The sequence below is a fragment of the Haliotis rubra genome, unplaced genomic scaffold (assembly GCF_003918875.1).
Source record: "Haliotis rubra isolate DU_JTF1 unplaced genomic scaffold, ASM391887v1 Scf431, whole genome shotgun sequence".
Taxonomy (NCBI): Eukaryota; Metazoa; Mollusca; class Gastropoda; order Lepetellida; family Haliotidae; genus Haliotis; species Haliotis rubra.
In genome coordinates this window covers 420371-480781 of record NW_025767115.1, presented here as the reverse complement: position 1 = coordinate 480781, position 60411 = coordinate 420371, and the positions used below count along the sequence as shown (strand labels likewise).

The following is a 60411-nucleotide window of genomic DNA, read 5'->3' as shown; positions in this document are numbered from 1 at the left end:
ATTGAAAGCATAATGTGAAAAGGAGCCCAAAGTCCTCTGTTCAAAGTGTTCTCTTGAGTGGTTTTCTTTCAGAATCAATCTTGACAGTCGGGTGATGTCTAGTGAGGTGGACTTGCATGTTTGTCGTATTCCCACTATATCCAACCAATGTCTTGCAAATATGACACATTGTCTTTTCTCGACTCACTTTTCGTTGGCCATCCTCATAATAGACTGGGAAACAGAAATGTTTCCACACGTGAGACTTGAATTTACTCCCAGTGGGAGTCTCGAAATCTCTTGTTGAGAAATCCATGCACTCACTTCAGTTTTGTCACTCCCGCACCACAGCATTACCTTACCGGCAACATACGCGCTCGCTGATTGGTCCATCAGAATAATCTAGCCAATCACAAAAGCTGTTAGTTTCCAACCTATTTTTAAGTAAAGCTAGCTACATGTATTTATCGGAGCAGTCTCGTATAATTTTACTATCAAGACATTGAAAGAGATGGATATAGCATAAAAATTGAATCGATAAAGTTTTTGAAATAGGAATCGATACACGCAAGCATGTATCGCGTATCGTATCGTCAGTAAGAATGTATCGATACATCGATACAATCGCGTATCGCGACACTCTAGTATGTTATGTCCATTGTTCTGGCAGGTTGATTTTCTGTGTATCAACCTTCTATCTGCACCTGCAGAGGTTGATATGTGGATAACAACCGGGTATGTTATTTGGCAGCTGGACTCTCTAACCTAGGGTAGATACGTCAGACCTCGGCTTCGCCTCGGTCATTGTCTTATCTCCCCACGGAATTTTGGACATCCGTAATTTGCAAATATTGTTTCTCGGCTTCGCCTCGAAACAATATTTTAAAATTACCTCTATGAAAGTGTCGAAAGGGTGTGAATACGGCGATACCGTCCAGGTGCCAATCTAAAATAATAACAAGAACAAGAATGTTTAGATTTATTTCATTGTGAAATTTACAACGCAGTTTTCGATATTTTCCAAAAGGGTAACCGGTTTTCGTCCATTTATCCCGCCGCTTGGTTTTAGTAGGCACAGCATCCAACGCACGTTTCTCAATTTCACCATCATTAGCTTCATAAAAACGAACAGCAGTTTTACGTTCTTCTTGTACTTCTTTTTCAATAATTTGAGATGCTTCAGACAATTTAGAATCGCTATCGTTATCGATAAGGCTTGCCTCCGCTTCTTGCGAGGCCCGACAAAGCTCTTCGTCTGAATTCATTTCTCTTCCCAAAACCACATGTACACATAATCTTGGCGGTGCAGGAAACGCACGTGCAACAAGCAATGGACGAGTCCATTCGGCGTCCACGTGGTGTAAGTAGGTTAGCAGCCCCCCTCGAGCGTTGAAATCCATATCACCCTTGAGGAGGGTGCTAACGTATACGTGTCATAGGATGTAGGGGTAGCGGTATGTTCCCGCGTTGGGTTTATCACCACGAGTCGGATTGCAGAAAACCGACAGGGCACGCACAACACCGAGTACACCTTGTGATAATGCTACAACTAATTTATTTTGTCGACAGGTTTCGATTTGCCAGGAATTTAAACAAATTGGAAATTGATAGAACAAATTGCTGTTTGATTGCGTCATGTGAGATTAATGTATTTTCTAACATCTTTCAGTATTTCGTTTCGTAGGATGACGTAACAGTTTTAATGTTTCTGCTTAAAAAAATCCACGCGCAGGCTGTTTTCTTCATGGCGGTACATAAGAGATTTATTCTCCTAATCAGAAATCCACGTGCAGTCGGTATTCTTCGTGGCGGTACATAAGAGGTTTATTCCCCGGATTTCTTCGTGGAGGGGCATAAAATATCATTTTTCCTGCCGAGAGATCCACGTGCTGTCTGCTTTCGTCGTGCCGGCGTGTTTTTTTCTCATACTCAGATATATACTTCCCTTCCAGGCATAAAACAAATATTTTATCAAGATTATGTGAACCAGTCAGATTTCAGCATTATGACATGAAGGTAAGATTAGTATTGTTTTGATATGACAACTTAATGTTTACATATCAACAAATGAGATAAAACCCTTTCCGAAATGAGTCGAGTTTGACTATTCCCATGAACAAAGCAAATAGTGACAGCACCAGGTGTTCAAGAAAAGGTGCGCGTACACTGCCCTACCGATGGCATCCGTCACAAACTCATGCAAAGGTTATTTTCAGCTTGGTCACCTCGGAACACGTGCTGCAAGTCATATTTAGGAATTTCATCTGGTATCCTTTTTGTTAACCACATGTCTATCATAAGGTTCATAAAGCCCTTTGAAAGTTGTTTTTCAAATTAAATCTTAGAAGAAAGAACATACAACATTAATTCTACGTCAAAGTTTGTGAAATATTGACTTCAAATTGTTCGACAGATGGGGAAAGCTGGCTTTTCCAGAGTGATCAGAGTGATCGTTCTTGTCATACTCTCGTTTGGCTATTTTGGGCTTTCCTGAGTCTTTATTAGGGCTGCGCAATATAACCGGTTTACCGGTATTTACCGGTTCAGACATGAAAACGATACGTATTGCGATACGCTGATCGAAAACCGGTATTTTGACTTGCATTCGGAAAACTTCGTACCACTCGGAAATCTTCGAATATGTCCTTGTTTCATTTGTGCCAAATATTATTCACATTTTCATTTTATCATGATTAAAAGTTGTTATTCAAGCTTAATCAAGCCTAGTGATTTTGTTGTGTTTTTGCTCTATAAATCAAAAATTAACTCGATTATAAGTAGTTTTTTGCTTAAAAATACTTCATACAATATATTGCAATACATATCGCAATACATGCTTTCGCATCGCAATATATCGCAATATGAAAATTCTCTGCAATACCTACTCCTAGTCTTTATACACATATGTATGTCTAAATTTGTTACAGTTGATAGTGCTTCACTGGTGTGTGTTATTTCCAGTTCAGTAGATATACCAGTGGAAAGGAGTTTGTTATTTCATTATTCATGTTACACAATTGGATTATCGATATTCCTGACGCTAAAATTGAACATAGTGGCAAAATTCCCTCTATCTGCTTTTGCCAAAAGTTTTTGATGTACGGCACAGGGTGTTATAATCTATCAAGCTTGCTAGATATGCTAACGGACTGTGCATAGCATAAAATTGCATCAAATAATAGTTATTTGAAAAGTTATAGAAATAGCCATCAATAAACATGTAGTAAAGCACTTTGCATGAAATTTGATGTCACGTATCGCACGTGCACTTTGTGCGCTATGAACTTACTTTTTTTGCATATTGAAAAACGGTTGATAATTCTCTCGCCACTGAATGTTGTGAAAAACCTAACTGCGCAATCACATGTGTACCACTCAAAAAAAAAGAGCATCGGACGATGTGAAGAACGGGACTTTCTTTAACAGTTCACTTCTTTGAGTGATACATAGTCCCAAGCCGCACATGGTGTGACGTAGGACACAAATTCCAATTCGTGTAACGTTTTGCTTGTTACACAGAGCATGCAAAATTCTCTGTATTTCCTATATCAACACATGCTTTTCACGAAATTGTGTACACGGTAAGACGATGAATGGGAATATCAAAATAATTTTTATAGGTGGAAAATACAGCTCACAATTGTCAGTTTTTGCTGTAATTTTGGGAGAACGGTTTACTGTTTAACGCCGCACTCAACAATATTCCAGCTATATGGCGGCGGTCTGTAAATACTCGAGTCCCGTCAATCGCCTCTTACGACAAGCATTGATGACTGAAAACCAAGACCAATTCTAACCCGGATCCTCACGGGTCTTTGGGAGAAAGTTTGCTGATACAGAACGAGAATTTCTTTGACTACGCACTAGAACAAAGTCAAGTTTTATTGCTTGCACGATGCGTCAGTCATGGCGTACATCTAGGTGTGATTTCCCCAGAGGAAAAGATTAAAATATTAAATAGTTGTCAGCTGCCAATCTTGCTGAATATCAGGCTGTTCAGCACATTTCATATCGCGACATCTGGTAGGTCAGTCACGTCATCATCAGATTCCTCCCTGTGAAGAAGATGTCAAGTCGGCCGTATGTCACCTTGAGGAAACCTCTGATCAGATGTGAATTGCGCAACACGCTTTGCACACACTGAACTTAACACAACATCTTGCAAATGTATATGGATGTGGATGTGAAACATGACACCTTTGCTGTATGTTTTGTTTTATATTTTTTTGTTGGACATCAAAATCAAATTCTTTTGCTCTTCTCTAAGTCAACGACATGTATGTATATATTTAACTATTCCCCTTTTAGTAAAATCATGAATCACGATATGTGCCAACTGTTGGCAGCGTATTAACTTAAAAGTTGTCGAAATATGTACGCAGTGAGCACTAAATACTATCAGCAGATATCCTTCTTGTATGATTATTGCCTTTAATTTCTACATACGTATGTTTGTGTGTTTAGAATTATCTGTAGTAGGACAAATGTAATATAACTGTCTTCTCAGTGTAAGTGACAGTCCACGCACATCCATTGCAAACCTCACGCTATCACCCTTCTCACCAGCTATTCAATGAGATCGATCACTTGACGTAGAGTCGCTAATGAGACTCAGGAGAGTTATAAGTGTCACATACTTACTTTATGTGTGTCTCCAGCTCGCCATTATGAATTATTGAATCATAGGCATCACGAATTCGGTAAATTAGGAAAATGATTTTAGCTAAATTGAATTTGTGACACACAGATATTATTTTCTAATTTTATTATATCAATAATAAGATTATTGACCTCATTTTAGAATATCATATCAATAACTGAACTACTATCATAACGAAGTCGGGAATAAACATAATTACATCTCGTATGTATTTCCATGACAGGAAAGGATACAAATGAGATAGCTGTGACATTAGACGGGTGAGCATGTCCAGCTCGGAAGATTCTTTTGCCAATAAAAGTAACCTTAACCTTTGCACAAAAGGTAACACCTAAAACATATGTCTTTTGAAACACGGAGTGTATGCTTTATGAAAAAAACATAGGTTTGTCCAGGATGCTAGCTGATTCACGAGGCAGACATCGACACGCTCTGTTGGATAAATTATCAGATAAATGATATGCATGAAGTCTTCACATCCTGTGTCGGACTGCGGTCGCCGATATTGGGTCTCTCGAGTACAATAGAAAACTGATTGTGGGCTGGATTCCCATAGTTCTAGGCTTGTCAGCACCCTGCACTTGCTCGGGGGGGATTCACTAAAGTGGTAACGTTTTAAACTCGCATCAATTCAGCTTTCCCCCACAGTAGCTGATAACTCATAATATATCTGGAACACTTCAACCTTACGTGCATATACTGGCCTAGTGAGACGTTTTCAACATAATGGGAACAGGAGAGATTTGCCTCGGACTGGCCGTCCGTACGTGACGTCACGTCAGCAAGACAACCACATTCGACTGACCCATCTAAGGAATCGATTCCAGACTGCCAGTATGATTGCTCGGACCATTCCTGGCCAATCAGTTCCAGAACTGTACGGAACCGATTGAGGGAGCGCAACAACCGGCCCCGACGGCCTGCAGTTGTGCTCCAATGTCACCGACAGGATCGTTTTGCATGGTGCAGACTGCGTCTTTGGTACAGGAGACAAGAGTAGGGTGGTGTTTTGTTCACTGATGAGTTGAGATTTCATCTGTACAGCACAGATGGCGTTATGGTATGGGGAGGGGCGGTGGGGTAGCCTAGTGGTTAAAGCGTTGGCTCGTCACGCCGAAGACCCGGGTTCGATTCCCCACATGGGCACAATGTGTTAAGCCCATTTCTGGTGTCCCCCGCCGTGATATTGCTGGAATATTGCTAAAAGCGGCGTAAAACTAAACTCAGTCAGTCAGTCAGTGGTATGGGGAAGTATCACATCTCATGGTCGGACACAACTTGCCATTATCAATGGCAATCGGACGGGTCTGCAATACAGGGATGGGCCTAATCCTTTGGCCATCTGTTTTTCCGGACCTGTCCCTTATCGAGCACGCTTTGGATGAAATGGAGCGACGTTTACGTCAAACTCAGAATTAGCCATTGACTTTACCTGAATTAGGACAAACGTTGGTTCAGACATGGAATAATATTCCCCAAGCTTTCTTCAATCGCTTCGTGTCGTCTGTGCGTCGTTGTTGTCAAGCCTGCATCACCGCCAATGGAGGACACACACGATACTGAATTTGTGATTTGACTTTTGACACCACTTCTCCTAAAGGGCGTGCCACGATGCCTAGTGCCAATAGATGGTCCTCCCCACAGTGATTAAGGAAAACACCCTAGAATCATGTTATTATCTTTTGGCATTAAATTTAATTTTGGAGTAGTAAATCTTTATAAGTTTCTCTATACGTGCCTTTAATGTCATTTAATGTCAAGGACGCAAGCCATTATTACCCAAGCTATTTAGGTCTGCGTAGGTCTATACTTATTGTCGCGGTGGTCCTGCTCGGTACAAAAGATCCATTTTCAGTTCTCGTTTAAGGTCTTTCAGTGTATAGCAGACATGAAAGTCACTTCCCGGACTCAGTAATTAACTCTTATTCTGGTGATGACGGCATGAGTGATATTTGCATCCTCCTAGCAGACTACGACGGCACGACATGATGCAGGGACCAAACTGGCTTCCATCGCTGATTCAAACGTATTTACGATTGATTTTATTTCCAATTTCACCCTGCCAAACATATCCGTCGTGCTGTGTGATTTGGCAATTACAATACAATACACTTTATGTATGCTCAGTACACTCAGTACATGTGTACCTTTACAACTATTATACGTTCTTATGTTAGTACGTTTATGCATTTTCTGGCCCAAAATCCGAACAAATATTGTCGGATTTTCAATGCAGGCTCGTTGTGGGTTGATGATGGCTGGGGTTCATACCGACAAAAAGCAACAACTTATCCACCATTCCCCTCTAATCTGTGAACGTTTGAAGTTAGATGCATTTCTTTTAGAATTTGGATTCACAGACAAGAAATTCGTGTATTCATGGTATCACATAACACGAATGTTAATGAATGAGTTTGATATACAGGGCGTCAACCTGTGAGAGGAAACCCAGTCATGATGTAGGTGTCAGATGTTTACAACCTTACCCATGAGTTGACGGACCTAGAAACATAATCAAGGCAAATTCGAGGCGGGATTCGAACTCAGAAACATCAGGTTGTATCGTGTCCAGAAGACGTTAGTCTGTACATCGATTTGTGGCGTCGTGTGTCTGGTCAAACCCACTACGCGAAACAACCCGTGAAGATCCGGGTTAGAAGTGATCTTCAGTAACCCATGCCTGTCGTAAGAGGCGACTAATGGGATCGAGTGGTCAGGGTCGCTGACTTGGTTGACACATGTCATCGTACGTATCCCAGTTGCGTAGATCGATCCTCATGCTGTTGATCACTGGATTGTCTGGTCCAGACTCGATTATTTACAGATCGACGCCAAGGAGCTGGAATATTGCTGAGTGCGGCGAATAACTATATTCAATCACTTGCTCACTACACGAAAGTCAACTCAGGCAACAACAATAATATAATATCCACTAAATTAAGCCTACGTGTGAAATAGGAGCTGCTTAACATTAAAAAGTTCTGTGACAATTTACTTGCTAATCAATGATATATTTACATTTCATGATCAAGTGCTCTTAAATAGCTCTGATAATTGCATATCGGTGCCATTTGTTGGTGTATGTGTTTGTGTTCCGCCAGATACTAGTGTCATGTAATGTTTAAAATAAAGAATAAATATTTTATAATCTATTCGCTAAGATAACTAGCTAAGCCATGCGTTTCAGAAGAGACAGGGATACTTCCGCAATGTATTAGTGGGTATAGATTCTATGTTAAAATCCAGCTGCGCCCGCGATTTACTAGAAATTTGCCCATTGCTTTTTATTGATTGGATAGTTCTTCTAATGCCATTTTTGCACAAAGTTGCATGGCGACAACATTTCATGCATAGATTTACGTTTGTAATTCCGTTAACGCATATCCATGAACCCGACATGTTTACCATACATATGTTCATATTTCAAGAAATTGAACTCTCTCGCTTGCCTCGTGGCGGTCCCCGTTGCTTTGTGAATAGAATTCAGTTGGTCTGTTTAGATGACTTGTTCGCTTGTAATTCAGAACAGTTGAATATCGTTGCCCCATAACAGCATATGTACATTATTGATGTACACCGTCGTCTACAGGACGACTGCTTGCTGATGTTCCGAGAGTGGTAACTTTCTCTGAAATCAGGAATCCCAGCTGTCCATACGTCACCTCAGGCTTGTGTCTGTCCATACGTTTTTCACGTACCAAACAGTCCTGTTTGGCTGTTGCGAGGGCTCATGGATATACATGTCTCCAAATTATTAGTGCTGTGTTGTTGCAAAATTAATACATTTTGTACAAATAGATGTGATCAGTGGTTTCTTCAGAAATATACGCGTTGACTTTGTATAATCGAGATCATTTTTCATTGGCGTTGGTGTTTCTTAGTTGTGGAAATAGGGGATAGTTTTATAGCAAGTGATATTGAGTCTGTGGTATTGTTTTACAATAGATGATGATGAGTGCTGACAAAATTATAGATGATGATATATGGATTCTGAGGCGCACATACATGTATTGTGTCATAGAAGGGCTATGGAGACTGTGCTTTGTCTTATAACTCCTGGAATGAATTATTATCGTGTTATAGCTAGGTATACGGATTCTGTGGTATTGTAATGTAGTAAAGCATATGGATTACCACAACTTACCATGACTTCTGTGGTGCTGTTATGTGGTAAAGGATACTGATTATTTACTGTTGTGTATTGGCAGATGATATTTACTCTGTGGAACTGTTATAAAGTAAAGGTGTATTCCCATACTGCCTACAGTTCCAAACTGCCTACAGGTTAAAACAACATGATAGGGTCTCCATTGATCAGGAAGTGAATACACCGCTCTGACCTGTTCTACCCCTGCTAAAATGATCTTGACCAGTTACTTGGTTAATGAACTGACCTCTTCTATGGTGTCTTCCCACTCTGCCTACAGAAGTTTAAAAAATGACAAGTGTTGGTTTGTTTATTCATTCTGAGAATTCTCTGTCTTTACATGGACATGGATTTATAATCCAAAACTGTGTTCCACAGTAGATATTGCTTGTGTGAGATCATTTCCCACGCTGCCTATAATTTTGTTTTGGCAGTTTGGGAAGGAGGCAGTTTGGAACTGTAGGCAGTATGGGACCTAACCATAGTAAATAATATGTTTTAACTGATGGGTGGCCCTGTGTGTGGTCGTCTTGTTCACAGAATGCTATTTACCTGGAATAATAAACAGTCGGCGCCGTTGGTATCGATCTCACCCTTAATGGTTTGCGAGTGCACGATACTCTGTACCTGATCATGCCTTATGGGCGACGTTATAATGAACTAATACATGGTTTAGCATTAGTCCGTGAGTAATGGGAGTCATGTGATTTGTCTCTAATACCCACTGTCACGATTAGGGATGTTAAAACCTATTCGTCACATTAAACGTGGTTGTAGGGCGTAGTAATATCTTTGGGACAGCATTAGCGAGTCGTTAGATAAGACATGGCTGCGAACAGATTGTTTGATTATTTTTTTTATGATAAGCAATGGAGACGGTTTTAATCAGCGAACCAGACACACTCTGCTCACCTGCTCTTGAAGAAATTGCTAATAGACATATTTGTCAAATATGAAGAACACACGAATGTTCACATCTATTTTGCAGGATGTCACGTACTTGTTTCTTGAGAAATGAGGATTAAAGCTGTGGGGTGAAAACTTCTAACTATCGTATTAATCAGCTCGCCAAGTATGGATATTGTGCTGTGAAACCAAGGATCATACTTGTGGCAAATCATCTGTTTTTGGTACTTTCAAGGAACCTCATCTGAAGGGCCTACGTGTAAACATATTTTATCAATTAAGTAAGGACATTCGTGTTGTCTTCTGCGGCGTTTACCTCTTCCGCGGTGCGGAGTCGGTTTCGCCGATCGTCAAGGTTGTTTCCTTTTATTTTCCTCTTACGACATGACCACACATTTGTTATTCGTTGATGCTGGTGGTGCTGTATTACATCAATATCTTTGTACTGTGACTGGCGACCCGTCCGACAACCAGTCCATTCGCATCTTCAACGGGCGATTTCGAGGTAAACAACTTCAACTCGAAACCAGGACAATATGTGGCACTGTTGCTTGGCACTCAAACTCAAAACAAACTGTGCATCAAATGACATTCAAACCAGAACCAAGAGATAGTTATGATCGAATTTGTCATGTCTAAGTAACCATAGCAATGAAATTTGATTTTTGTGCATTTACTTTTTTACCGAATATCGAATGTGCGTTTTCAATTATTTTCAGTTTAATCTGTTCTGCAAATAGCTCGAAGCGCTGTGTACCTGCATCTTTAGCACAGGATAAGTTGTACCTGTATAGCTCAAAGGGACATACAAGTACAAAAACAGACTACAGAGAGACCTGGATTACGTTTCAAACAGATTTGGTAAATCAATGTTTTGTCAATGTTTTAAGGGAAGGGGATAGGGATGTATTTTAAAGTAAAGAAAGTTGACATGTGATCTAAAATAAAGATCACGGCTCCTGAAAACGTTCGAACCGGCATGTGCTTGCATGTTCACATTCCCGTTAATGTATTATATTTTAGGAACATATGCATGTCAGCTGTGAGACATATATGAAGCATTCCTGGAAAATGGTCCAACGTCATAATTATGCTGCCATGGCAACTGAGCTGCCTTGGAAGCAGAATGTAGAGCTAACATTAGCTGATGTTGAAGTAACGATTATGTAAATCAATTTCACAACAAGAGATACAACATCTTTGCCACTATGTTCAATACTCGTTTCATTTTTGGGGATGGTCACAACATCATACTTCAAAATCTAATGAGAAATCCAGAGTTTTTATTACCTTGAATCCTCGCCAAAGACCGCCTGTTTGCGCATACATTCATAGTCTTTACCATACAGCTTTAAACCACGCAAACGATTCCCCACATGAGTACAATGTGTGGAGCCCATTTCTGGCGTCCCCCGCCGTGATATTGCTGAAATATTGCTAAAAGCGGCGTAAAACTGAACTCACTCACTCACCACTAAAACCACGCAAAACCATACTGTGAGTTGTAAACATGGGACGTAATATACCTTTAAGTATTGCGAAACCCGTGCATCACACACGTGACACGGTGAGCCAATCAGGTCTGAGTATTGTTAACGGTCTCCGTGCTGCATGTGGGCATCAGTCACGTCTTCTTTTCTGTCATGTGAAGTCGTCACGAATACATGTTTTGTGCGTCGGCCGGCCCCCTTGATTGTTATCTCTTCAAACACTCAATACCTGATCACATTCGCCTTAAAACTAGCCTACTGTGACGTTGCTGAGACCTACTCCATGCCAGATACCCTACGACCCAATGCATTTTATAGTGTGCCCCTGAAGAGGTGTAGAAATACAAGTCTGTCAAACGTTTCTGTCAGCTTGTTTATATGACTCTTACCATGCAAGGGAGACGGTTGGCATTTGCCTTGAAATTATTTATCACCAGGTTCGATATTAATCTTGAAATCGAATCTCCATGGAAATCTTGTGAAATGTTTCCCTCTCATTTAATTCACTGGTTGAAAGTTCTTCTCGTGAATGCAGTAACCCATGAAACCCTGTTACGTTTTACATTGTGTATAGATGAAAATAAAATAGTTATGGCTGCTAGTGTCTTTCCAATCTTTACCTGATGTGGAGTCATTACATTTTAAACATTGGTGGAACTTTACGTTCTACACGCTATCGGTTATGGCTGCTGAATAATTTACGGACTGGAGTAAAATATTGTAGAAATGACGTAAAACCAACCTTATGTGTAGGTTTCAGCATGTTGTACTGAAGAGTAAACTAGTAAGTGATTTGGTTCAAACACCATTTCAATCGTCTGGAGGGGCGGTCGGGTAACAAAGTGGTTAAAGCGTTGGCTCGTCACGCCGAAGACCCGGGTTCGATTCCCCACATGGGCACAATATGTTAAGCCCATTTCTGGTGTCCCCCGCCGTGATATTGCTGGAATATTGCTAAAGGCGGCGTAAAACTAAACTCAGTCAGTCAGTCAATCGTCTGGAAAAAACACGTATGATGGCGCGCCATCTTAACAGAGTCAGAGGAAAGAGTTAAAACGGCTCAATGCATTCTGCAGTGTAGATGGCCATACTTGCCTTGTTATACTGTATGTAACCTTAAAGAAGGTCTTCAGTGGCGAACCCTGCCTATTGTCATCATGTGTTGCCACAACACTTACTATCATCGGTTGACCCAAGGAACCTTTCCTACTTGATACGTCTTGACATTTATATGTCATACTGACCAAAGGGGCATTTATCCAACTCACTAACAGATAGAAGAAGAAAGTGAAATGTGGGGCATCTCGATTCCTCTTGGTTTTACAAAACTATGTTATCCTAATTAGAACTTATATTTGAATGTACAATGGTTGCACACAAATAAATATATACAATGTAAGTAACAAAACAATTAATATTACGCATACCGATATTTCTGAGAGAAGCATAATTACTGTGATGTATGCCTCTAAATATTATAGACACCCGTGAAGAGCCACCTCCTCGTGGTGGGTGCTGGGTAACGCTAAGCGCTCTTCAACCCCCGTTGTGGACCCGGGGGTATATTTGGTCAACCAACCTGTTGGCCGTGGGTTGCGCCCCTGTGTCGGTGGAGGACGGGATTCTGGTGGTTGAGGGCAATAGGATCCTGGAACCGTGTTCCTTTTGCCCAACACACCACTTCGACCCTTACTTCACCTAGACGGGTGGTAGAACTGGCCCGGTTCTATCAATCGGCTGGTCACGCCATGCCCTGTGCATGGACAACATTCCTCAGCAATTATTATACATTTTTGTACATTTTTGACAATGAATGTTATTCTTTGAAATTATTATACTATGTATGTTTGCCTTGAGTCCTATGCCAGAACGCGGTGGCTCATGGGCCAATCTAGTGATGTTGACCTCCCAATGATGTATGTCTCACATTCCTAGTCATGGGCCGAACCAGCCTGGCATTGAATTGGTAGACAAATACAGCTATTCGTGTCATATTCTCTGGAGTATACCATCCCTGTGTCCCTGGTGTCAGCATCTTGGATATCCGGTGCTATTGGACACCGTCCTTGTTGACACTCCATGGTGGGTTGGGAGCAGGGATGGCGAATAAATTTCCTTTCATCATGACTCTCCAACAAGCTGGTTCAACTCGACATGAAAAAAAGCGACGTCTGGACCAACTAGATCGTCCACCTGACACTCACTCAAACGTTGATTCCTAGATTTCTAGTGATTGAGGCTACTGATTTTTTGCCCATCAAACTGAACCCATTTGCCGTGTCAAAAGCTATCTATGGGATTTGTTGGGAGGTGAAAAATGTCACCCGTCTCCGTAGTGGTTCACTTCTGGTGGAGTGCGCACGGAGACAGCAATCTCTAAATCTTATGTCTGTCAAAACATTTGCCAACATAGAGGTTGCTGTGTCCGTGCACAAAACTCTCAATTCTTGCCGTGGTATCATACGTGACAGGGCTCGCTGTATGATATGACTGAAGAGGACATTGCTACCGAGGTTGAAGATCAGGCGGTTACAGCGGTGAAACGTTTCACCATTAAAAATGATGCCATCGTAACCAAAACAAATACCTATCTCCTAATATTTGCCAGATCATCTCTACCACAGTCTATAAAGGCAGGCTATCTTAACATCGGGGTGGATGTGTATGCCCCCAATCCACTCCGGTGTTATAAATGTCAACAGTTTGGTCATGGGACTTACTCAAGCCGTAATCCTGCAGTATGTTATCGCTGTGGAGATCACCATGATGGCACAGGCTGCGAGGATGATGTCAAATGTCGAGCCGTGTCAACTGTAAGGAGCCGCATCCTGCTTCTTCTAGGTCATGCCCTATATATCAAAGGGAATCGAAGATAATGAAAATAAAATGTGAACAAAACCTTTCCTATTTTGAAGCCAAAAAACTTTTCACCAGTCAATCTTCAACTCCACCAAACATCACATATTCCGCTGCAGTTAACCGCTCTGTAGCAATGTCCTCAGCTGCATGTCAGACTGACTTGACCTGGGTCAAGTCAGACAAACCTGTGTTTTCATCTCAGAAACCTGCTTCCCCACCTAAAAAAACTACTGCCTCATTCACTATGTCAACGTCTGAGTCTCAGACAGAAATTCAGTCTGAGTCATCACAGATGACTGCTTCGCAAATAGCCACATCACAGCCAGCCACTGATCTAGTGAAAAAGAAGAAAAGAAAAAAAATAAATAGGAAAGAAACACCTGTCGTCCCTTTACCTTTAGAGGTTCCTTTACAGAACACTTTTGGGCCTCTAGACATGGAGGTGACCCTGTACTCGCAGGATAAGCGGAGGGGCTTACCCCCCTCACATTCTCGTGAAAGATCGCCAATTGAGGCACCATGACTCAATTGGCCCTATATAATTCAATGGAACTGCAGAGGGCTTAAAAATAACTTCAACGTGATACAATTACTCATACAAGATCATCACCCGTCAGCATTCTGTCTCCAAGAGACATATCTTAAAAGTACTGATAATTGTAATCTGAGACAGAATAGTGCTTATCATTCTTTTTCTCCAGCTTTTTCTTTACATCCAGCTACGGAACATATTCTTCCCTGTATCTGTCACTTGCTGACTCCATCTTGTATAATGAATTCGAATGGATGGTACATGATGATCTATGTGGGAGTGATCACTTCCCTGCCATTCTCAAGACAATCAACCCTGGTGATGATCCACCTTTATCGAGAAGGAACTTCGCCAGGGCTGATTGGTCATTATATGAGACATTATGTGCTGATCACTTAAAACATGATGTATTTGCGAACAGTGAAGATCCCATACAGTTGTTTTCCGATTTACTCAATGACATTGCTGACCAAACTATGCTTAAGTCCTCTGCAGTTCAACATATTCGTAAGCCATGGTTAGATAATGAATGTAAACAGGCCAGAAAGAGCAGGAAGAAAGCTGAAAAATATTTTCGGCAACATCCTACTGTCCATAATTTAAATAAAGTTAAAATTTTAAATGCCAAGGCTCGAGGTACATTTAAACAGAATAAGCGTCAGTCTTGGAGGAAATATGTTTCTAAAATAAATTCACGCACACCGATTTCAAAGGTGTGGAACATGATCCAAAGAATTAAGGGCAAAGGTTCCAAATCTGCTGTTCACCATCTGAAGGATGGTGACAATATATTAACTAATAAAACCGACATTGCCAACAAACTTGGCGAAACTCTCGCCAAACATTCATCTTCATCCAATTATGTTCCTGAATTTCAGAAACACCAGAAACAACAGGAGAAGAAAAGAATTAACTTTAAATCAGACAATGGTGAAGACTATAACGAATTGTTTTCACTACATGAGCTACATACCGCCCTTGAGCAAGCTCATGATACAGCAACAGGAGCTGATAATATACACTATCAGCTCTTGAAGCATTTACCTGAATCATGTCTGGAAACACTTCTAAATATTTTTGACACAATATGGACTTCAGGGAATTTCCCACCTTCGTGGCGTAATGCCATTGTTGTCCCTATTCCAAAGCCTGGCCGGGATCATACTGATCCATCAAATTACAGACCAATCTCTTTAACGATTTGTGTCTGTAAAACCATGGAACGAATGGTAAACAATAGATTAACTTGGTATCTTGAAACCAACAACCTTATAACAAATATTCAATGTGGTTTCAGGAAAAATCGTAGTACCATTGATCATGTGGTACGTTTAGAATACTTTGTCAAAAAAGCAATAGTAAATAAACAACATGCAGTATCGATATTCTTTGATCTTGAGAAAGCATACGATACCACCTGGAAGCATGGCATTTTAAAGGATTTACATGATTTTGGTTTAAGGTGTCGTTTACCTCTTTTTATATCACAGTTTTTAACAGACAGGCAATTTCAAATCCTAGTGTGTTTAACCCTGTCTGACCATTATAATCAGGATCAGGGTGTCCCACAAGGCAATATGTTGTCTGTAACATTGTTAGGATTAAGATCAACAGTTTATCCAAGGTTTTAAATTATTCAGTTGATTGATCACTTTTTGTGGATGATTTTAACATTTCTTGTGGCGGTAAGAATATGCATACTATTGAACGGCAACTGCAGTTGTGTTAACAAAATAAATAAATGGTGTCTTGAAAACGGCTTTAAATTTTCTAAATAAAAAACTAATTGCATACATTTCTGTCGTAAATATAAACCACATAAAGGCCCAGAACTGTTTTTAAATGGCACTCCCATCAAGGTTGTAAAAGAGGCCAAGTTCTTGGGTCTGATTTTCGACTCCCATTTAACCTCTCTTCCGCATATTAAATCCCTAAAAACTAAATGACTGAAGGCACTCGATTTATTGAAAGTCCAATTCAAAGTGGGAGGGACAACACTACCCTCTTACACCTATATAGATCACTGGTCCGCTCGAAGCTTGATTATGGCTCCATCGTATATGGTGGAGCCTGTAAAAGCAACCTAAAACTATTAGATTCTGTCCACTACCAAGGTCTGAGACTTTGTCTTGGGTCATTCAGAACATCTCCTGTTGACAGTCTCTACGTCGAGGCAGATGAATCATCTCTTATCCAACGCCGTATAAAATTATCATTACAATATATTACCAAACTATATTCTGACGAGTCTAATCCTGCATTTCACTGCATCTTTAATCCTCTTTATGAGGATTTGTACAATAAGAAATCTTCTCTTGTTCCGCCTTTTGGGCTCAGGATTAAGCCATTCATTACTGCTGCCGGCATTGAGCTGGAAACTATATCTCCTTCCCGTCTTCTTTCTTCTCCTCCTTGGCAATTGGTTAGGCCACAAGTCGACCTAACACTCACTAAATTTAAAATGTCAGAAACTAATAACTTACTATATAAACAAGAATATAATCAATTAAAAAGTAAATATAATACATATAGATCCTTATTTACAGATGGGTGCAAGGATGGTGGCGCGGTTGCTTGTGCCACTGTCATTGGGTCCAAAACAATATCTTCCAGATTACCAAATGACAGTTCAATTTTCACAGCAGAAGCAAACGCAATACTAACAGCTCTTAAATATATAAATAGATATCCTAAATATAAACAATGTTTAATCTATATATATAATCTTTTCTGACTCTTTCTTGCCTTAGGGCGATTAATAGAAACTCTAATAGAAATTATTGAATTATGTAATGATCTTGCAACTGGCCAATACGACATCGTCCTCTGTTGGTTACCCAGCCACGTTGGCATTTCTGGGAATACAATGGCTGATCTTGCTACCAAGGCAGCACTCAACAAATCTGTGACACCACTTCTGATCCCATACTCTGATTACAAAGCTAGCATTAGAACTTCAACCGATGCAAAAGAAGTGGGATGCCCAAGTAGGTATCAATAAATTACAGGCTCATTTTTACATTGTATTGTCCGGAAATAATTGTCTACTTTTAAATATATATGCTAGCTAGTTTTAAGACAATATGTGATAATCTAGTGGTTTTACTGTCCTTCGTTGACAGGGTTGCATATATTATATGTATGTATTATGAATTTAGAACTAGTTTTAGTCACGATATGGCTAAAATATTGCCGATGTGACTTTAAATCTTAACTCACTTACTCGCTCTAAATATAATCAAACTTTAGTTTAATATAAAACGGATTAGAAACGTTGAAAATATAACCCATGAAATCAGCTGTAAAACATGCATATGCCCTATAGGCGCACATAGTTGGACAACGAGCTTCGCCAAATAAAGTCGGAACAGATCACGAAACATTAATATCATCTATGCACAAAAACAATGCCACGAATAAGTCCTGCTTTGGAAGTAAGCATGCACTGCAGGTTGATATGCTGTAAACACTTATTCCTTGGGGTAAATTTCATTGTCCTTACGATGTACGATATAATATATATATCTACTGTATGGTCATCAGATGTCTTCAACTCGTGCAAACGTTATGTTTATCTATATACAAGGATTCCCAGTAGTGTAATTATTTCGACTTGAAGAAAGAAGAAATGACATTATGTCATTATAAAAAAAGCATTAGCGAAGTCATATTGAAATGTAGACAGAAATATACTGAAAGGTTTGTCCAGTAAATGCACAGACAGAACCTATTACAAAATCATAATATAAACGAAGTATACCACAGAAGGAATGTTCTCAACATATCTTCTGATTCATATGGCATTGGCAAATGGAAGAAAAAACATGTAATCATATTCACTGGTAGACGATCAGTTCTAACGGTATGACATGGTAGGTGTGATGAGATGTTGACGGACTCATTCGTTAAAGAGGTCGTGGTGACTGTGTCGGAATTTTTTGTTTCGTGTGAGTGTGTTTAGTTTTACGCCACTTTTAGCAATATTCAAACAATACAAGAAATGGGCTTCACGCTTTGTACCCGTGTGGAGAATCGAACCCGAGTCTTCGGCGTGACGAGCCAACGCTTTAACCAGTAGGCTAAACACACCCGAGTCTTCACCCCCACCCGTCACTGCTATCCTGCACACCTACCTCTGCTGATTAAAGGAGTACGCATTCTTGACTCATGTTGACTCATCAGAGATAGCGGCACCGGGTTAATTGAATGTGGTGGGTGGATTTGGGCGTCCATGTAAAATCTGCCAATGACGTCCTAGGCGTGTTCAGTCGAGGAAAAATCATGAACTAATTGATTGACATGACATGACATGACATGACATGACATGACATGACATGACACGTCACGTCACGTCACGTCACGTCACGTCAAGTCAAGTCAAGTCAAGTCAAGTCAAGTCAAGTTTATTGTATTCAAGGCCTCCGGCCCATATACAAGGAGTTGCATACATATACATAATTACAGTACATAATACAATGGCAATTATAATGGTTATTGCTTAGATAACCTATCATTTCTCAAGACAACAGCATGTTTTACAAATAGAGAAAGGTTGCGGATAACAGTTTCAATTCTGGAAGTGAGAATTGAGACAAAGGCTATTGTTGGATATTTTGATAGATAATTACTTGAAATATATTTTCTTCTAAGATCATCATAATATGGACATACAAATATAAAATGAATTTCATCTTCAATAGATGAAGTGCATAATGGACAAATTCTCATATTTCTGTCTATAGACAATCTTCTACCTTTATTAATACTTAAATCTAATAAACCTAGTCGGAGCTGAACAAATGTGCGTCTGATATTTCTTGATGTCAATACAGATAAATATATTTCTGGTTGGATAAGGCTCTTAAAGGACCTATATAGATCATACCTTGAACTACTTTCGAGAGTCGAATGCCATTCTTGATAGAACATATTAATTGACTGTTCTCGGAAACGTTTAAGAAACAGAGTTACATTACCCACTGTCTGATTTAACCATGCAAATCCAAAGCCATGGGAAAATAAAAGATTTCTAATATGTGAAGCCCAAGTTGTCTTGCCCATGCTATCAAGATGAACAAGCATATTATAAGCTATTTTAGGTATTCGTTGTTCATGCATTTCCAGAATCTTAAGCCAATACTTCAAACATCTGATTTGTGAATTTATATAAACTGGAAATCTCCACATTCCCCATAAACCATACAATTTGGCGTTGCTTGTCCAACATTTAGAAATCTTTTACAAGCTAAGAGATGAAGTTTCTCAAGACATTCTTGACGCTGAAACCCCCAAACTTCTGACCCATAAAGCATAATCGGTTGAATTTGTGAATCAAATAGTTTGAAAAATATGTTTGGAGTGAAGGCACCTATATTCTGAGAAACAGATATAACATTTATGAAAGCCTTCTTTGCACGTGATTGCAAATAAAGAACACTTTTTAAAATTCATCGTGTGAGAAAACATAAGACCAAGGTAGGTATAGTGATTAGCGATAGTCAGTAACTTGCCATTGAAAAACCGTTTCTCTTTTGAAGCGACAGGACCGCCTCTTCTGAAGATTACAATATTTGTTTTCTCGAAATTAACAAAGAGTTTCCAGTCGTTTGTGTAACGTTCTAAGATATTGAGTTGATTTTGTAAGCCAATAATAGTATCGGACACCAAAATCACATCATCAGCAAAAAGTAGGATGAAAATTTCAAGCATATCAGGAAACATTTGAACGCCGTGTTTACCAGAGATTGTAATATCGTAATACAGTTCACTTATAAAGAAAGAAAACAACATTGGACTTAAGATACAGCCCTGTCGTAACCCTATGGGACAATCAAAGAAGTAGGTTACATCATTACCACAACGTACACACGATTTTATGTTAGAATACATTGACTTTAGAATATTATACATTTTTCCTTGTAAACCAGATTTTTTTAAACAATACCACAATTTGGAACGATCTACAGAGTCAAAAGCTTTCTTGAAATCAACAAAAGCAACATATAATTTGTGCTTACTTCGTGAAAGACATTTTTGGATTATGGCATATAATGTGAAAATATGATCTGCAGTTGAATATTCTTTCCTAAAACCGGCTTGGCATTCGGGAATCAGGTTTCTCATATTTGACCAATTTGAAATTCTGTTATTTAATATGGTTGTAAATGCCTTGCCTAAAATACTCATTAACGATATACCTTTATAGTTATCCGGGTTGTCTAAAGCTTCTTTTTTATGTAATGGAACAATAATTGAACGAGACCAGTTATCTGGAAATACACCTTTGTCAAATATAGAATTGAAACATTTCCGTAGGAAGGGCATTAACTCGACCTGAGAACATTTTATCATTTCAATCACAACGTTGTCAGGTCCAGCTGCCTTACCACTCTTTAAATGAGTAATCGCATTTTTAATTTCATCATCAGAAATTTGTGTTTCTAAAATCAATTTATCGATACTTTCATATTCCATATCAAGATTGAGATCACGAACATCATCATCAAAAACAATCACATCACATCACATCACCACATCACATCACATCACATCACATCACATCACATCACATCAATGTTTTTCTGGGCTTCCTTTCACAAAGCACTAAGGTGATCGTAAGTCACTAAGGTAACCTTAGTGCAATGTTAAAGAATTGAAGTTAAGGTTATCGTTAGTAAAGGTTGCTTCGTGAAAGGAGCCCCTGTTGCAGCAAGTCCTAGTTGGTTTGTTGTTTAACGCCGCACGCAGCAATTATTAAATGTACAACGTGAACGGGAGGAAATAGTCAGTCTTGATTCCATCAAGCCCTGAACACTGTGTGAATGAGTCACGGAAATCAGTCATGGCACAAACGTACATTTGTAGATACGTGATGAGTTACTTATCATCGGTTACATTTCCTGTGTCTGTTGGAGACAGCACTCGAACACAATTAATTTTCTCTCCATATCATCCATGTCAGAGTCACAGGTAACTGTAATCGGTAAAACATCATTCCAACACTCACATCATTGACAACTTCACAACGTGTTGGACAACGTTTTATCTTCCAAGATGATAATACACATGGTCATCGAGCAACCATTTGCCACCCGTGAAGAACCGGGTTAGAACCGGCCTTCAGCATCCCATGCTTGTCGTAGACAAAATTATGAAGGATTCATGAACGTGGTTGCATTTTAAACCGAAACACTCGACTATCTTCAGACCGTCGCCGGATTATTGCTGAGAGTTAAACAAGAAACAAACACGCAAACAAATGTTGGCTTTCCTTTGAACATGGTATCTCCAAAGTCATTTTCATCTTAATCATGTTACATGACAAGCGAACGTTTTCCCCACTGGGCTACCCCATCGTCCGGAACTCCAAGATCTAAGGGCCGAGAACTGACGCAGCCTGAGCTACGCTCAAGTTAGCAGCCCCGTAAGTAAACTGGTCTGCGCAATTATACAACAGACCCAACCCAAACACAGGGAGTTGTAAATCGAAAGATGTATATCTCCGACGCAGTCAAGAGCTTAACCGACATTGGCTCAAACCACATGCTACGTGACCAACTTCTGTCTCACATCTTCACATCTGGACAGCGCTTCCGACCATTGATCTTCGTCGGGGTCAACAACAGTCGCACAACATGTGATGTCATACATACGTCAAGCGCCAACCTCGCAGAAGGGGGCAGCGGCAAAGGGTAGGCTACCAAAGCTGTTAGGCGTGTTTGTTTGCAAGCATTAAACAGTCATTACGAGTTAGTGTTTAAACTCCCATGTTCCGAGTTTGCGTCCGTGTTTATTCGGGTGCACACTTGACTTGCCTTTAAATGTGTTTGTGACAGGTTGGGGTTAGGATACCTCATATATTTTAGCTAACCCGTTATCATCCCTATTTGGAGGGTGATGAGGTAGCCTAGCGGTTAATGCGTTTGCACGTCACGCTGAAGGCCCAGGTTCGATTCATTACATGGGTACAATATGCGAAGCCCATTTTCTGGTGTTCCCCGCCGTGATATTGCTGGAATTTTGTAGCGTAAATCCCAACTCACTCACTCATCTCTATTTCAAATTGATTCACTATGATATACTCGGAAGCACACAATGGACTCTGCTTCAAGAAGATATATCTTTTGATTATCTAAGGCTTTTTTTTGGTTTTACTGGCAAAACACGTACATTGTATATTTCATAATCAGAATAATACATACATACAATACACAGTGGTTAGCATGCTGCATCAACTTGGAGTTCACCATATTGTATATTTAAATCTGTGTTTTTGTTTTCCCTCGTGAATGAAGACAAACCATTTCGTGTCTCCTTTATACTACATACTGAGACAGTCTGCTTACTCCGTGCTGTTTTTCATCAAAGGGTTGTAGTGATCTCATTAGGAGGAAGGAAATATGGACGGCACGGCTCTGTGAGTATCATAAACGTCGACAGTGAGGATGTGATCACGCAACACGGCCACATGACAGGGACATTGATGAAGAATCTGATGAGTTGCAAAACCTTGAAAAGGTCATCAGTAACACATAATAATTTGCCTAAAAAGAAAGAGTGTTTAATTTTCAACGTTTCATGCCGTGTTTAATTTCATGATTCAGTGGTACAAATGTCATCGCTATTTTCCCTTAAATCTGTTTCAGTGGAGAATCGAGAATGGTTCACTTGTTATTTGGCGTTCGCATTTCATGTCTGTAATGTAACTGAATGCAACTTTAGTATTTTTGTTCTTGTCAAATACATGTACAGGTATATTTCCAGACAAGACATGACAATTTTTAAATTGGAAGAATTTTTAAACTGGAAGATTAAATATGAAAGTTACATAACCCAAGGAATCGAAGCTACATGATCAGCTATGTTATTTGTTATTTGACAACCGTTATCAACGAGTTTGGAAGATTATGTTTCTTGTATATACATGTATTTATGCTGTCTGAAACTAAATTTATAAATTGAAATTCAGCAAATTTTTATGGAACTCAAAACTGTGTCTTGGTGTACCGTCCGTTCTTTCTGGAAAATTTTCTGTTCTTGTCAGGAAAACGAATTGACAGATCTCTCACTCACTCACTCACTCACTCACTCAAACACTCACTCACTCAAAAACACACACACACTTAGGGTTTGTACGTAGCGGCAGAGTTTAATCGCCACCAGTTGAAACAAATCCATTCTGAAAGGTGAACGCAGCTCATTAATTACGATTTGATTTGAATGTCAGTGCATAGAGCTTCATCCCCTATACCATTGATTTACGTAACATGCTCCTCGTGTTGTAATCTGTCTGTAGCGGAGGTAACGTAATACAAAATCCATATATTTTCACGCATTAGCAGCATATCAGCTAGACACATTACTCCTTCCTGAACACATACAGCATTAAGCCAAGCTTTAATACGGACATAAGGGTTGTGTTGTCCTCGTGTTAGACATATCAATGGACATAATGATCTTCTCCCACGCACAGGTATAGGACGTATGACTCTTGCTCTGGACAGTCAGTTCTTGCAAAAATATCCTTCCCCATTTCAGCATGAACCACGTGTCATTTCCAAGCCCCAGGGATGTTCAGTCAGCGACGTTTTATCAGACTAAGATTACAGGTACATTTTGTACTGATGTGAGTGTCCCCATGTTTGCTATAGGTTCATTTCATCAAACGTTTCAAAATGAGGATACTTACAGACAAGATAGTGGATAGAGCATGTGCCCAGAGAGCAGGCAGTTCTGTTTGTGGTTCTATTCCGCTCAGCTTCTTCACATCCTCCTGGATGGTACAAGTTGCTGTGTGGTCTCATTTACTCTAGGGACACTGAGGTAGCCTAGTGGTTAATGCATTCGCTCGTCACGCCGAAGACCCGGGACCGATTCCTCACATGGGTACAATGTGTGAAGCCCATTCCCGGATTACTGCTAAAAGCGGACCGTGTAAAACCTCTCTCACTCGCTGACTGTATTAATGAGATACAACAAAGATGAGTCAGTTCGGTGTCAGTACACTGTGTCGGGGAACCCATGTTAACCGAGGGCTAGTATCTCTCGCATCAAGATGATAAATCAAAGCGACAACCCCCCTTTCAATATCAATAAGAAAGTTCTTCTGAAAGAAAGTTGACTGTACGATTCCGACTATAACATAAGCATACGATTATAGATTACTATCAAATGGTGAGGACACCTTGGGTTCGAGAAGCACTACAATACTGAAAGTCTGGCATATACGTTGATATATTAGTGCAGTTCTCTTTGAATGCGATTTTAACTCCATTTATTTCCGTTCAAGCAATAGTTTCCGAAATCTTTTCTCTGACAATGTTAGAAAATTAATAAATATATATAATATATGGATAAATATATGTTCATAAAATGTAACATTTTGCGTCCCATCCAGATTGTGATTCGGTAACAAAATAGTTTTATCATCTTTTACGCGTTGAATCCCATGCTAAAGCTAAAAGGTTCAGTCAGTAAAAGAACTATGTGTGAAACCAACAAACAGCAAAGAAATGCGTTGTAATTAACAACTGTATTCTAAATTTGGCAACATGTAAGTTCACAAATCAACACAAAGTTATGACTATGGCAGTATAACATTGTGTGGCAGTAAATTCAGAGGTAATATAATAGGGTCAGTGATTATAACAATAAAGGCAGTGATGATAATGTTCACCTATAAGTAATAGTGATCCAACTTGTGAAAAAAGGACAAGGCGGCAGTGATTATCCAGGGTGCCATCGTACCATCATAAGATGGCCTTCTTGTGGCTTGTTATGAGAGGCATGTGTTGATTCCCCCATATACCCCTCTAAGGCAGAGGGTTCCTTCTGGCCGGTTCCAGATGATTCTGTAATATTCTGTCAAGTTCTGATAAAGTCTGAATAAAGCACACCACTGCCCACATCCCAAAACACTCTTCAACTGAATCTACATGTACATCTACAATACAGTACAGGTGTAACATTGCTGTCACAGTATAACACTTCCTCATAACACATAATACATTCATGTGGTATGTTAGCATCACCTTCTGTTCTTTCTTTCGCCACATTTCTACTAGATATCAAGACATGAGAATGTCCATCGTCATTGTTGTAGCACAATCAATCTGGATTCATGAACGCATCACTGAACCCGATGAACTCGATAGCTTGACACTAGATTTCAAAATCAGTTGGAGGCAATGGTAGACGATGAGCAAACAACAACAAAAAGCTGTGCAGCCACATCTGTTTATGGAGATCCTATCGCAACATGACATGTGCTAACAATCTAAGTGTAATACGATCCACATTTGTCATACATTTAATAATTATGTACGGGTGCTGCCTCTTTTAACAGCAAGAGCTGTATCCGGTGATAAGTAACTCACCACGTTCCTACAATTGCACACTTGTGTCATGACTGATTTCCATGATTCATTCACACAGTTTTGAAGGCCTGATGGAATTGAAAATGACTTCTCCCAGGCGTTCATGTTACGTTTTTAACATTCTCGAAGAAATCAACAACTCAGAAGAGTATGACCAAGGCATGTTATATCGAATGGCAAAGATATTAAGGAAATTAAAATTGCGCACTTTCCATCTGCTAGAACGTTTTCATCCGATCTCCTGAGACCTAATACTAATTTGTCTTGTTCTTTCCAAACTGCTAGAACTATTGAAAGGGAGAATTTTGAATTTGTGAATTTGGCTACTCTCACCAACGGTGTATGGGTTATGTCATTCCCTCAAAGCTTGAATGCAGTGTGATAAGATTGAGATGTAAGTGTCGTATTAAATTCCCAGCAGATTCCATGGGATGTTTGATCAAATATTGATTGGTCATTGTCAACCGATGAAGCATCTTGGATGAATATATTCATTGATTTTAAAGATCGTTATTCAGACGGCATCGTTTTAGTTGAGAATGTATCCAGCTGTGATTTCAGTTGAGAGGTTTCAAACCAATATTCTATGCGTACAGATTTCGTTTGCAATCTTTGAATTAAACGCAATGGATTGCATTGATCTCCACTTTGTTCAGGAGGCGGATTCTTTCTTGACAGTCGAAGTGATGAATGATACTCTTACACAGTGCCAGAGATGAATGTTTGAATTATGGGATCACGGAATACGCTTGTTCTTTTCTCAGAATGCCCTGTCAATCGCCCAACCCAGGGTGCGTCAGTGAGTGAGTGAGTGAGTTCAGTTTTACGCCGCACTAAGCAATATTCCAGCTATATGGTGGTGGTATGTAAATATTCGAATCTGGACCAGACAACATGGTGATCAGCAACTCTGACCACCCGATTCCGTTAGACACCTCTTACGACAAGCAAGGGTTACTGAAGATCAATTCTAACCCGGACTCTCCAGTAAGAGGCAGTACAATCATCTAGTTATAACTTAATTTAATTAATTAATTAATTTAATATAATTACCAGTTCTACCAAATGATAATTCTGTCTTGAAACGCAGACTAACAAAAGCAATGAAGTCATCTAGTCTTGACAGTGAAAGGGGTATTTGTTGAGACTAATCGGCAGTCCCAGCAAAACAGTAGTTCATTTTTTCTCCTTTGTTCGTCTATAAGTTCTATTGCATGACGTGGCAGTTCGTGTCAACACAATGACGATCAGACTGGTCGTGTCTACTCATAAATGATGGTTCAGTGTCGCAAACATCACAGGCAAATTCACTGCATTAATAACATGTCATTTATACCCACGTATGTTCTGCCGTATGCGCATCTTAATACATATTTAAATGAGTGAGTATGGTTGTATGTCGCTTTTAGCAATATTCACAATCACCAGCAATCACCACAAATCAGCTACTGAACCCATGTGGGGAATCGAGCCGGTGTCCTCAGTGTGACAATGAAACTAAGGCTTTAATCACAAGGCTACCCAATCCCCCCTCAGGTATGTTTAAGATCAATGTAACTCTGTTCTGGAAAATGTTAGAACTTGGAATTGACGGTCTCCCATATATGAACAGTAGTTTGGAATAAAAGTTCCTTTCGTGTCATTTCCACTTTTGAAACAACACATTTTTCATGTTCTACATGTTAGACATTAGAGCTCCAGATGAGGTGACAGAGTCCTGTGTATCGGATACGGCAGCACATTAAATGATGTCCATTAGTAGAGATGCTTAAGGCAACCGGATGTTTTCTGATTAAACAACATCATCTGAGAGCAGTGTCTGAATAGGTCACTCACGTTCTGCCAGCGGCATACAAGTTTCATCACGGAACAGCAGGGATAAGTTTAAGTTTTTTTTAAAAAGTAACCTTTTAGCTATTACATATATCCGTACGTAATGTTTGGATGTGAGGACACGGGAGGGTTAGTTTGTTGCAACCGTTAGTTTCCCTGGTTAGCTTTTGGTTTTACAACGTTTTATCTTCCAACATGATATTACACATGGTCATCGTGCTATCATTTACCACCCGTGAAGAACCGGGTTAGAACTGGCTTTCAGCATCCCATGCTTGTTGTAGACAAAATTATGAAGGATTCATGAACGTGGTAGCATTTTAAACCGAAACCCGATAGCTTGACACGAGAATTCCAACTCAGTTTGAGGCAATAGTAGATGATGAGCAAACAATAAAATGCAGTCACATCTGTTTATGGAGATCCTCCCTAATATGTATTTGTTCAAATATAAGGAACATACACGTTCTGTTAGAGCAAAAACAATCAACATACGTTTCAGAATTGTAAATAAGCCTATGTGTCATGAAATCAAATGTTAAGAACACGAAGCTGATTGGGACATATTTCTTACGATGACAGTAGAAATGGCCTTGAGCCTCAAGACTTTAATTTGCATACCGAACGAATACTATCTGGTAATGCACAAAGGGAATGAAATATCACATTTTGCCACAAATACTACATCATCAATCAGTGTCAGCGATTGTCAATATCTTAGCCGCACAATGTATTTCATAGCATCTTCTAGCCACTTGTGTTAATGATTGATGTGTTTGTGATGTATCTAGTTCTTTCTATGGCAGCAGTCCCCGGAATCCCTTCTCGTCTTGTCTCAAAGATCCGATAAATGAATTAAAATAACGGAGGTTTCTGAGAATCAACGACAAACTGATTATAGATATATAGGTTTTTAAATAAAATATTATAATAAAATATCATTTACCTAGGAACTGTACAGTTGTTTTATTTGGTTAGTTTGACCCTTGAAGGTCCGGGTTAGACTATTGATCTTCAGTAACCCCTGCTTGTAGTAAGAGGCGACTAACGGGATCGGGTGGTCAGGCTCGCTGACTTGGTTGACATATGTCATCGGTTCCCAATTGCGCAGATCGATGCTCACGCTGTTGGTCACTGGATTGTCTAGTCCAGACTCGATTATTTACAGACCGACGCCATATAGCTGGAAAACTGTTGAGTGCGTCGTAAACCAAACTCATTCACTATTTGGTCAGTCTCGATACGAAGTGGACGCTGCTTAGTTGAAACAATTCGATAAGGATTCAGTTAGGATTTATGGGGTACGTACAAGTGATGCTTCCTCCCCAAGGTAATACCGGTAAACACACAAGCACAGGTTTACCGCTGACAGACATGATCATGACTGTGATTCTTCACAGCGAATTGCAGCGCTTCAGACAAAGAAATACGCAAACCGTTATTTTCCAAGTCTCTGACTTTAATAAAAATGGTCAAGTCAAACTAGAGTTGCAGTCTATGCACGATCCAGGTCATCATCCTGTTTGTGTTTGGTAGCTTTCCTACCCGTGAAGATCCGGGTTAAACTTGGTCTACAGCAAGCCATGCTTGAAAGCGGCGACTAACGGGATCGGGTGGTCGGGATCGCTGACTTGGTTGACACATGTCATCGTATCCCAAATGCTCATTCTTGTGATGTTGATCACTGGATTGTCTGGTCTGGACTCGACTATCTTCAGACCGTCGCCGGAATATAGCTGGAATATTGCTGAGAGTTGAACAAGAAACAAACAAGCAAACAAATGTTGGCTTTTCTATGAACACGGTATCTCTAAAGTCATTTTCATCTTAATCATGTTACATAACAAGCCAACGCTTTCCCCACTGGGCTACCCCAGCGTCCGGAACTACAAAATCTAAGGGTCGAGAACTGACGCAGCCTGAGCTACGCTCAGGTTAGCAGCCCTGTAAGTAAACTGGTCTGCGCAATTATACAACTGACCCGACCCAAACCCAGGGAGGTGAAAATCCAAAGATATATCTCCACGACGCAGTCAAGAATTTAACCGACATCAGTACAAACCACATGAGACCGCCTCCGTGGTGTAGTGGTTAGGGCATCCGCCCGGAGAACGGAAGATCGCGGGGTCGATCCCCGATCGCGTCATCCCAAAAGACGTTAAAATATGGTACTTGTTGGTCTCTGCCTGGCGCTCGGCATTAATGGGTACAACAAGGACTGGTCGGCTCGGAGTCGGTATAATGTGTCTGAGTGGGGTATTCATGCTTCACTGCAGCATGGTATCTCCGTGGGCTAGCACTATAAAACTAGCTTAAGTCCTGGCTAGTACAAGCAGCCGCACATACACATACACACGCACGTCGTCATATGAGCGAAATATTCTCAAGCACGACGTTAAACCCAATTTCACCTCACCTCACCTCACAAACCACATGCTACGTGACCAACTTCTGTCTCCACATCTTCACATCTGGACAGCGCTTTCGACCATTGATCTTTCGTCGGGGTCAACAACAGTCGCACAACATGTGATGTCATACATACGTCAAGCGCCGACCTCACAGAAGGGGGCAGAGGCAAAGGGTAGGCTACCAAAGCTGTTAGGCGTGTTTGTTTGCAAGCATTAAACGGTCATTACGAGTTAGTGTTTAAACTCCCATGTTCCGAGTTTGCGTCCGTGTTTGTTCGGGTGCAGAGATGACTTGCCTTTAAATGTGTTTGTGACAGGTTGGGGTTAGGATACCTCATACATTTTAGCTAACCCGTTATCATCCCTATTTGGAGGGTGATGAGGTAGCCTAGCGGTTAATGCGTTTGCACGTCACGCTGAAGGCCCAGGTTCGATTTATTACATGGGTACAATATGCGAAGCCCATTTTCTGGTGTTCCCCGCCGTGATATTGCTGGAATATTGTAGCGTAAATCCCAACTCACTCACTTATCTCTATTTCAAATTGATTCACTATGATATATCTCGGAAGCACACAATGGACTCTGCTTCAAGAAGATATAGCTTTTGATTATCTAAAGTGTTTTTTGGTCTTTACTTGCAAAACACGTACATTGTATATTGTATACATCAACTTGGAGTTCACCATATTGTATATTTAAATCTGTGTTTTTGTTTTCCCTCGTGAATGAAGACAAACCATTTCGTGTCTCCTTTTTACTACATACTGAGACAGTCTGCTTACTCCGTGCTGTTTTTCATCAAAGGGTTGTAGTGATCTCATTAGGAGGAAGGAAATATGGACGACGCGGCTCTGTGAGTATCATAAACGTCGACAGTGAGGATGTGATCACGCAACACGGCCACATGACAGGGACATTGATGAAGAATCTGATGAGGTGCAAAACCTTGAAAAGGTCATCAGTAACACATGATAATGTGCCTAAAAAAGAGTGTTTAATTTTCAACGTTTGATGCAGTGTATAATTTCATGATTCAGTGGTACAAATGTCACCCTTATCAACGAGTCTGGAAGATTATGTTTCTTGTATATACATGTATTTACACATATTCACATATTTACAGGAATGGCATTCCTCGCTGTCTAATGGCTCAAAAACTTACCTATATTCTCAATTTAAATTTATTTTTGGTGTTGAGCCATATCTCCATTGCATAACTATCAAGACATTTTGTATTGCCTTAGTGAGGTTCAGGTGTAGTTCTCACCAACTGCATATAGAAACTGGTAGATATATAAAGAAACCAAAAAGCTGAAGATTGTGTGAAATGTGTTCCTGTAACTATGTAGAAAATGAGTACCACTTCTTATTTATTTGTACTCTTTATGATGATCTACGTAAACGTTTTATCCCTGTCGATGTTTTCAGCCATCCAACCTTGTGTAAATTCAATCGACTGATGAGTAATGCTACTTCTCTTGTTTTAAGAAATCTTGCCATGTTTATCTTCTATGCTAACAATCGTCGTCGCTTCAGCTTGAAGGCTGCCAATGTATAACGTTGTACCATGGGCCGATGGCCTACATTCACATGAATAAAGACTAGAATGAGTATTTATGCTGTCTGAAACTATAAATTGAAAGTGAGCAAATTTTTATGGAACTCAAAACTATGTATTGATGCACCATCCGTTCTTTCTGGACATATTTTCTGTTCTTGTCAGGAAAACGAATTGACAGATCTCAATCACTCACTCACTCACTCTCACTCACACAAACACACACACACACAAACACACACACACACACACACACTTAGGGCTTGTACGTAGCGGCAGAGTTTACTCGCCACCAGTTGAAACAAATCCATTCTGAAACGTGAACGCAGCTCATTATTTCGGATTTGATTTGACTTTCAGTGTATGAAGCTTCATCCCCTATACCATTGATTTACGTAACATGCTCCTCGTGTTGTAATCTGTCTGTAGCGGAGGTAACGTAATACAAAATCCATATATTTTCACGCATTAGCAGCATATCAGCTAGACACATTAATCCTTCCTGAACACATACAGCATTAAGCCAAGCTTTAATACGGAAATAAGTGTTGTGTTGTCCTCGTGTTAGACATATCAATGGACATAATGATCTTCTCCCACGCACAGGTATAGGACGTATGACTGTTGCTCTGGACAGTCAGTTCTTGCAAAAATATCCTTCCCCATTTCAGCATGAACCATGTGTCATTTCCAAGCCCCAGGGATGTTCAATCAGCGATGTTTCATCAGACTCTAAGATTACAGGTACATTTTGTACTAATTTGAGTGTCCCCATGTTTGCTTTAGGTTCATTTTATTGAACTGTTCAAAATGAGGATACTTACAGACAGGATAGTGGATAGATCATGTGCCCAGAGAGCAGGCAGGTCTGTTTGTGGTTCTATTCCCGTCAGCTTCTTGACACCTTCCTGGATGGTACAAGTTGTTGCATTATCTCATGCTCTGTAGGGGCGGTGGGGTAACCTAGTGGTTAAAGCGTTCGTGCCTCACGCCGAAGACCCGGGTTCGATTCCCCACATGGGTGCAATGTGTGAAGTCTACGCCGTCATATTGCTTGTATATTGCTGAAACAGGTCTGAAACCTCACTCACTCACTCATGCTCTGTATTAAGGAGATACAACAAAGATGGGTCATTTCAGTGTCCGTATACTCTGTCAAGGGAGCCCATGATACTGAAGGCTTGTATGATAAATCAAAGCGACAACCCCCTTTCAATATCAATAAGAAATTTCTTCTGACAGCAAAGTTAACTGTACGATTCCGACTATAACATAAGTATGCATTTATGGATTACGATCATATGTGATGACACCAGGTGTTCGAGAAGCACTACAATATTGTAAATCTGGGCCCCGTTTCACAAAGCTCTCGTAAGCCTAAGATCTCGTAAGTTTTCTAGCATCATTCCTACCTCCTATATTGTAACATTGACTTACGATAGTCATAGCGCTACGAGAGCTTTGTGAAACGGGACCCTGGCATATAAGTTATATATTAGTGCAATTGTCCTTGAATGCGATTTAAACTCCATTTAATTCCGTTCACTAATATTATTTAATTCACCCGTTACGCCATTACACTACATTTACACCTTAACGACATCATTGCTGTGGCCTATGTTGCTGGACTCGTCCAAGCTGACAACAATGAATCTAGTACGAAACTCACGAAGGGTACAACATTTATGTTCCAATCGTAAGCTGTTCTCTTACAGTGTTAGAAAATACATAATGTTCATAAAATTTCACATAATGCGTCCCATCAAGATGGTGCTGAGGGTTCAGTAACAAAATAGTTTTATCATGTATTACGCGTTTATTCCCATATCAAAACTTAAAAGATTGCAGGTAAATCAGTCCGTAAAGAAGTGTGAAACCAACAAACAGCAAAGAAATTCGTTGTAATTAACAATTGTATTCTAAAATTGGCTACATTTAATTTCACAAATCAATACAAAGGTATCACTATGGCAGTACAACACTATGTGGCTGTAAATTCAGAGCTAATATAATAAGAGCAGTGGCTATAACAATTTTCGAAAAAATAACAGTAATCCAACTTTTGTAAAAAAGGAATAGGCAGTGATAATCCAGGGTGTCATCATACCATAGTACTATGATGGTCTTCTTGTGGCTTGTTATGTGGGATGAGAGGCAAGTGTTCATTCCCTCATATACCCTTCTAAGGCAGAGGGTTCCTTCTGGCCGGTTCAAGGTGATTCTGTAATATTCTGTCTAGTTCTGATAAAGTCTGAATAAAGCACACCACTGCCCACATCCCCCAAACTCTTCAACTGAATCTACATGTACATCTACAATACAGTACAGGTTTAACATTGCTGTCACAGTATAACACTTCCTCATAACACATAATTATATGGTATGTTAGCCTCACCTTCTATTTTTTCTTTCGCCACATTTCTACTAGATATCAAGACACAAAATGTCCACGTGACTGAACCCGATGAACTCGATAGCTTGACACTAGATTTCAAAATCAGTTAGAGGCAATGGTAGACCATGAGCAAACAACAACAAAAAGCTGTGCAGCCACATCTATTTATGGAGATCCTATTGCAACATGACATGTACTATAACAATCTAAGTGTAATACGAACCATATTTGTGATATATTTCATAATTCTGTACGGGTGCTGCCTCTTTTAAGGTCAAGAAATGTAACTGATGATAAGTAACGCTCCTATAAATGCATACTTGTGTCATGACTGATTTCTATGATTCATTCACACAGTTTTGAAGACCTGATGGAATTGAAAAAGACTTCTCCCAGGCGTTCACGTTACGTTTTCAGCAAGTTCGAAGAAATCGACACTCACAAGGGTATGACCAAGGCATGTTACATCGAATGGCAAAGATATTAAGGAAATTAAAATGGCTCACTTTCCATCTGCCAGAACGTTTTCATCCGATCTCCTGAGACCTAATACTAATTTGTCTTGTTCTTTCCAAACTGCTAAAGCTATATTGAAAGGGAGAATTTTGAATTTGTGAATTTGGCTATTCTCACCAACGGTGTATGGGTTATATCATTCCCCCAAAGCTTGAATGCAGTGTGATAATATGGAGATGTAAGTGTCGTATTACTCCCCAGCAGATTCCATGGGATGCTTGATCAAATATTGATTGATCATTGTCAACCGATGAAGCATGTTGGATGAAGATACGCGTTGATTTTAAAGATCGTTACTCAGACGGCATCGTTTTAGTTTAGAATGTATCCAGCTGTGATTTCAGTTGAGAGGTTTCAAACCAATATTCTATGCGTGCAGATTTCGTTTGCAATCCGTAAATTAAACGCAGGGGATTGCATTGATCTTCATGTACACAAGGCGGATTCTTTCTTGACAGTCGAAGTGATGAATGATACTCTTACGCAGTGCCAGAGATTAATGTTCGAATTATGGGATCACGGAATCCGCTTGTTCTTTTCTCAGAATGCAATCAGACTGTCAATCGTCCAACCCAGGGTGAGTCAGTGAGTGAGCGAGTTCAGTTTTACGCCGCACTCAGCAATATTCCAGCTATATGGTGCTGATATGTAAATATTGGAGAATGGACCAGACAATCTAATGATCAACATCATGACAATCGATCTACGCAAATGGGATACGATTACATGTGTCAACCAAGTCAGCAGCCCTGACCACCTGATCCCGTTAGTCACCTCTTACAAGCATGGGTTACTGAAGACCAATTCTAACCCGGACTATCCAGTAAGAGGCGGTACAATCATTTAGTTATAACACAGATACATGGAGAATAGGGTACTCTGTTTGGGCTTATCGCCAGTCCAAATACAACTGGTTTACATAGTTCCTGCTTTGTTCTTTCCAAGTTCAATTTAATTACCAATTCTACAAAATGATCAGTCTGTCTTGAAACGCAGCCTTTCGTGACACTGTCATGTCCACTTTTGAAACAACACATTTTTCATGTCCTACATGTTAGACATTAGAGCTCCAGATGAGGTAGCGTGGTCCTGTGTATCGGATACGGCAGCACATTAAATGATGTCCATTAGTGGAGATGCAAAAGGCAACCGGACGTTTTCTGATTAACAGCATCATCTGAGAGCAGTGTCTGAATAGGACACTCACGTTCTGCCAGCGGCATACAAGTTTCATCACGGAAGCGTCACATGAAGTGCACATGGTAGGAGAAAATGAGCAGGGAAAAGTTTGGTTTTTTTTTCCAAAAGTAACTTTTAAGCTATTACATACCTCCGTAGTAATGTTTGGATGTGAGGACACGGGAGGATTAGTTTGTTGCAACCGTTAGTTTCGCTGGTTAAACGCTGGTGGTTGTTAGCTTCTGGTATTACAGGTTTGAGATAGCTGAGATCCATTCAAATTGGTGGTTAGGATAAACTTTGTGTTGGGAAGATTAAGATTGGGGCTGAAAATAATTGTGTATCGTTTGGGTATTGCTTGTTGGTGTAGAGTATAAGCACAGGGTTAAGGATTGGTCGTCACGTTTTACTTCATTGCGAAAGGTTAACTGTAGTGTACCGATTCGTGTTGCGGGTGAGTACTGGTTATAGGCTAATATTTGATGATAAGGGTTATTATTGCTGGCTGGGGTACAGATTTGTTTAAGATAGATTACGTTCAGTGCAAAACTACTTTTCTGTGTTTGGGGTGTTGGTTGGTGTAAGTGGCGAGGGTACCGTTCGGGGATAGTGACTATGTTTATTGTCGGCATTAGAGATAGATGGTCAGGGTATGGTAGTTGGGTGTAGAACATCTTGTTGAAGTATTTTGCCAGCGTTACATATTGATGGGGGGCATAAATATTTGTGAGGTTTGTTGGTATTAAGGATAAAGTGTGTTTGGGTGATTTAATTTGGATATAATATTGGTTCATGAAAAAGATTGGTATTGGGTACAAAGGTCCTGGATGTGGAAAAGTTGGTATTGCATAATTGCAAACTTTACTTTTAGTTTAAGGGAAATCTATTTTAGACGATTTTGACTGTATTGATTAAAAGCTATTTTGCGATGTATTGAAAGGTCAGTGATATAGTTTACGAACGTCAGGCAGTTGTGTCAGTGGCGTTCGACAACGTACAGTATCGAAAAGCTCACCATTCCCGCTTGATATTGCTGGAATATTGCTAAAAGCGGCGTAGAACTATACTCGTTCGACAACGTACAGTATCGAAAAGAAATCAACTTTATAGTTTGCGGATGATTGTAGTCGCGATTGGTGAGGAATATTTCGGACGACGTTGATAGATCACCTACATGCACAGATAATGTGTTGCATATACGGTGACTTATTCTCATAGGTCTTAAGGCATGATGCATATAGCTTCACATGTGCTCACGGTATGGCTGAAACATTGCCGATGTTACGTTAAATGTCAGTCACTTGCTCACTCACTCACAGTATGTGTATTGTGTAGGTCCAGTGTTCATTGTTCGCGTCATGGAATGTCATGACTCCAGCGTACCAAACAATTCATACACATGCCTACAAACTGTTTTTGAGCAGATTCAGTGTTTAATCAAAAACGATCAAAATTGGACTTAAGGTAACTTGAAATCGTCTCCGCTAAATCATGTATACGAATGCAAGTGCACATCTTTGACAGAACTCGCTACAATTACAGATTTTAAAAACAAACATGATACTGATCGCTGGATGAACTTTACAAAATACAACGCTGGTTTGGTTTCCCAGTAGCATATTTTTTCCCCTCTTATTGTTTGGGGCGGTATGGTAGCCTACTATTTAAAGCGTCCGTTCGTCACGCCGAAGACCTGGGTTCGATTCACTACATGGGTACAGTGTGTGAAGCCAATTTCTGGATTCCCGCTTGATATTGCTGGAATATTGCTAAAAGCGGCGTCGAACTATACTCACTCACTCACTCACCCCTCTTTTTATTTGCCTCTCGTTGTTAGAATAACTCGACAAAACTGAAATAATTGTTTCTTGGTTGTCCTGAGGTATTAAGTGCATTACACGTGTGTTATTGTTTTGTTGTTGTTGATTTGGTTTTTGTTTGGCGGTTTAACGGCTAAATCAGCAATACCATCTTCAAGACGACATTCTGAAAAGTCCAGTCACTTATATTATAAGCATTGTTCCATGGACTTGGCATACGATGACATCTACGTCATACGTTGCTGAAGACCTATTGTTACGTTTAGTTCCCGGAAGTTCCTTCTTTCCATATCAGTTACTGTGTGTAAAACTGTTAAGCACATAACATCAGAACGTTTAAGCCTGGGTCAGCCTTCTCACCTGTATCGCATAAAAACTAAAACTAAACGAAAACTTCCACTAATACCCTTTTCACTCTCTCACTCTCTTTTCCAAAGCAGTAGGTTGCTGGTATGTTCTGATTATACTTTTTAAAGTGTGTGGAAATCTCTCTATGGCATGATGTGACCTAGTGTGATAAACACTAGATTTGGCTTGGTGTTCTTCAGAGACGACAACTATTTAATCGGATACAGACTGGTAATATTCTGGCAAGTTTGTGACTGACGTTGGTTTTATCTCGCTTTAGCAAAGCAACAGACTTCTGTAGTTCACTGCAAAAGGAATCTTTGACGTTTTCTTGGGGGGAAGAAATAGAAAAGAAAAGGGTAGCTCAGAAAAAAACATGGCGCTGGAAGCATCAAAGTAATAAAGGGAGACAAATACCGTCACAAGTTTTCATAAAAATAAATCAAACAGTGGCTTGAAAGCTTGTCAGTTATGTTTAACACTAGTTTCCCAACAATAATGCATGTGCTTGGATCTAAGCATCTTAAAGAAATAGAAACTCAAGCTATAGAAAATCAGTTTTAGAAAGGTGTAACTATTGCATAGGCTGACCATTGAAAAGTTCTTCTTTTGACAGGGACCGCCTCCGTGATGTAGTGGTTAGAGCGTCCGCCTGGACGGTGGAAGGTCGCGGGTTCGATCCCCGGCTGCGTCATACCAAAAGACGTTAAAATATGGTACTTGTTGGTCCCTGCCTGGCACTGGGTACAACAAGGACTGGTTGGCTCGGAGTCAGTATAATTTGTCTGAGTGGCGTGTTCATGCTTAACTGTGGCATGGTATCTCAGTGAGCTAGCACTATAAAACCAGCTTAAGTCTGGGCTAGTACAAGCAGCCACACATACACACACATTCACGTCGTCATATAAGCGAAATACTCTTAAGCACGACGTTAAACCCCATTTCACCTCACTTCACCTCTTTTGACAGGATCAAATGTTAATAGATATTTTTGGGAAAAAATGACTTAAATATTCATTTAAGTTTGTTTCAAACAATAAATTTTTCACACACCTAAATCACTTTTTCAACTTGCATGAGTTTTCTGCCACAGCTACAATCACCTTCTGCATTATCACAATAGCCTGCAGTACTTGTGGACATGGTGTGACACACATGTGGAATTTGTCCTTCATTCTGGACTTCTTTGAGTCACTTCTAAAGGTTAGTCTCTATTGATATTTTTGTAGCTTGTACATATTCATGTGATTTGTAAAGATAGTGCGTTTATGCTTTTGATAATTTGGCTCGTTGTCATTTTGCAAATGTTGGATAGGTCATGGTAACTAGCTGTGGTACAGTATGTTAATGCATTGTACAAGGCATTTTAAGCAATAATTATCTACCAAATGAAAACAATTGCAAAGTTTGGTAAGCATCATGTTTAGGCATGAATACGTGCGAAAGGTAAATAGACAACCATCTTGTCTTATATCTGCAATGGCATCATGAAAAATGTAGTCCACACACGGATGATTTTTTTACAAAACTCTTTTCATAAACTCAGAATTAAATAGAAATGCATATGGATGTATATAAATGTTTTGTTGGTGACAATATAAAGGCATTAAAATATCATAACAGAACAAGAATCACAGAAACTTTAAACGTAATACCGCTCAGATAAATAAGATGGTTCCATTGAAATGTAATGAATCATGTATCAACTATGAACAAGCTCTGATAAAACACTCTGGTTGTTGACAGTGAAAAATGTCGCTTTTGCGATAACGAAACAGATACATCAGATCGTCTGTTCTGCCAATGCAGACCGGTCACACTCTGATCACGAGAGAAACAGATTCATATATTTATAATGCAGCTGTAAGAATGAACATAACGTTTTTTTCTTGGGAAAATATATATAAGGTTTTCCAACGTCTTCCGTGGAACACGTAATATTTTTATCTTAATAGACAGCTTACAAGTATGAATAATTACCTTTTACTTATCTGAAGAGACCATACCGCAAAGGGTCTCTTCCAACTTCAATCTATGAACAGATCAATCGGCTCTTCAAACCGATGCTGGTGAAATGGTTTCAGTACATCTAGCTGAAAACACATATTTTTATCATATAAATCCCGTCCATGGCATGCATGGTGTATATTCATATGCAGTCCCTGTATACTTTTGGGTGCGAGTGTGACATACCAGTACGTACATATAGTCAGAAGAGAGATAGTGTTTCTGTATTTCTTGATCCGGTAAATCGTAGTCGTTTCCACGGCCGATCATTGTCATTGAGTCAAAATCAATATCATCAAAATGCCCCGTCAGGATTCCTGTTTGGAAATACATAAAACCCAGTTGTGTCAGTTCACCCTATTAGTTCTACTGTGGGTTGCATTTCTCATATTATACATATACTGAACCGCAAAAGAAACGCCATACAGATAGAGGTAGTCACCGTTTCAAATAGCACACACTCTAATTTGCTCTAAATAACAATCATAAAGGTGGATTGAGTTCAAAATTGACAATTATGGTTAACCTGTTTCGGGAATCACATTTAGTGTTCAGACAAACAAAATCACCAAAAATGGTACCACTATGATACCTCAAAGTATCGTGTGTGGCCTCCATGGGCATAGATGACGGCGTTGCATGTACATGGAATGAATTAGCCGGTTGATGTAGGCCATAGGCATTTGCTAAATGCCTGATTGAGTTCAGCCGCAGTTGTCGCCCTTGGTTGGAGGTCATTCAGTCTTCTTTGAATCTCCTCCCAAAGGTGTTCTATTGGATTTAGAAATCCGGACTGAGTGCAGGCTATTGTAGTAGTTGGGTACCATGTTGCCCAAGGAAGTCCAATGTTGCTCTGGCAGTGCGGGCACGAGCGTTGTCTTGCTGGAAGATGTGATTTCTGTGACGTCCAAAATGTGGTACAACGTGGGGTCTTATGTCTTTCTGGAACAACACGGGGCCAACTCTCCCGTTCAGACCGATTGTCTCCCACACCATGATGCTTGGACCACCCCCATGAGTCTCTTTTAACAATAGACTATTTAGAAAAGTGTTCCCACGCCGTCGCCATACTCTCATCGGTTGTCGAAACACAATATCGGCTTTCATCAGAAAAAACACAGTTCTCTATTGTCGATAACGCCAATTTCGATGCTGAGTTACCCATTCCAGTCGGTTTGGGCGGTAACGAGCGGCGAGCCAGGGCAGGACTACCAAATGTTCTGTGACAGCAGAGGTTTCTTGGCTACCCTCCGTGCAGTCTGGCCACCTTGCAATCGTCCCAAGGCTTGGTGCCTCTGATCTCTCGTAAATCCTGGCATGGCGATTGTGTCAAAACAAGAATGATTTCAGGCAAATTTGTGACTCGCTTTCATTGGTACCACATTTTCCGTTTTATGTGAATTTGATCAATATGCTTTTTCAGAAAACACACTGATGTTGGTCGTAACTGGATTGAAAAACATGCTAACAGAACGGTACAATCACAATAAAACACAACCTTGAAAGATGGCGTTTCTTTTGCGGTTCAGTATATATACTGTACATTATCAGTTTATACTGACATAGCTCAGTTCAATATAAGGATCACGATCTCCCTGGCAAGTTTATATTGCGTTTTCATTTCATCGTTAACAATTCGTTCACCAGAGAGACCAACCGATACCAATCAATGCCAATTGTCCAAGTCCCAAGCTGTGTTAAACGTTTATTGACAAAAACGTTCATGTGGGATCTATTCTGGGACCCTTTAAAGGATGCTGTCAATACTAGAGCTCTAAACCTTCCAATGGGCACTTGTGTAATAGAAAACATTGTGAAATGTTTTGGCCATTTGCCATTTGCCCTGGGCATAGCAGATGTGAAACGTGGTTTCACAGGGAATGACCCCGAACGACCAAAAATGAAATATATATTTATTTCACAGAATTATCGTGCGAGGTAGAAAGCAATATCATACACTTTTCTTTTTCTCTATGTATATATGATTGAATGTGATAACAATGTTTATAGACACCCTGTGCAAAATGTCTCTGGCTGTTTCAGATAAGGACAGGGATTAGTAGAAAAAGGCACATGGCGTGTTAAGTGTTAGTTCATGCAGCGAAAACTATCGTCCAATAATTTCTGCAATAAGAATACAATTATTCACGTAACAGGAAAGTAACCATAGGTTATACTGAGAGAGTTTTACCAATGGAATGCGTCTGGAGAAATATACTGACTGGGACATGGCCTTGATGCTTCTATGCATCTCTTTACTGAGTCACCATGTTTGTCAAAGTAAATACGTGTGTTCCTCTATAACATATCAGTATGACGTTCTTGTACATTTTAAATATTAGATAAAATGTATATTTTCGACGGGCTGCTTTGCTACATATGAATCATGTTGACATCAGTCCTGTTGGTATGCTTAGAATAAGTGCCGGGGAATGTAATCTCATGTCATAATGAGGCATGTACAAATGTTTTACCATTTAACGTATTAATGTATATATATTATTCGCACTTTGCTAAGGATCAGATCATTGATTCAACAAAACCCTTTATATGGTTACTCTTGTATCAAGGGCATAAGGTTAGATTAAAGTGGCTGTTTATTATTTATCCAATGAGTCACCATGTTTGTCAAAGTTAATATAGTATGACTAGAAATTATTGAGAATTTTAGGAATATGTTCAATTGGATTTCTAGTATAAACAACCTTGACCAGCTATCAAGTGCTTGGTTTCATTCAAGAGAGACAACTCCGTTAATCCTTTTTTCATTAGTTTGTGAAGAGTTATCCCCCTGTGTTTACTTGCTAGCAGACGACATTTTCAGTGATCCTCAGTATGGATGATTTAGAGAAGGAGAGGTGGTTTTAGAGTATTATAACAAGGACATCAGATCAGCTAAAGTGATTTCAAGTAGAACAGGCATTCCTTTGTCCACTGTTTATCGTGTTTGAAAAATATTGCAAATGGATATGGCATTGAGCACCAGGGAGGCGCAGGTAGGCCCAGAAAATTGACTGTCGGTGACAGGAGGCGGCTTGGTATTCTTGTTTCTAAAAACAAACGAAGGAGTTTAGAAAACTTAAGGCTGGATATGATTGATAGAAGGACTGTGGCTGTCTGTAAGGAGACAATTAGAACTGAACTGCGTGCAGTGGGTTGGCAGAAAAGTCGAGAAATTTCACCACCGATCGTGAAGCCTGAACAAAAGGAGCGAAGGTTGAACTGGTGCTTACAGCATAGAAATTTTAACTGGGACAATGTGATTTTCTCAGATGAAAGTTCGGTATGGCTGTTTCCTAATACACTGAAATTCTGGACCAAACAAACTGAAGAACCTTTGTATCAGCGCCCAAAGTACAGTCCGAAATTTAACGTGTGGGGTGGCATATCTGTGTTAGGGGCAACGCCCCTTTGTGTGTTTGAAGGGAATATGAACAGTGAGCAGTACACAGATATTCTCCAAGGAACATTTACTTCCATCTGCTCACGTGTTCTATGGAAATCTTTGGATTTTCCAGCAGGACAACGACCCAAAACATCGTTCAAAGCATTCACAGGCCTGGTTTCGGACCCAAAATATGACATTATTAGATTGGCCAAGCTATAGCCCTGACCTAAATCCAATAGAAAATGTTTGGGAACTTATGAAGGAAAGTGTCAATTAGAAAAATCTGACAAATATTGCTGAAATGAAAGAAGAGGTGGTCCGATATTGGGACAGCATAGACCACGACTTTCTAACTTCTTTGATCAGTAGCATGCCCCGCCGCATTGAAGCCTGCATTGCTGCCCATGGTGACTTGACAAAATACTAACTGTTCACCTGTCTTTGAATCTGGAGTTATGTTCTGCTAATATTCACATTTGATACGTGAGTAATGAGTGGAAAAAAGATAAAATTACAATCTTTAAATTCTCAATAATTTCTGGCTGTACTGTACATGTGTTCCTCTATAACATATCAGTATGACGTTCTTGTACATTTTAAATATTAGATAAAATGTATATTTTCGACGGGCTGCTTTGCTACATATGAATCATGTTGACATCAGTCCTGTTGGTATGCTTAGAATAAGTGCCGGGGAATGTAATCTCATGTCTTACAGATAAGACCAGCGTGACAAATGTTACATTCCTGAACCTTTCGCGTGCAACATAATGGTATAGATCAGAACTACCGCATCATTAATGAGGCATGTACAAATGTTTTACCATTTAACGTATTAATGTATATATACTATTCACACTTTGCTAAGGATCTGATCTTTGATTCAACAGAACACTATGATGTGGGGTCTAATTTTGTGTAAATATCTAAGCTTATTGTAAACATGGATCCTAGGTTTCAGTATGTCACTGCATCTTGTGGATTCCATACCTGCTATTAACAGGTGTTGTGTACTTGTCAATGACTCGTTCCATGATTTGCAAAATGGTTGATTGGTGCCATGAAAACCCTTTATATGGTTACTCATGTATCATAAGTGCATAAGGTTAGATTAAAGTGGCTGTTTGCCAAAAGAAGGGTTACCATATTATTTTTTATCCAGTTTTAAATGGATACAATATCAAATTATAAATATGTTTAAGTGAAAGTTTTTTTTGCGATCTTTAGCAAAGTGTGAGTAGTATATATCGTCATAATCAACCGTCATGTGTGAATGGCTTCAATTGTATATAGATACATTCGATGTGTGTAGCCTAATCACTATAATAATTTTGTAAAGATTATACTTTATATTTGAAGAGCCTGCAAATACCTATACCCACCATGAGTACTAATGTCAGTTATACAACAGTACTTACACTGCAATGACAATAATGACATTATACGTAAAATAATTTAAAACTGAAACAGTCAGTGTTATAATGTCCGTAAATCACATATGATATACATAGACTATATTTCTTTGTTTAAAATAAATGCCCATGTATGTAAACGACAGAAAACTAATGACATGATTACATGTTCTATTAAGGACTGATTGAAAACGACTCTCTGGCGGTGCGTCATTGTCTTCGGAAACAGCATTCAGTTTGTTATCTGACCTTGAAGCCAAGATGGAACAATACAACTCTTCATTACAGTTTCATATCATATAAGTGGTCATGACTGTGTGAACCCGTTTGTGTATGTGTGTGTGCGCGCGCGTGTGTGCGCGCATATGTGTGTATGTGCGTGCGTGCCTGTGTGTGTGCGCGTGCGTGTGGTTGACAGAATCAATTTGACACACTTTAACTTAGTCTTAACTTTCCTGCATCACGACCGTGATTAGAAATGTGAAACATGATTGCTTTGTGAATGCCCTCCGGTGTCTCATTTCCGCCAGAAACTGAACACAGTTTTTCATAGCTCCTCAGCCAAGATTAAACTATACATTTCTACATATATTGCGTGACTGACTGGCACATTATATTAGAAGCCATGTTTTGTAATTTGCATTGGTCAGTAGGTTATGCACTATGGTCAAAGGACCACGTTTATTCGATGGCTAGTAATGGCTGGTAACCAAGCAGGACATCCCATATTCTTACAATGTATGAAAACGATCATTCCAGCTTATTCTTTTACTTGCCCCAAATCAATCTTCAGTAACCCATGCTTGTCGTAAGAGGCGACTAACGGGATCGGATGGTCAGGCTCGCTGACGTGGTTGACACATGTCATCGTATTCCAATTACGTAGATCGATGCTCATGCTGTTGATCACTGGATTGTCTAGTCCAGACATGATCATTTACTCACCGACGTCATATAGCTGGAATATTGCTGAGTGCGGCGCGAAACTAAACTCACTCACTGTACTTGACATATACTTAGGTAGATGCATCTCTGGTGTCTACTACTACTTTCTACGTTGCGGGGAGGAGATACGGGGTTTACCGTCAAATTCCATCTCACCCTTTTACACACTGTCAACACGAAAATAATGTATGTCTTCGGTTAAATCTCAACTAAACTCATTGTTCTCTTTGACAGTAGTTATGTCTACGTCAAGCCGTTTAGGCTCCCTAGTCTTGACAAGCAGGCAATGACACAACCATAGGCTAGTGTAGCGTGGTACGATAAACGTTGGCTCACATTTTGCCACTTCGTGACAATCTGAATATCGATAAATGTGGAGAGGCAGGAAAAGTGAATGCGAGAACGGATTAAAATTGAAATGTTTAGCAAACCGATAGACTAACATTGACTCTCTCGACTGCAGGTATTTTACAAAGGAGCTCAATCTTCTTTCAGTATATTAAAAGGAACATAGATAATCTGTCTAAAGAAATCTTGCAAAGCAATTATGAAATTGCATGAAGTATTTTGGATGATTGTGCTTTACAGTTAGATTAAAGTTTGAGAGATAAAAGCAACTATATATATACATACATATATGTATATATACTGAATAGGAGCCAATGATTGGAATTTTCAGCCTGAAACTGTTGACAATCGAGTTCTCTGCTTACTTCATAAAGCCTACAGCATTACAGTTAGGGCTTGTGGGAGGAGGAAAATATGTCAGAGACTGTAATGTACATAGAATTCAAAAGAATACCCGGTCTTGACTATCCACAGAAACAAATTCCGTTTGCTGTAAAGAAGCAAATATCTGTGACAATTATAATATATGAATATATGGTGTTCGCGAAAAGGGTAAACATCTCCTGCCTTACGGATAGCACCCGCCATTCACAAAGTTTCCCTGGGAATGAGAGTACTCCTCCCATGCGACGGCGGCCTATAAACAAACCAGACAATCAAGTGATCAGTGAACCAGTTTAATTTGGAATTACGACTTTCGCGTACAAGTACAGAGATTCCGATGCTTGTTCTGCTCTGGCAACAGGCCAGACCTAAGACTTAGCGACCATTCTGACTACTCCTGTCATTATGTTCCCTTGACCCCAACGCTTTCTGCAGTGCAAGAGCCCTAAACGAAGTATGTATAGTTCTGAGTTAACTGGGACTCTTTTCAATGTAAACTGAGTTATATGTTTCTGTCCAAAGGTTCCACATGCGATACAGACAATGTTGTCTCTCAACTTAACACTAGAGGCAAGTTTACCACCGTGAGCTCGAGCATGCCTGTAACCCATGAAGTTTGCTACTGGAGTCGTGCACTCCCTGACTTTGTATACTAGTAACTATAGTTTCCTACTTTGACAATTTGTAACTCTGTGTTGCCAGAATGTAACCAGCCCTAACATGGAGTTGTGTACTCCCTGTCTTTGTATACCTATCTGAAATGAATAAAAATATTTTAAAAAAAGAAACGTTTACCACCGTGCTGTACAGCCCCTCTTAATAGCAATGCGATGCTGAATTCGAAAATGAAATTCGGAATGTTGACACCTTCTTGGTGTTCGTCAATTTGCATTTTGGTTATGGTGACAGTACAATTAATGTATCGAATGTGATATGACACTTTCAGGTATGTAACTTAGTGACTTTGCATTGATATTTTGGCGTTTACGGTACAAGTGTTTATTCATCTCTTATAATCAATAATACTATTTGATATACATTATCTTGTTAGAGGGTGCTACATAATTTGTGTTACATAATTATAATAATAATAATAATCTTTATTTGCACTGAGAAGGCCACAGGCCTATAGTACATAAAGTTATGTTACATTTGAGAGGAATTTAGATCGGGTAATCATACGATAGTAAATGAACATTGAAATATTTTGTAGAAGAACTGGATTTTTACTACTTAACAGTGAGGAGAATTTTATCACATTTGGATTGACATAGTAATATCTTTTGATATATTTTGTTCGCAACTGGTCATAAAATGGACATATTAGGAGAAAATGTAATTCATCTTCTATTTCGTTAAAATTACAAATGTCCATATTCTATTTTCTCTTTTTACATTCATATATCTGCCTCTTTCAATCAACAAATCACGAGAAGAGCATCTGAATCGTGCCACTGCTATTCTAAACTTTTTAACATTAACACAGGATCGATATGACTCAAGAACTATGGCATTTTTAAACAATGAATAATAAATGCATTTATTTGATAAGAATATCCTTTCACACCATGTTTGAATATACATATCTTTTAGTCTTGTCGTTAAGGATTGTATGAATAACATAGGTGATTTGACATATTGTGTGTTACATAATTGTAATGATCAATTCCCAAGTGTACGTAATTAATATAGCCTATTTTGTTCAATTATTTTATCGTTATTTCGATTAATTTCTCGCTGCTTCGAGTATATTTGCCCCTTGCTTATAACGAGAAACGACTCACAACTACAGACTAAATAATCGCAGCAACGAGAAACTTCGCTGAAAAAAATCTTTAATACTGCAAAAGTGGAACTATTATTCCTTCCTATAAAATAGCCACGAAAAGCATCTATTAGTGGCCAGGTTTCTTTTGGTGTATCTCATAAGTGAAATACCCCGAATAAAGGCCGTTATTTATACCACTGATGCTTTTAGAGCCTATGATAGACATGTTCATTTGTCATGTATTTAAATAATACTTACGATGCTGCTAGTCTACAGTGCTGACTTGAGATTACAAGGCAATTTTGAAAGAAACGACTAAAATTATTAAACAGTTGTCTCGGATAGTGTGTTATCATAGAGTGATGTTTACCTCTCCCTCTCTGTATATTTGTATTCAGTGCCTATATACCTTGGTAATCGTGTGTGTTTTATTAATGTACGAAAGTGCCTTGTTGTCACATACCGGTAGCCAGACGGAGTGGTGTCCTTTACACTCTGACGAACTGTTAAACTGGGACTTTTCAACGCCCGATCGTAGACTCTGACAATCAAGTCAAAGTGGACCTTTCCGCTAGACGACCTGTGTGGGTTGATGGTTGGAATAATTGGTCCCCAAAGACATATACATGACGTTTTATAATATAGTGTACGTAAGAAGTGGCTAAATCGATAGGCTGACTTGATCGATATGTTATCGAAAGCTGGAAGCTTGGACCATCGGCCAGAATATGAAATTACTGGGTTGTCTAGTCAACACCCTATTATCAGAGCCAGCATCTCTCTTTCTCTCTCTTTCTCCCCCTCTCTCTCTCTCGGGTTGTCTAGTCAACACCCTATTATCAGAGCCAACAGCTCTCTCTCTTTCTCTCTCTGAGAGAGAGAGAGAGAGAGAGAGAGAGTATTAACGATTAGTTAACGTAAAACATGAATGTGAAACAGTATATACACTCTCTCAAAAGAAACGCAACCCTGTTTTTTTGGTAATGTTTATATCAATTTTAACTGGTTATTACATTTGTATTTTTAAAGATAATGCCATGAAATTTGACATGGTGAACCTTAGGTCAGCACGGTATAAGGTAACAGTTAATGCAGGTCAGTATCGAACTCTCAATTTACGCTAGGGGCGTTGTCTTCAGTATCTCGTTGTAGAGCCACGAGCTCTAATCACAGCAGTGCACCTCCTCGGAACAGAACGAATCAGACGGCGGATGTTTTCCTGGGGATTGCTCTCCACTCTTCCTGGAGTGCTGCGGCCAGTTCAACCAACGTGTGCGGTTGTGGTGTACGTGCACGAACACGACGATCCAGCTGGTCCCACAGATGTTCGATAGGATTGATGTCTGGCGATCTGGAGGGCCACGGCATCACGTTGACGTTTGAATTCTGTAGGAATGCCACTGTTGCACGAGCTGTATGAGGGCGGGCATTGTCATGTTGAAACAACTCCCTCTGTTGGTCGATTATCGGCAGAAGATGTGGCTGTAAGACGTCATCAATGTACCGTTGTGCCGTCAAATTGCCACGAATGATGACCAAGTCTGACCGTTGGTTGTAAGACATGGCTCCCCATACCATGATGCTTCCTCCTCCAAATCTGTCGACCTGTCGAACGCAGTTCGGTGCAAAACGTTCATTTGCTCGTCTATAGACACGTTGTCTACCGTCACGTCGTTGAAGAAGAAAACGAGACTCGTCACTAAACCAGACTCTTCTCCAGTTTCTTAGGGTCCATCTCCTTACGTTAGTACACCACCTGAGACGTTGGCGTCGATGTTGGCGTTTCAAGACGGGCCCAACAACTGGTCTTCTTGCACGTAAATTTGCCTCATGTAAACGGTTCCTGATGGTTTGGGCCGATACTCTCCTCAAACCTGGCACCTGTGTTGCAGTGATGGTGGGTGTGGCATGCCGATTACGTAGGTGGCTGAGTCGAATAAAGCGATCCTGAGCCGGTGTGGTGATCCTAGGTCTACCGCTCCTGGGACGATCTTCAATTGCATGGAACTGTGTGTAACGATTCCAAAGTCGTGAGATTGTTGTTTTGTGTACGTTTAGATGACGGGCAACTGTTCCAAAGCTTTCCCCGGCCTCAATGCGACCAATGGCAATATTTCGATTTGCTGTACTCAAACGGGGCATTTTCGAACTTGATTTGCAGGGCAAATTATGAGAGAAAAATTACAAACTACGCGTGCTTTTAAAACCCTCTACATGAACTGTGTTTTCAACGATTTGCACGTGCAACAGGCTTTTAGCATTTTGTACATGACAATTTCGCACTTTCTCAAATAACACGGATACAAAGGTCATCATGTGTGAAAATGGTTCCGTTTGGGAGCTTATACTGATCAGATGGGAACGTATTAACAGTATTTTGAAGAAAATTCTAATTTACATTCACCATCTTTATTCTAGAAATGATGTCAGATATTTAGATAGGGGTTGCGTTTCTTTTTTGAGAGAGTGTCTCAGATGTTTACAAACAGCATTGTACAGTCGTAATACTGCTGAAACAAGCACATACTCAGGATATGGTCAGAATTGTACAAACGACTATGCTTTTAGCAGAGATTTCTTATGGATGTCGGAAGGGTTTTGTCGCTTCTATTCTTTCTTTCTAAATCCATCACGATCTTAGCAAAATAATCAGCCCATTTAATTTGAAATCTAGAGGTAAGATGTGAAAATACAGCAGATATATTGGTCTTTCAACATACGATGTCACCACATAGCATGGTCCAGCGTTAAAGACCTGTTCTTCAAACAACCTATCTTTCTTGATATCCGAGCAAATTCCGCCCACTTGAAGATACAGTAGTTAGTTCATGGCGCAATGCGTTAGGTAAAGTAACATCTCATATTTTGTAAGATTAACTGTGGATCGTTATTGTAATCAAATAATATCTGATTGGCCGATTTACCTTACTGAGCTTAGCAGCATTTAAAAAGTCAATGCATTTCCGGACACTTACTGGACTCTCACCAATTCATCTATTTTAACTGATTTTCAGTCTAATGCCCATGTAAGGTTCAGGCTCACGACGCCGACCTTTCGACCCAACTTTACGGTTGGGTGCAATCTGAAGGTCGACGTCCTGAGACTAGTTTCACTTTGCCACTTAATAATGGATTACGAGGACAATGCAGGATCAAAGTGTTGTTAGAGGAGGATAATCCGGATTATGCGGATGAGAGCGCACCTAATGAGAAGATGACAACAGATGACAGATTTTTATTAGTTGACAGATTTTAGCATTTTTAATAAATACATCGTAAATTCATATAGCATACATTTTTTCAAAGATTTTAACCTAAACGAATAGGTGGGATGCTGAATCAGCAAACTGCCTCACGGACAGTGTTCCTTGTTCAAGCTGGTGACAGATGTTATCCAGTCGCCGCTCCAAATTCCTGTATTTCCTCTTTTTGGAGGGACGCTTCTGGCCAGCAGCATACTGGACTAGCTTGTTTTCGGTGTTGGTCTGTTCACGTGACAAGAAGGACACAATCTCGAAAATGTTTGGATGAGCCTTGCCGACGTATTTCTTCAGGCGGGAATGCCATCCTTCTAGGTGGTTGTTTGTTCTTGGCCCATCTGAGTTGTGGTGGTTCCATTGCGTCATGTGCAGATCTCCCTCCACCCAGAAGTTGGTCATGTAGTCCCCGAGTTGTCGGCACCGGTCATCATCTGGCATCGTCGCCAAGGTATCCAGCCACAGGTCCTCTACCTGAAGAAGAAAAGATACATAAATTAATGTTACTGAATATACAGGGCAAAATAACACCTTTGTTACACAACCTATTGGGGTGGAGTTAACTATTTGTTTTAACATAACTTACCTCCTGTGCTGGCACCAAAGGCAAGACGGCACATCTCCGGACGAACCTCTTGATCTCGTCATCGTCCTGGTAGGCCTTCTGGAGATTCGTTGTTGATGCTGTTGATTTGCAGCCTTTTGCAGTACATATCCAAGATATCCAGTCTCGTTTTCTCTTGCTGACTCTGTACATGAACCCGCCAACAACCAAGTAACGACCGCCGCGGGCTGTAGGGATGAATCTCTGATCTAGCTGTGCATTTGCCATTTCGAAATCGAATGTGAATCCTTTGGCCATTCCATAGATATTTATACCAAAGATATGAACAGTGTTCAATATTGGCACTCTGCTAAGTGTTATTGTAAACTTTTCAAGTGACATGAGTTCACCCTCAAGTGACCCGTGCATGTGCGACGAGTTCACCTTATCAAAACATCTAGAGTAGATTACCCTAAGCCTAATCAGAACCTAAACTTCAAAGAAAACCGCAGGTCGGCGTCCTGAGACTAGTGGAAAATCGAAAGGTCGACGTCGTGAGACGACACCGGAAAAAAGACGTTTTTGCAGTAATATGATGATGAGCACCAATCAGTGTGACAATCAACCGCTGTGTAATCTATCAACTGCTCAGAGATTTGATTATCTTAAAAAATAAACAAACAAGTATGAGAAAAAATAAGTTGAGGTTCAGAAAACACAATGTAATGAGAATATGTGAACAACTCCAGTGCCAATTAGAAGAAGCTGGAAACAAAATGTTGACACCTACAGTTTTCTGTTATTTCAATCTAATCTATTTCCCCTGGGAAAATTATTCTCTCCCTAAGAATATCAAATAGTAGGTCTAATCATCAGAGGTTATGATTTTCAATTACAGGATGAAGAATTATAGTCGTTATGGCTACAGTCATAAATCACCATCGACTAGTTGACGTGATCACGCAATTCATTGCAACTCGCCGTCGGAAAAGATTCCGAGAGGGGAAATTGACGAGACATAATGCAAATGTGACAAAACAACTGCCAACGAGCGTACCATACACCAAAAACTACACACAAATTAACACTCCCGCTGTAAAATTTCATGAACCTTGAATGGAAACTGACTGAAATTGAAGATTTCCCAGTTCCAAAATGAAATGCAATAAAACCCAAAACAATTCTACTCGGACTGTTATCACGTCACGTGAACACAACAGGAAAACAGAAACACCATGCACCGTATCGCCGTTTGGCATGTGCAACTTACGTCAACAACTCATCACTCCAGTAAAAGTGATTTCGGAAGTATGGTGAAGCATTAATCTTTGCAGTAAATTCTGGAGCATTTTGAAAATGCTTGACTCCTAATGCCATTGCATCCGGCACGAAGTATACTCCTGCGACAATTGTAAGGTCATCTACACATTTACCTACCCCAAAATATAACCGAAAGTGACGCATGTCAGCAAATTGTGTGACACTCTTTAAGGCTAAAAAACATTTTATTGCGACAGTGTTACGTTTTATCAAAATAGATAGAAGTTTCATGTATTATATTTACAAATTAAAATCCATTAATGATACTAATAAAATTCCTGAATATTTCTCCATATTAAATCAACTATTAAGATTCGTTTCTTGTGGCAGGTAAATCTTTGACAGTGTCATATATTTGTACCGCATGTCATTGTAAATAAATCACAATACCGCTATAATAGCGAGTCGATTTAATTTGCGGATTAAATGAGGCTATCGGGATTGCCGCGATCGTATTGTATTCAAGTTTATTTCGTAACAAGGCCTTAGGCCCACGTACAATACAAATAAACGTGTAATTATAAGATAGTGGCATTTGACAATCAGATTCATATGTATAAAGAATACAATGACAATACTTCCTTAATGTAAGAAGAACAATATTTTAGTGTTGAAAACTTGGTACAAGATAATGAATTCAGAAAGTATTGTTGATCTGTGTAATTTGGTAATGCTTTAAAATATTTACAGCGCAAATCATGATTAACTTTAAATTCAAATAGGAAATGAAATTCATTTTCTACAAAATTATCATTACAAATATTACAAAGTCTTTGGTACCTCGGAACTCCATCAAATCTACCAGTATTTTTATATATTGGAAGTGCACCGATTCGTAACATTGTTATTCGACGCCTCGCATCTTTAGATTTCAATAAAGTTAAATATGGTTCAATGCAAAATACACTTTTGATACTGGAATAGACATCAAGCGATGAACATTTGTGCATCGTATTGAACGAGTAGCGTCTGTATGCCATATTATTTACGACAGAAACGAAGATTAAACATCAGTCAATTGAAAATATCTATAAAATGCCAATTGTCAGTGGACGTTCAAAATCCCGAGAGCGACAGCATTAACTACCGCAATAACAGAGGGTGTCATGATAATGATGAAAAAACTTACGAATACAAATTGAAACTAAATCTGTGATAACTCATCGACAAAACACGACAATGCTCTATGCAGACAGTTTTTTGTTTTCGTTTTCTGTAGGAAATGCGAAAAAGTGAAAAACGCGGGCTGCTTGTGTAGCCGAAAGTCCGTGTGCAGTCATGGTAATCAAAAAAATGATACTGACGGCATGTGAGATAGTCACTGATGACGAGTGGTGGAGTGAGTGAGTTTAGATTTACGCCGCACTCAGCAATATCCCCTGCTATATGGCGGCGGTCTGTAAATAATCGAGTCTGGACCAGACAATCCAGTGATCAATAGCTTGAGCATCGATCTGCGCAATTGGGAACCGATGACTTGTGTCAGCCAAGTCAGCGAACCTGACCACCCGATCCCGTTTGTCGCCTCTTACGACAAGCATGGGTTACTGAAGATCAGTTCTAACCCGATCTTCACGGGTAGACGAGTGGTGGAGTGATGCAGGGAAGAATTTGTGGACAGTGATGAGAGAAATGTGGCAGCTCTACGTCAATGTATGCCGTTCTTCGTCCAGTTCTCTTGTACTATTTCTACAGAAATTATCCAGGTGACTTTTGTCAACGTCCCGGAGAGTTAATGCCTATCTTGTATCAGGAGTTGTTCATACATTAATGTCAAGTGCCATTAAACTTAATCGATTTTAGATGTGTGTGCCCATTGTCCATTACGTTGAAAAATAACTTGTTTTTGCCAACCCACCTCAACTGTCATGGTAATATCGATTGCAGTATGACTGCCATGGTAAATGTTGCTTTCGTTTAGAGTTTGATCTGTTCAATATTCTTTACTTCATGCATGTATCTATTGTAGCTTTGTAACCGGATTGATTTAAAACGGTCAATATAAATGTATGCACCCGCTATTGAGAAATGTTCCAAAACGAGACGTACATGTATCAGCTTCCCTTTGTTTATTTCTAAATCACGATGAAAAAAAGTAATATCTGCTGTATAGATTTGCCGGAATGTTCTCGTCGTGTCCGGTGATAACTAAAGGAATGTCAACACGATGTTACGGTACTCCCATACCTACCTAAGGACAAGAGACACAAGTTTAATTATTGAGATATTTTGGTAACCGGAATATATAGTCAAGTTGCGTAGACTGCACATGGCAGCGTTTGACCTTTGTGACAGTACAGACAATTGGAACCCCCTTGAGACTTTTCACTATCTCCACGCTGAAGCAAAAGCTAGCTTTCTAAAGAAAGTAATTATATCTTTCTTTCATTTCGGTCCACATAATTATTCCCACTGCTTACCTCAGATCGTCGCTACCATGGACTGGTGATATCACTGGCAGTGCTTAGACACGGCAAAGCTGATAGAACGAGCTCCTTACGATGTAGTTCTGTATCATCAACATCCCATATATAATAATAATAATAGTGGATTTGTATTGCGCTTTTCCATACTTGGATATTATGCTCAAAGCGCAGTGAGATTTGATCAGAAGAAATCTTGGCGGAAAAGATGGGTTTCGATAGCTGTTTTGAAGGCAGAACAGGTTTGACACTGGCGAACATCAAGGGGGGAGATTGTTCCAGGCAGTGGCTGCAGCATATGCAAACGATTTCTTCCCATAACTAGAGAGTTTCACTTTTGGAACAATAAACAGATGTTTGAATTCAGACCGAAGGGTTCTGCTGAGACAGTACAATGGAAGTAAGTCACATAGATAATGTGGGGCTGTTTGAGAGTAGCATTGGAATGCCAGATAAAGGAGCTTAAAGTCGATTCGTTGTTTTACTGGAAGCCAGTGGAGTTCTTGGAGGATGGGTGTGATGTGGTTCGACATGGGTGACAGAGAGACAAGGCGAGCAGCTTTATTTTGAATCCTTTGGAGTCTGTTTAGGTTGATATTTGGAGAGTTGGCGAGAAGACTATTACAATAGTCAAGGCGAGAAATGATAAGAGAGAGAGTCAGCGATTTTGTAGCTTCTTTGGTGAGACAGGGTCTGATCTTGCCAATGTTCCTTAATTGTAGGTGGCAGACTTTAGAGAGTTGACTGATTTGCTTGTCCAGGTTAAGATCAGAATCGATGACAACCCCGACGTCATTCACATAGGATGACAGAGGTATGGTATAATTGTTCACTCTCATCGAGTGAATTTGGCATTTCTGACGCCTCTGTGATGGACCAATGAGAATTGCTTCAGTTTTCTCAGCGTTCAGCTGTAGCTTATTGTTGGTCATCCAAAGTTTGATTTCTTCACAACAATCGGATGTTCGGGAGATAGCCATGGCAGCTGCAGAAGGACTTGGTGTGAAAAGATATGGCTGAAAGTAATGTCTGTCAAATCCATAAGATCACAGGAAGTACTCAGACTCAAAGTTGATTGAACTTGTTCCTTAGGATGTAGTTCTGAATCGTCTTCAATGAACATTCAACTCAACTCTTACTCGATATTTCTGGAAGGATGGTATTAAAGTGACATAACCTCAAAGTGTCTTTGAACTGGACAAACGCATAACTGATAAGGATGGTAAATGCATTAGAAACATAGTCACAAACGGTCGAGTTGATGAAATCAGTTGTGCCAAGATCCGATGTTCGAAGGTTTCAATATCAGATTCGTCCGGATTGGGGACAGGCATCATATCCTACTGTATCATATCAGTATGTCTGCACATATCTTCATGGACGGTGTGATGTGTAGTTGAAAATGTGCTATTTTTGTTTAGGAGGTTATAGGGGCTTTGATGCTACTTTGAAGGAGAGGTGTGACATCCAACAGTTACCACCAGAATGTACTCTCCATTTTACTGCGAAAATTGATTACTGTTTGTCTGAACCACCTTTAACATTTAACACAATTAACGAGGAAGACATTTTTATCCGCGCGTGGGAGTGACTGTTTTAGTGCACTGGAATATTTTTGTCTGGCAGATATTCTATTTATCCTGTCTGATTGGGCGAACAAACCGGACACCAGATGTACTCAATATAGCTTAACATTCACTTAATGCTCCCACCGTTTGTTTTCATCTTGTATGTAAGGAGTTTAGAGTCTTTTGATTTTGTGGGTGAAATAAACATGGGCAACTCACAAGGATGCTGGGTATTACAAGAATCATCAGGATATAATACTCATTTATCTTACCTCACACATAAATGTCGCTTACTGATTGGCCGAGCGCTCTTCTATTATTTTCAATGTACCCAGCTTACAAGCGAGTAACATTTCAATGTACCCCCTGTCAATGGCAACGCATTTGGTACCTCGTGGTATTAATTCTTTATCTCGAATAACATTGCATCGCGAATGATGTACGGAAATTACCGATGTTTTGCGAATGCGAAATGATGAAAGGGAGATAACTCTAAATCTGTTTTTCTTGTCAGCAAAATCTAGCGATGGCTACAAAAAGATTTGTACCCGTGCTTCAAACAATTCAAAATTAACATTAAGGTGTTCGGTAAGATAAATTCGTTGTTCACTGGTCCCTTGGGGCCCATGGGTTGATGTACCCTCGATGTTTGTTTATGTTCCACACAAACATCGAGGGTACATTAACCCATGCCCCCCCCCATGCGTGCCTGTGTGTGTATGTATGTACATGTGGCGTCAGGTTGTGCTGATATAGTGAAATCAAATCTGAGCATCAACAAATCCCTGGCCGACGTATATCACGGTTTCATCTCCTCCATCACAATTCTTACACGGGACAGCCCAGTCGACACCAATCAATACCAATTTGGAAAGTCTCAAGCAGTGTTAAACGCTTATTGACGAACACGCTCATGTTGAATTGATTCTGGGTCCTTTTAATGCATGGTGCCAATAAAAGACTACTAAGTCTTTCTACAATAGTCACATTACATCATCAATCTGTGATTTCAGTCTCACGTGGGCAGTGATGTAGGGGTAATGAAAACAATCTGAAAGTGTTATGGTCATGGCCCAAGGTGTGCATCCAGGCACGTCAGCTGTATGACATGGTATCATTGGAATGCCATTAAACAGTTCAAAATGGCATATTTTTTTCACAGAAACAACGTAACGGGTTAAAATGATGTCACTATTTATGGACATGAATATTTTAACTGACATGGCCGAGACACTAACACGCAGACTGAACGTGCAATTGATCTAACAGACACTATGGACATCGTTTTTGGGGCTCGCGTAAGAACAGGGATTAGTAGAAATAGTGTGTACAAATTTTAGTTCTATACAGTGTACACTACTTGTGTCGGATAAATAATAATAATAGATATGTGACATCCAATAGCAATGACATGTGGCGTGACGCATGTATTTCTGTATGTGGAATAGATACAATGTGTCAGTGTGTTTCATTATGTATGTGTGCCTGTCTTTATATTATCAGAGAATCGACGGCGGTTTCTCATTTCCGGCGGAACAGTATCCAGCTTTTACCTGGCCCTGAGGCCAAGATGGAACAATCACAACTCTAAATGTATTCTTTGACTAAGTGACATATTGGTAACCACTTGCATTGGCCAATAGGTTATACTCTATTGTGGAAATATCAAAATGATTTAACGTTTTTGTCAGTGTTTATAGTACCGGCTGGTAACCAGGTTTGATTGTATGAAGACAACCATTCTTGATCATATTCATACTTGGTTAAAAGTCTAATCTTAATTATCTGGCAGTGTTGATGCACTGTATGTTTGGATCGAAACTTTTACCCTTTACAACTGAAAATGTCAAAGTGATTTAGTTATGCGTAAGAAGAGACATGTCGTGTCTTGAGGTAAATTGAAACCATGTGCTCAAGTGTTGCCACTGGTATCCCCATGAGAAAATTACTTAAAAGAAACCAAGAGACAAAATGACATTGGTTAGCTCACTACCCGCGACGTATATTCAATTCGCATGTTTTGCGAACATCCGATGTCGACACTGTAATATTACGACTCTTCTGAGCGACTAATCTTCAATTTTTCGGATGGATTCCGTTTTTGCTTCTAATCTCTATATTGAGCGAGGGCTATGTGCAAATATGAATAACAGCCTAATAACACTGACACTGTAATAAATTTTACGTATTCGTAACAATCCAAATGTCTTTAACACATGTGTTTGTTAGTGATGTGGAGCGGTTACAATTTACAAAGGATAAGTAAAATGTACCTATGTTATACTTATGGACGATTATGAAACCACTGGCTCCATATTATTCACACGGGCCATCTCATCGACGTAATTACGAATAATCCTCGTCACTTGTTGAGGGGCAATGGGGTAGCCGAGTGGATAAAGCGTCCGCTCGTCACGCTGAAGACCCGGGATCGATTCCAAACATGAGTACAATGTGTGAAATCAATTTCCGCCGTGATATTGCTGATATATTGCTAAAAGCGGCGTAAAACCATACTCACTCACTCATTACTTGTTGATTGTGATTATACATTGACATATGAGAAAAAAACATCATTGTAAAGTAAATCATTAACGACCTTCAAAGACCAAGGATGGTGGGAGAATGAGGCACAATACATTTGCGATAAAACGAAGCCATCAGAAATGTAAAATGTTAAACAATTCGAACACTCTTTTCATAACACAGTTCCAACACGAGGCGTAAAATCCTCCCAATTTGAAATTTCGATAATTTACAATAAGTGAAGGTTAGCGTCTGGTATGGTATTATGTTCTTGATATGTTTCTCCGTGTCCAACAGTTACCATAAAGGGAATGTCAGCCTGTTGTTACGGCACGGTCATTTAGGACACGAGAGACTTGTTTGTTTTGGAATATACGTCCTTTCACATAAGTCCTTCACTTACGCCTGCATACCACAACCAGTGACCACTGTGATTGTAGTGATAATTAGAACCCAGTTGAGGATACAGTACGCCAACGCTGAAGCTCAAGCTTCTTTTGAAAACAGTATT

The 60411-nt window shown here is 39.8% G+C and overlaps 1 protein-coding gene across 1 annotated transcript; it reads right to left on the bottom strand.

Moving 5' to 3' along the window:
* Positions 1-51545: 51545 nt before the first annotated feature.
* Positions 51546-56786, bottom strand: LOC124289066. Its single transcript, XM_046725662.1, has 3 exons — positions 56669-56786; positions 52106-52218; positions 51546-51993 (listed from the first exon to the last, which is right to left on the bottom strand). The coding sequence occupies exons 1-3, from the start codon at positions 56784-56786 to the stop codon at positions 51577-51579; spliced, it is 648 nt and encodes a 215-aa protein (XP_046581618.1). The 3' UTR covers positions 51546-51576.
* Positions 56787-60411: the final 3625 nt, after the last annotated feature.

Coding starts and splice junctions, on each gene's coding strand:
- LOC124289066 (XM_046725662.1), bottom strand. CDS start 56,786: ATGGCTATCTCCCGAACATCCGATTGTTGTGAAGAAATCAAACTTTGG. Junction 52,219..56,668: donor CATTGGTCCATCACAGAGGC/GTCAGAAATGCC, acceptor GTACTGCAAAAG/GCTGCAAATCAACAGCATCA. Junction 51,994..52,105: donor CTTTGGTGCCAGCACAGGAG/GTAAGTTATGTT, acceptor TTTCTTCTTCAG/GTAGAGGACCTGTGGCTGGA.